This window comes from Schistocerca cancellata, chromosome 9 (assembly GCF_023864275.1).
Source record: "Schistocerca cancellata isolate TAMUIC-IGC-003103 chromosome 9, iqSchCanc2.1, whole genome shotgun sequence".
Lineage (NCBI taxonomy): Eukaryota > Metazoa > Arthropoda > Insecta > Orthoptera > Acrididae > Schistocerca > Schistocerca cancellata.
Genome location: NC_064634.1, coordinates 95,456,236 through 95,528,324, shown reverse-complemented (window position 1 = coordinate 95,528,324; position 72,089 = coordinate 95,456,236).

Below are 72,089 nucleotides of genomic sequence, written 5' to 3'. Positions count from 1 at the left end.
CGACGAGATGCGGGCCATATCGTAATTCGTACATATAAAAATACAGATGGACTGACTGACTTTTCTATGTGATGGACACACGCGTCCGATTTCATAACAAGTGTAAAGTTGTTCTGAATTAGGTGTCGTGGTAAGCGTCTAGCCTCTACTATTTTAAAAGCTGATTTGATATCTGTAGCTATTTCATATTAATATTCATCGAATTATACATCGACTCCCCTAATTAAACCATGTTTTCGTATCATAGGTTTCTAAAAATGGTTCATATGGCTCTGAGCACTACGGGACTTAACTTCTGAGGTCATCAGTCCCCCAGAACTTAGACCTACTTAAACCTAACTAACCTAAGGAAATCACACACATCCATGCCCGAGGCAGGATTCGAACCTGCGACTGTAGCGATCGCGCGGTTCCAGACTGAAGTGCCTAGAATCGCTCGGCCACAACGGCCGGCATAGGTTTCTAACTTAAGCTCTGCAGGCACAGAAAGTGAGACAAGTTTGTCGGCTGTGGCAGGTCTATCAGTTTCAGATTTTATTCTAGTGATACCTACTGGTAAAACTTTTGCTACACGGCCTCTCAGTTCCGGAATGTATGTGAACTATTTTCGCAAGAGTCATGGGGTCCTTACTTTCAACGTACATATAGTAAGAACCTCAATCAACTAGATTATACGTATTGGTGGAATTTGCTGTTGAAGACGTCTTACTCCGCAGTAATGTTACTGAAGGCCCTCTAAGATTATTCTCTGAGAGCTGGGGAGACACTGCTACACTCGACTGGCGCTCCCCCGTACGTACGTCTATGCAATTAGACGGAGGTGCGGCAATGGCGATGCGATTCTACGTTTGAGCAACAGAACTACGCGAAGTAGTAGGGACAGGAAACAACTGTCTTATTTTTTGTGGAAATCGGTGTCACTCAATGTCGATTTCGGTGTTATTTTCTGACGGCTTATATTTCAGATATTTCCTATCTTTCATTGGTATCCAGCGCTATGTTGAAAATGAGAATATACCTATGAATCACATTATTATTATGATTATTATTAACATCATACATCTCACACATTTTGACTATTGTCATAATTTCAAAAATACTTGCTGAGAAACTAAGCCACCATAAAGTGAAAAGTGTCGGTCGGACTCAGTGCTTGAACATGTCTTCAAGCTCAAACCCTCAATTAAACTCCGTATTTTCGTAGTACGTAAGGATATAAACGTGAAACACCCAGACCAGCCCGTTACCTTACAAGGAAAAGAACTGGTGCCAGGTTGGTTTGTTTCTATTAGCCGATCACAAAAATGGGTAAAATGGCTCTGAGCACTATGGGACTTAACTGATGAGGTCATCTGTTCCCTAGAACTACTTAAACATAACTAACCTAGGGATATCATACACATCCATGCCCGTAGCTGTCGCGCGGTTCCAGACTGTAGCGCCTAGGCGATCACAGCACAGTGTATGTAACGTCAGGCAAACGTCTTTCTGACGGTGCAACAGAACAGTTACAATGTTTATCTAAGTATTGTTTGTACTATTTTGTAAAATGGAGTCTGCGTGTCAGTCTGACCTGCAGCGCAGTTCAATACCTGATTGTCTGATATTAGCAAACCGAGCAGGCACCATGCTGCCATATGTAGTTGTAAAGCTAAAGTGCAATACGTTGGTTTGCGTACTACGCAACTGTGTAGTTCAATAGGTACACCACATTAGATGTCTCCCCGGAACGTGTCGTTTTTGCTATGATTTGTTGCACAAAAGGGTCGAGAAATTTGACGCGGGAAATAAACGATCATTTTAGGGTTGTATTCGTACCTCACCCCTAAGAGAAGAGTTAATATCCAATTTCAAAATTAAATACCAATCAGTTGCCAATATTGGTATCCTGTAGCCTTCACGTTTAGAGTGTTCGTAGACAGGAACGGCGAAAACAGCAAATTTCTCTACATTTTTTAAACAGTCAAATTCTTGCTGTTTCTGTAAAATCCTCTGATTTCGTGTTATTTATCGTGTTATCGTTTACGCGAAATTTTCTTGTCCCTACAGTAAGGTTTCCATTTACATGGCCTGCCGGAGTGGCCGAGTGGTTCTAGGTGCTACAGTATGGAACCGCGCGACCGCTACGGTCGCAGGTTCGAATCCTGCCTCGGGCATGGATGTGTGTGGTGTCCATTGGTTCGTTAGGTTTAAGTAGTTCTAAGTTCTAGGGAACTGATGACCTCAGCAGTTAAGTCCCATAGTGCTCAGAGCCATTTGAACCATTTACATGGTTACAGTGACATTTTTTTCAACGAACAGTCTTCTAACTTCTATGCTAAGTACTTTTCACTTGTCACTATGATCTTCTTTTCGATACAGAACTGAGATACTTTCTTCTAGGTCCACGTCACTTCCGTTCGGAACATGACCACTTAGAGAAATAATCACAACCTTTACTGCTGAGCCTAGATCCTGAGTGTGTGAATCACCTTTATTTTACTCAGACACAACGTATTCCATTCCTCACCCTATGCTCCACCAAACACGGTGGAAAACAGTCGAGATGTGGACTGAAAAAATGGAAATATATACTTCATTGTCTTCTTTCAGTAGTGTATCCCACAGAAGGACACAGTGCAGCCTGACTGCCTACATGGGATGTCCTCCTTCCTCGAAACATGCTCACAAACCACTTCCTCGAATTCGCTGCAGTCATTCCGCTCTCCCTTTAGTTCAACAGGTCGCGTCTGCGCTACTCCAGGTGGAAAATTATGTTACCCTGAAGCTCGGTGCAGCTAACGCCCTGGTCTGATCAGCTTAGCAGTACAGTCCTTGACACGATCCAAACAACGGTTTGCTTAGTGGCGTTCATAGCATCGTGGCATCGCCCTCTGGCAGGCCATCACAATCGCAAGCTATGTAACTCTGCAGCTGGGCACTAAAATAATGCCAGTACAGCATTCTGCAAGACAGCAGTCCGCCATAGCGGTGGGCTGGATTGCCACATTCTGTATGACAACGCTGGCTACGTGTCGGGAAACACGCTCCTGTCACATCACACACGGCCGGTGCAATTGCAGCTGCTCCCCGTTCAGAAGCCAGCAGCCCTTCCAACTTCTCTGACGCCATGGAGGCCTCCGTGCTTGTCAACTGCGGCCTCATCGAGCACCATCATCAACTAGGGTAGGCGAAGCCGCTAGTCTGTGAGATGTCAGACAGCTCCGATGGTTCCCGGCTTCGAAATAGTACTTCCGAGACTACACTTTGGGTGCTGTGTAATTACCAGTTAGCAAACTTGAGTTTCGGCCATGCTTAGAAGTTGCGCCAGTGCTGCTCATGCTTTAGGGGCGTGTGAAAGGGCCAAGTATTTGCCAGTCGCCTGACGCAGCACCACGGCAAGGCGAGAAGCGGCGTGCTGTCACAGCGAATTGTCTGCAGACGTGCAGGGGCGTTTTGTTGGCCATTCCCGAGAATAGTCATGCCTTGCAAGCGATTTACTGACTTCTTTCTAGCGCCATACTTTACTGGTCAGAAGAGTATTCACACCTTATGACTAATGTAAGGATTCAGATGCGTATCTTTCACTAGCGGAAAGATAGATACTGCCTACAGGAAAATTTAAGAGGCCCTTCGAGAAAACAGAAGCAGTTGTTTGAATATCAGGAGCTGAGATAAAACCGGTCCTAAGCAAAGAAGGGAAAGCTGAAAGGTGAAAGGAGAACCTAGAGAGTCCATGCAAGGGATGCATTTCAAGGCAGTGTTATGGAAATCGAAGAGGACAAGAAATGGAAGACATGATACTGCGAGAAGAATTTGAAAGAGCACTGAAAGACCTACGTCGAAACAAGCACCCAGGAGATAACGGCATTCCGTCAAAATTACCGATAGCCTTAGGAGAGCTAGCCATGACAAAACCCTTCCATCTGCAGTGCAAGATACGTGAGACAGGCGAAATACCCTCAGACTTCAAGAGAATATAATAATTCCAATTCCAAAGAAAACAGGTGCTGGCAGTTGAGAACTTTGCCGAACTATCAATTTAATAAGCCATGGTTGCAAAATACTAACACAAATTCTGTGAAAAGAATGGAAAATCTTCTAGAAGCCGACCTCGCAGAAGATTAGATTGGATTCCGCATACATGTAGGAATACGCAGGCAATATTAACCCTGCGACTTCCCCTAGAAGATAGGTTACGGAAAGGCAAACATACAGTTATAGCATTTGCAGACTCAGAGAAAGCTTTTGACTGTGTTTCCTGGAATACTCTCTTTGAAATTTTAAAGGTAGTGGAGTAAAACACAAGGTCCGTGATGCTATTCACAACTTATGCAGAGAGCAGCTGGCACTTATAAGAGTAGACGAGTATGAAAGTTGAGTAGTGGTTGAGAAGGGACTGAGACAATGTTGTAGCTGATCCCCGACGTTACTCGATCTGTACACTGAGCAATCAGTAAAGGAAATCTAAGAAAAATCGGGAGTAGCAATTATAGTTCAGGAGAAAAATAAAAATTTGGAGTTTTGCCAGTGGCATTGCAATTTCGTCAGAGACAGCAAATCACTTGAAAGAGCCGGCGAATGGAATGGACAGTGTGTGTGTGTGTGTGTGTGTGTGTGTGTGTGTGTGTGTGTGAAATCTTATGGGATTTATCCTAAGGACAAACACACACACACACACACACACCCATGCCCGAGGGAGGACTCGAACCTCCGCCGGGACCAGCCGCACAGTCCATGACTACAGCGACTACAGCGCCTTAGACCGCTCAGCTAATCCCGCGCGCGCCCGCATCTCGTGGTCGTGCGGTAGCGTTCTCGCTTCCCACGCCCGGGTTCCCGGGTTCGATTCCCGGCGGGGTCAGGGATTTTCTCTGCCTCGTGATGGCTGGGTGTTGTGTGCTGTCCTTAGGTTAGTTAGGTTTAAGTAGTTCTAAGTTCTAGGGGACTGATGACCATAGATGTTAAGTCCCATAGTGCTCAGAGCCATTTGAACCATTTTTAATCCCGCGCGGCGGAAGGGAGAGTGTATTTAAAGAACGACATACGATCAACATCAGCAAAAGCAAAACAAGGATAATGGAAGGTAGTCGAATTATGTCAAGTTATACTGAGGGAGGTACATTAGAAAACGAAACAATGAAAATACTACATGAGGTTTGCTATTTGGACAGCATAATAAACTGACGGAAGAAGCGGAAGGACCAACAAATAATTAAAGTAGACTACTGTGTAAGGTGGCTATAATTTCGCACCTTACAAGCTCTCATCCACATACTTTGCCATGATCTACAACCACATTATGTATTATTTGATAGGTCGTACATCGTATATATGAATATTTAAAGGAGACTGACATTGTCACGTACGCCTTGTAAATAATTGTTAACGCTTATTGCATGAAAGGTGATGGAGTGTCTTTATTACCATACTAGTAGAGGTTGGAATGACAGTGGAAATGAAACGGCAGACGGAACTCAAGCCGTGGGTGGAAGGCCCACAAAGGTGTGTTGGTCCTGCTTAAACACAGGAAATAGCAAGACGGACGTCGTAGCACCTAAGTGCTGGAGCACAATAGAGTTGCGACCGGCCAGTTTGGTAGCCGAACTGGAAGGATTATACTTCGGAAACTACGAAAATCTTGGACATAAGTGAGAGGAACGAAGAAGCGGCATCTCAGAAACCACACAGGTTGAGTTATATCCAAGGATTTTTACTCAGAAGCGTACCACTATATGAGTATAGGTTATTCCTCGCAAACTTTCCGCGCCCTACGACAAAAGACTAAAATATGGTTGGTCAGGGTTCGGAAGAATCTGTAGAGAGGGAGAATATTTCGTGGTTTTGGGAATATGATTCCCTTTCAGAATTACGATGGTGGGGAGCCGAGCCTTGCTGGGAGGCCAGCGGTGGAGGGAAGAGGTCTTCCGTTGTGAGCGCCCGTGTGTGACAGTCTCTCGACATCAGCTGTTGTTGGTACAGACGGACTTGCTGTCTTTGCTCTCAGTAGAGTTTATAGTTAGAACAGTTAGGAACTGTACTGTTGCGAACCTATACGGTTCTGGACTTCACCTCCGGGTTGGAAGTCGTCGTTGAGTACGCAGCGTTCAGTACTTGAGAGCACTTCCTCTGCCTATACTTACGCTGAGACGTTATCTGAACTCCATCCTTGTGGTTGGGAGTTCGCGTTTCTGTTCCGTAGAAAACAGAGAGGAGAAGACAGTATTAGAGTATATTAGTTAGAGGACCTCCTTCTGCCGTCCTAGTGTTTGAAAGAGTTTAATTGTGGCTGGAGTTCTTCCATCGTCACAGACGAGTACGAGAACCAACACTTCGACGCACCGGACGCAGTGCACACGGTGATATCGCAAATTGCTTCGCCTTATTAGGGCTATGAAAGCTAAATAACTGTGATCACGTTACTTTATTTCCGCCGGCCGCGGTGGTCTAGCGGTTCTAGGCGCTCAGTCCGGAACCGCGCGACTGCTACGGTCGCAGGTTCGAATCCTGCCTCGGGCATGGATGTGTGTGATGTCCTTAGGTTAGTTAGGTTTAAGTAGTTCTAAGTTCTAGGGGACTGATGACCACAGATGTTAAGTCCCATAGTGCTCAGAGCCATTTGAACCATTTTTTTTTTACTTTATTTCCATTGAGGTTCCACACCACCGTAGATCATCTCTGAAAGTAGTGTCTTCTAGTGTTTGGTATGTAGATGATGTCAGTCATTTCGCGTTACTTACATTAGACCACGCAGTCATAATAAGGGGAGGAGATGGGCAACTGATTAGTAATTTTACTTAGGAAATGTGAACTTTGTAATCTAAAGGTTTTTTTTAAATCTACAATAAATATATAAGCAGGAACAATGTTTCTCATTTAGTAGGATTAGTTGCCTTCATTATTCATTTATGTTTAGATTGTAATTTATAGAATTAAGAGATCCTAAGATCTGTTTAAGGGGGTAATCAGACATGGTCAAATCTTCATTTTAGCGTTTATTATTTTCCGTTGCGCACATTCATTTTACACCAGCCTGGAGTGGCATCTTGGAACTGAAGTTTTGGGTTCAAAAATGGTTCAAATGGCTCTGAGCACTGTGGGACTTAACATCTGAGGTCATTAGTCCCCTACAACTTAGAACTAATTAAACCTAACTAATTTAAGGACATCACACACATCCACGCCCGAGGCAGGATTCGAACCTGCGACCGTAGAGGGAAATTTTGGGAATGTATTTGTCTAGGTAACATATTTAACTGATTAGCATTGCACGGTCATAGGTTTATGTAAGCTCGAGGTAGGCCATTGCAAATGTGAAATGCAGTTACATTAATAAGCGACATACCCACCAGCATCTTGAATGCAAGCATGCAGACGTGCATGCCTTGAGTTATACAGGTGCCGAAAGTCAGATTAAGAGAAAGCGTTCCATGCCTTTGCACTTGGCCGGTCAGTATAGATAGGGACAGTTAATACTGGTTGTGGATGACGCTGGAGTTGTTTACCTATAATGCCCCATATGTGCTATATGGAAGACGGATATGGTGATCGAGCAGACTAAGTCAACATGTCGACACTCTGTACAGCATGCTGGGTTACAACGGCGCTACATGGGCGAGCGTTAGCATGTTGGAAAATACCCAATGGAATGCAGTTCACGATTGGCAGCCCAAGTCGAATCACCAGACTGACGTACAAATTTGCATTCAGGTTAGGTGGGATAGCCACGAGAGAGAGCTCCCGCTGTCTTACCAAATCGCTCCTCAGACCATAATTCCAGGTGTGGGTCCAGTGTGTCTAGCACACAATCAGGTCGGTTGCGGGCCCTTAACTGACCCCTTCCAACCAATACACGACCACCACTGGCACCGAGGCAGAACCAGCTTTCATCAGAAAACACAACAAACCTCTTCCAATGAGCTTTCGCTTGAGAAGACCGACGTCGCAAATGGCGGTGGTTTGTGATCAGTGGAACCCACGCTACACGGCGTCTTGCTCGGAGTTTTCCTTGAAGCAACCGATTTTTAACGCTTTATTGTGTCACTGTGGTGCCAACTGGTGCTCAGATTGCTGCAACAGATGCAGTACGATGCGCCAGAGCCATACGCTAAACATGATGGTCTTCCCTCTCGGTGGTGTCACGTGGCCGTTCGGCGCCCGATCTTCAAGCACCACACATTCTCCTGACCACCGCTGCTAGCAGTCATGCACAGTAGTTACGTTCCTGCCAAGTCTTTCTGCAATATTGCAGAAAGAACGTCCTGCTTCTCGTAGCCCTATTACATGACCTCGTACCGAGCGAGGTGGCGCAGTGGTTAGCACACTGGACTCGCTTTCGGAAGGACGACGGTTCAAACAAGCGTCCGGCCATCCTGATTTAGGTTTTCCATGATTTCCCTAAATCGCTTCATGCAAATTCCTGGATAGTTCCTTTGACAGGGCAAAAAAAAAAAAAAAAAAAAAAAAACGGTTCAAATGGCTCTGAGCACTATGGGACTCAACTGCTGTGGTCATAAGTCCCCTAGAACTTAGAACTACTTAAACCTAACTAACCTAAGGACAGCACACAACACCCAGCCATCACGAGGCAGAGAAAATCCCTGACCCCGCCGGGAATCGAACCCGGGAACCCGGGCGTGGGAAGCGAGAACGCTACCGCACGACCACGAGATGCGGGCTTTGACAGGGCAGTGCCGACTTTCTACCCTACCCATTCCTAATCCGATGAGACAGATGACCTCGCAGTTTGGTCCCTTCCCCAAATCAACCAACCATCCAACCAAAATGACCTCGTTCAAACCCAGTGAGTTGTTGGCAATGGAGTCTTTCTCGCCAAGAGACATTCTTGAGTAACATCAACACACCACGTCCTATCTAAAAGAAAACTACCACTCACGACCGTTACAGCGTGTTTTTAAAGCAAACCTGATTTGCATCCTAATAGTGACACTACTAGTGCCACTCTTGTGCAACTGGCGCGAAATCTGAATAGACATGATCTTTCAGATGTAGAAATATGCGCAGGCCGCTGTGACCGAGCGGTTTCGGGAGCTTCAGTCCAGAACCGCGCTGCTGCTACGGCCGCAGGTTCGAATCCTGCCTCGGACGTGGATGTGTGTGATGTCCTTAGGTTAGTTAGGTTTAAGTAGTTCTAAGTCTAGGGGACTGATGACCCCAGAGTTAAGTCCCATAGTTCTCAGAGCCATTTGAACCATTTAGAAATATTCCTAGCAATTTTCGTTTTCGTCGCCCAACTCATTCTCACAGTTACGATTTTTTCCTGTCAGTGCAACTGGTGATGATCTAAGTAGAGAGGATATGAAATGTAGAGCGTTAACAGCAAGAAGGGGGATTTATTAACACTAAATATACAATTAGGTGTTAGAAAGTCTTTTTCGGAAGTATTTGTATGTAGCTTAGCCACGTATGGAAGTGAAACATAGACGGTATGTAACTTAGACAAGAAGAGAATAGAAGCTTTTGAAATGTGTTTCTACAGATGAATGCTAAGATATGATGAGTAGATCATGCATCTAATGAGAAGGTGCTTAATAGAACTGGGGATAAAAGAAATTTATGGCACAACCTGAATGAAGAAGGGATCATTTTGATTAAAATTATGCCGCGTCATTGCTAAAAGCTAACAACAATAATAAACTAAAACCGACGTTTCGGCCGAATTGCAACGGCCTTCCTCAGGGTACGACTGGTTTTGCATGAGGATAGGTGCTTCTATTTATTACAGACTATCGATATCTGACGTCACTGTTGTAAAACTGTCAATTGGCCCCCTAACATGATTGGCTAGTCATGACGTAAGGGAAGATGGAAGGAAAGGGGCTATTCGAGGATGTCCATGGCGTCAACGATTAGTAGCTGTCCGCCAATCAGCGTTCGGCTTCTAGTCGGCAAGTTTTCCTCCTGATGAGCCCGGAAGTGAACTGACAGTTGCTCTACAGCTGCTTGTGCAGATACGTCCATGTCCCGTGTATCTCCTGCCCCACGACCACTCGCGGTCCGTTGGACTGGGATGGTCGGCAGCCAGGACGCCGGGAGTTTGTAGCCATCTTCTCTGTAGATGTTGTCAGGCTGCTTAATAATTTCGATCGCCTCCCGTATTTTGCGTTCTCGCATCCACGATTCTTTCGCCAGTCTCGGGCTTCCTGGAACCTGATACGTTGTCCACAGTCACGGTGGTGTTCCGCTATCGCCGATTTATTATGTTGTAATCGTGCATAGCGTTCGTGTTCTGCTACTCGTAAGCTGACAGGTCTCCCTGTTTCTCCTATGTAGGCAGCTCCGCAATCACACCGTAGTTCGTAAACACCCTCAGTGTTAAGATTGTTGACTACATCCTTGGTGGAACCTATCATTTCGTGGATCCTGTGACTGCTTCGAAAAATCCATGCTGTACAGTTGCCTGTTGTTGTAGTCTATGAAGCACATAGGTGTTGTACCCTCTCCCTTAACAATGTATGACTGGCCCGATAGTAAATGGTCCTTGCTCTTCTCGTATCGATTTGAGGCCGTACCCTGATGAATTTCGGGATGACATGATTAGCTCGGCACCTTTTAAGGAACGCCAAACCATTCACCAGATTCACCTTCCTCTTACTCAGCAGCTACAGTTTCCTTAACGGTTGGTAGATTTCCTGTCCATACAGGTCACTGATATAAGAACGTAGGGGTCATTTGTTAGGACACATTGTGAGACATCAAGGGATCACCAATTTAGCACTGGAGGGAAGCGTGGAGGGTAAAAATTGTAGAGCGAAACCAAGAGATGAACATAATAAGCAGATTCAGAAGGATGTAGGTTGCATTAGTTATTCGGAGATGGAGAGGCTTGCACCGGACAGGGCAGCATGGAGTCTTCGGATTGAAGATTACAATAACGAGGCAGTTGTTAAACTTATTTGTAAAATTATCATTCGTCGGATTTCGCAAGGACTGCTGGAATTGGCTAACGACATACCTATGCTGATAGAATCATTTATTTTTTGCAGAGTAAATTGAGAATAGACTCCGTCTACGGACACCGTCAAAAACAAGCTTCTCTTAGGGACACTGTCGAGAGCACAGTTGCTCCAGGTCGTTGTAGAGCGCTGCTGAGAGATACATCTGCGATTTAGAGCAGAGTACTGAGGGAAACGCGAAGTTAGTTAATTTGCATCAGAGTTTTATCTTACCTGCATCTGCAATCCCTTGTCGACTTATTAACCGTTTATTTACTTGACTCATCTTGTTTGGTGTCTTATGGCAAGAAACCAAATTTTTATAGTGATCACTAGTTTCCTTCCGTATGTTAATGACTGCCTTCATAAATATGTTTGTATGAGGTGTGATGTCCATACTTTCAAGCTTAATTCGGCCACCCCTAGTAAGTTCCACTTAATAAGACGTTATCCGTTGTACAACCTCGTTTGTTTTAATTTTTATGATCTTATGGGGAGTTTTCCTTTCTTGTAGGCCGTGGGGATGATTCAGACCTACAGCATCTTACGGGTACGCTAAACTGCCATTTTACAGCGGAATTTGTCGACACTTAGCCAGGAATTTTTCGAAATCTGAAACTCTATGATTTACATAGTCAATTTTTAGACCAGAAAATAATAATTTTTCAACAACTGGCCAGGATTAACCCGATCACTCGCAGTCCTCTGATGTACACAGTCGTTTTGGAAGTCAAATTAGAAATTTGATGACTCCTGGCCTGGATTTATTATCGGATTCTGCAATTCTTTGATTTTCATAGTCATTTCTATAGGTCAGTGCATATTAATTTGTCATATACTATTTGAATCGTCTGCTATTTAACCATATTTTAACTGCAATAGTACGTATGAACACCACGGTAATACAGAACTTTAAGAATTTGAATTCGATATTAGTTGCTTGCGTTATGCTAATTTGAGCTTCTCTTACAGCACGAAAAATATAGGTGAGTGGAGTCAGTTGTTCACCTGAGTTTTGACACTGCGCTTTTGGCGGGTGTATTTTGCGTTTTTGTGTTTTCGGTAAGATTTCATTGTGTTTCATATGCGTGTAAATCAGTAATTTGGTAATTACTGGGAAGTGTTTTATTTGTGTCGTTGTTTGAATATGCTAGGTTTAACTCGTGCACGTGCACATAGTTTAGAAAGAGTGAGTGAAACTGATGGGGAAAAAGCTAGCCCATCTGTAACTGAAAACCGCGAATTTAATATGGAAGCCGAGCAAGACAGCTCACTTAGTACTGGAGCTATAGGAAGTCATGGTAGTGCAGGGGACGGCAGTGACAGCTAATGAGTCAAGTAACATGTATATTGATAGGGAACACACGGAAGCTGGGTCGGTGGGTGAAGAGAATGTGACGATCGCACAGACGATGGGAAACTGCGCAGTCACTGGAAACGAGGGCGTGACACAGAGCGTTACCCATAGTGGATCAACTCCTCCTTCACCGCCACTTTTTGATTTCCAGCTCTTTTTAATGGAGATGGCACGGCCGGCCGGTGTGGCCGTGCAGTTCTAGCAGCTTCAGTCTGGAACCGCGTGACCGCTACGATCGCAGGTTCGAATCCTGCCTCGAGCGTGGATGTGTGTGATGTCCTTAGGTTAGTTAGGTTTAAGTAGTTCTAAGATCTAGGGGACTGATGACCACAGAGCCATTTGAACCATTTTTAAGATGGCACTGTGAAACGTCCCCTTTGAACAAATTATACACGACTGTGCTTAAACTGACACACAATGTTTTTAGCGCAACGCAATCTGACTATCAAAGATCCCTGCAAAAGAATGGCCCTGAGTAACTTTAACCTATACCTTTCACAAATCACTTACCTCACAAAAATCTTCGTTACTCGAACTACTGCAATACAGCGAGCGCCACTATTGCCAGCTAAATAAAAGATTCAAACTACAGAAGGCTCTAACTACTGATAGGGATAGTTAGCAAATGAAAGATATTAATAGAGAACAAACAATGTATTTACCTTAATAGTCATAATATATATAGTAGTTCATGACAAATTACAAAACTCCGCCATCTCTCTCCCCACGTCCACCACTGCTGGCGGCTCACCTCCAACTGCGCAACGCTGCGCGCTGTTCACATCCAGCTGCCACTGCCCAACACTACAATGGCAGACAACAATGCAAACTAGCACACAGAGCGCTACGTAACTTTGCCAATAAGAAAACATAAACAGCCTACTTACAACTGGAAAACAAGCGTCAATATGAATAGGCCGACCAGCAGCAGAAAACTACAGAAGAATTCCACAGAATATCAGAGGAGTGTTACAAAGAGTCCTTGCAGCAACAGAAAAGGGGGGGTAGAGTTTTTCAAAAGGACAGACGACCAACACAAAAAGGTGAATGAACACTATAAAAAGATGGAGGAGATTTTCAAAGCGACAGAAGAAAATTTTGCGCCACTGGCGTTAGTCAGTAAACAGCAAGCCGAAAAGAACAATGCGCACTTCAAAAGGACGGAAGAACAATGCAAGGAAAGTAAGGGAAATTTCGAGAAATTAGAGCAGCCATTAACGGATCAGGTGAAAGAGTGTGACGCCAAGGTTGTGCAAACGGACGATTGTGGGAGGGTTTAAGATATTCAAAGACAAGATAAAACAAATAACTGAGGAATTAATGAGAACGTGTAGCAGTAGGTTAGGCGCGTCATCTCAAGAACTGAAGGGCACGACAGGTGAGTTGCTTGTAAGCAAATGGATCACTCTCATACTGCACACATTGTCACTGTCAAGAAGTTCAGAAGTACCTGCTGTAATGTCTGATCTGTGTTTTTATAGCTTCAATGAACAATAGCAAAAGTTTGTGTACTTGACTCACAAAGCCGGCCGGGGTGGCCGAGAGGTTCTAGGCGCTACAGTCTGGAACCGCACGACCGCTACGGTCGCAGGTTCGAATCCTGCCTCGGGCATGGATGTATGTGATGTCCTTAGGTTAGTTAGGTTTAAGTAGATCTAAGTTCTACGGGACTGATGACCTTTAGAAGTTAAGTCCCATAGTGCTCAGCCATTTTTTTTTTTTTACTCACAAATAAATCGATACTGAAGTAGGTGCATTAATAACTTTCATTCTCATACACCACTAGAGAAGAAATATGACGTCTTTCGCAAATTCATTCGGAATACATGTGCGTCACTTGTCTCACACCTCAAGTTTGTAATTGGATAAGTGCATAAAACACGTGTCAGATAATTGTTGTTTATTTGTGTAGGAGAACCTTCAAGGACCATATAATCATGAAATAACAAGCAGTTCCTTGTGCATTCTCACACACACTCAGATACTGTGGCCCCTTGGGTTGACCTGCAGCCTCCCAGGTAACGTTGCGGGTGCAGGGTTGATCACTTCCGCAGTGTCGCTTCCTGATCAGAACACCTGCTGTTAGCTGTCACTGCAAGTCGCCTGGCGATGGGGACCGGTCCCCTTGTGGTGCAGGTAGGACCGCCTGGGTTGGTGATGGGTGGCGTGCGCCACGTATTGAACATTTTAGTGTTTGCCCATCCGGTGTAAGGGTGTGGCTCCCCCTCAGTAGGAACCGCTTAGAGGGACAGGCGTCCTCGCCAACACCAGTGTCTCAGGTCGCGTCGCTCTCTCTGGACAGCTGCCTCCACGGTCAGGGTCTCCTTCTCATCTTCTCGTGCGTGCAGCGTCAGCCGTGTCGGAAACACTGCCCTCAAACAGTGTTACTTGGATGAATTGCAAATACAAAAATTAAATTTACAGGGTTACCATGACATTTGGTACCCTTCCCTAACAAAGATGGCTCCTTCGCCTATCAAAAATGAATAAATGAATATCGTGAACTCTTTGCCTTTAAAGACAACTAATTGTTATTAATGACATCAAATCAACATATTGTAATCATATCAACATATTGTAATCATCTTAAAAGTGATCAGCTGAACTAAAGCTCCTTGGCCTTTCAAAATGATTGATTAAATATACACTACTGACCATTGAAACTGCTACACCAAGAAGAAATGCAGATGATAAACGGGTATTCATTGGACACATATATAATACTAGAACTGACATGTGATTAAATTTTCACGCAATTTGGGTGCATAGATCCTGAGAATTCAGTACCCAGAACAACCACCTCTGGACATTATAACGGCCTTCATACGCCTGGGCATTGAGTCAAACAGAGCTTGGATGGCGTGTACAGCTACCGCTGCCCATGCAGCTTCAACACGATACCACAGTTCATCAAGCGTAGGGACTGGCGTATTGTGACGAGCCAGTTGCCCGGCCAGCATTGACCAGATGATTTCAATTGGTGAGAGATCTGGAGAATGTGCTGGCCAGTGCAGAAGTCGAACATTTTCTGTATCCAGAAAGGCCCGTACAGGACCTGCAACATGCGGTCGTGCATTACCTTGCTGAAATGTAGGGTTTTCGCAGGGATCGAATGAAGGATAGAGCCACGGCTCATAACACATCTGAAATCTAACGTGCACTGTACAAAGTACCGTCAATGCGAACAAGAGGTGACCGAGACGTGTAACCAATGGCACCCCATACCATCACGTGGGGTGATACGCCAGTATGGCGATACCGTATACACGCTTCCAATGTGCGTTCACCGCGATGTCGTCAAACACGGATCCGACCGTCATGATGCTGTAAATACAACCTAGATTCATCCGAAAAAATGACGTTTTGCCATTCGTGCACCCAGGGTCGTTGTTGAGTACACCATCGAAGGCGCTCCTGTCCGTGATGCATCGTCAAGGGTAACCGCAGCCATGGTCTCCAAGCTCAAAGCCCATGCTGCTGCAAACGTCGTCGAACTGTTCGTGCAGATGGTTTTGTCTTGCAAACGTCTCCATCTGTTGACTCAGGGATCGAGACGTGGCTGCACGATCCGTTACAGCCATGCGGATAAGACGCCTGTCATCTCGACTGATAGTGATACGAGGCCGTTGGGATCCAGCACGGCGTTGCGTATTACCCTCCTGAACCCACCGATTCCATATTCTGCTAACAGTCACTGGATCTCGACCAACGCGAGCAGGAATGTCGCGATACGATAAACAGTGAAACGTCCCCTTAGAAAAATTTATACATGACTGTCCTTAAACTGACACACAATATTTTTTAACGCAACGCAATCTGACATTCAGAAATCCCTACAAAGGAATGGCCCTGACTAACATTAACCTATACCTTTCACAAATCACTTACCTCACAAAAATCTTCGTTACTCGAACTACTGCAATACAGCGAGCGCCACTACTGCCAGCTAAATAAAATGGCTCTGAGCACTATGGGACTCAACTGCTGAGGTCATTAGTCCCCTAGAACTTAGAACTAGTTAAACCTAACTAACCTAAGGACATCACAAACATCCATGCCCGAGGCAGGATTCGAACCTGCGACCGTAGCGGTCTCGCGGTTCCAGACTGCAGCGCCAGAACCGCGCGGCCACTTCGGCCGGCGCTAAATAAAAGATTCAAACTACGGAAGGCACTAATTACTGGTAGGCATAGTTAGCAAATGAAAGATTTTAATAGAGAACAAACAATGTATTTACCTTAATAGTCATAATATGCACTCCTGGAAATGGAAAAAAGAACACCCACCATATTTGCTCCGGACACTGCGAGAGGGCTGTACAAGCAATGATCACACGCACGGCACAGCGGACACACCAGGAACCGCGGTGTTGGCCGTCGAATGGCGCTAGCTGCGCAGCATTTGTGCACCGCCGCCGTCAGTGTCAGCCAGTTTGCCGTGGCATACGGAGCTCCATCGCAGTCTTTAACACTGGTAGCATGCCGCGACAGCGTGGACGTGAACCGTATGTGCAGTTGACGGACTTTGAGCGAGGGCGTATAGTGGGCATGCGGGAGGCCGGGTGGACGTACCGCCGAATTGCTCAACACGTGGGGCGTGAGGTCTCCACAGTACATCGATGTTGTCGCCAGTGGTCGGCGGAAGGTGCACGTGCCCGTCGACCTGAGACCGGACCGCAGCGACGCACGGATGCACGCCAAGACCGTAGGATCCTACGCAGTGCCGTAGGGGACCGCACCGCCACTTCCCAGCAAATTAGGGACACTGTTTCTCCTGGGGTATCGGCGAGGACCATTCGCAACCGTCTCCATGAAGCTGGGCTACGGTCCCGCACACCGTTAGGCCGTCTTCCGCTTACGCCCCAACATCGTGCAGCCCGCCTCCAGTTGTGTCGCGACAGGCGTGAATGAAGGGACGAATGGAGACGTGTCGTCTTCAGCGATGAGAGTCGCTTCTGCCTTGGTGCCAATGATGGTCGTATGCGTGTTTGGCGCCGTGCAGGTGAGCGCCACAATCAGGACTGCATACGACCGAGGCACACAGGGCCAACACCCGGCATCATGGTGTGGGGAGCGATCTCCTACACTGGCCGTACACCACTGGTGATCGTCGAGGGGACACTGAATAGTACACGGTACATCCAAACCGTCATCGAACCCATCGTTCTACCATTCCTAGACCGGCAAGGGAACTTGCTGTTCCAACAGGACAATGCACGTCCGCATGTATCCCGTGCCACCCAACGTGCTCTAGAAGGTGTAAGTCAACTACCCTGGCCAGCAAGATCTCCGGATCTGTCCCCCATTGAGCATGTTTGGGACTGGATGAAGCGTCGTCTCACGCGGTCTGCACGTCCAGCACGAACGCTGGTCCAACTGAGGCGCCAGGTGGAAATGGCATGGCAAGCCGTTCCACAGGACTACATCCAGCATCTCTACGATCGTCTCCATGGGAGAATAGCAGCCTGCATTGCTGCGAAAGGTGGATATACACTGTAATAGTGCCGACATTGTGCATGCTCTGTTGCCTGTGTCTATGTGCCTGTGGTTCTGTCAGTGTGATCATGTGATGTATCTGACCCCAGGAATGTGTCAATAAAGTTTCCCCTTCCTGGGACAATGAATTCACGGTGTTCTTATTTCAATTTCCAGGAGTGTATGTAATTCTTGTATTACCTGCGTCAACTGATCTTGTACTTCCCGGATTTCTCTTTTGTACTGTGTATTGATTTGATTTTGATTTTGTTTGAATTTTCTAATTTGTTCATACCCTTCTGTGTCAGTGAAGGCTACGGTCTTGTGCCATTCAGATCCTCATCTACCTTTGTAGATAAGTTAGTGACCTGATCCGAAAGTTCGGCTACTTTCTCCGATAGTGAACACATTTCCTCAGTGTGTTTTTCTGAACCAAGCTTCAGAGTGTCCATTTGTGTTGAAATCGAATCTACTGTGTCCTTTAAATTTTCCTGAGTTTTTGCAAGTTGCGTAACCGAATCGGTAGATGCAACTGAGTCAATTTTAGCCCACAAGGTCTCATGATTTTCATGAACAATGGTTTGCAGTTGTTTTATGGCTGCTTCGTGATTCTGTAATGCATTTTCATGCCGCGAAAAAATAGGTTGAAAATGCTCACAAATTTGTGTTTTTACGTCATTACAGACTTTTTGACATTTTAGTTCAATGTTATGAAACTCAGTAGTTAAATCTTCACGTGTTTGTTCAAGTGTGGTGTCTAACTTTTGAAGCTTTTGCTGTGTTTGTCTCTGATTTTGTTCCATTGTGTCTAGCTTTTTGAAGATTTTGTTCCATTGCGTCTAACTTTTGAAGATTCTGTTCCATTGTGTCTAACATTTGAAGATTTTGTCCCATTTGTTGCATTAATTGTAATAACAATGCATTAGTGTCTGGAATCTGTTCCTCTACGCTTTTCGGCAGTGCATTTTCACCGGCAACATTCACATTTTGACAAGCAGAAAATGCGTCTTGACTTATTTGAAAAAAACGGTGCGGACGCAAAACCTGAATCTACAGTATTTGCAAGATTGTGTCTTGTCATTTCGGATTTCTGAGGCAAGCTGTTGCCGACCGATCGATCGATAATGCTTCCCTGTTCACTAATTGTTTCACTGCCTACGCCATTGTTTGCCGCCCGCTCCATTTCCTTATGCACAATTACCAAATTACTACTTCGAATGTCTGTTAATTCACTACACAGTGGTGCTGATAAGCTACGCTCGTCGTCACTATTATTTCTCAGTTTACTTTGAAGCCTAGTGTTACGTTTTTCACACGCCATTATTGTCACAATATTTCACACGACAACACGGAAAACACAATTTGAAGAGGAAAAATAGGGGAACACGTTAACATAGCACTGAAAATAATATTTAGTTAATTGCAAGCGCAGCTGCGAAATACTTAGTGCAACTCTACATGCATGCCACAACTGTTTTACTGTACAAGAATGAAAAACTACAACTACAAAGGAAATTCTCTCTACAATTACGCGCTAACAATAAACAAAGGTTGCACTAATTGCACAAACTACAAGAAGAAATCAGAAGATTCCAGTGAGGTATCCTCGGCTAAGGGTCGACATATGAAACGTCCCCTTAGTAAAATTTATACATGACTGTGCTTAAACTGACACACAATATTTTTTAGCGCAACGCAATCTGACTTTCAGAAATCCCTACAAAGGAATGGCCCTGACTAACATTAACCTATACCTTTCACAAATCACTTACCTCACAAAAATCTTCGTTATTCGAACTACTGCAATACAGCGAGCGCCACTACTGCCAGCTAAATAAAAGATTCAAACTACAGAAGGCACTAATTACTCTTAGGCATAGTTAGCAAATGAAAGATTTTAATAGAGAACAAACAATGTATTTACCTTAATAGTCATAATATATATAGCAGTTCATGACATCCATTCTGTACTCAAAAATCCGCCATCTCATTCCCACATCCACCACTGCTGGCGGCTCACCTCCAACTGCGCAACGCTACGCGCTGTTAACACCCAGCTGCACAACGCTACAATGGCGAGTATTACAACAATGCCAATCAGCCACAGACTGCACACAGCACAGCCAGTGATTTTCATACAGAGCGCTACGTAACGTTGCCAATAAGAAAACATAAACAGCCTACTTACAACCGCAATCGCGATAGGCTACAACCCGATCTTTATCAAAGTCGGAAACGTGATGGTACGCATTTCTCCTCCTTACACGAGGCATCACAACGACGTTTCACCAGGCGCCGCCGGTCAACTGCTGTTTGCGTATGAGAAATGTCAGCACGTTGTAGGTGTCGCCACCGGTGCCAACCTTGTGTGAATGCTCTGAAAAGCTAATCATTTGCATATCACAGCATCTTCTTCCTGTGGGTTAAATTTCGCGTCTGTAGCACGTCATCTTCGTGGCGCAGCAATTTTAATGGCCAGTAGTGTATATTTAATACTCAGATCTGACTTTCATAAATGAACACATTTTAAACTTCTTTCTATCATCTGACACTGGAAGATAAAAACAAATTTCATTTGGTTCTTGTTTTTAATTAGCGGACTTGAGGTTAACACGAAGCGCACGAAAATGCCATTAGCTACTGAGGTATCCACAGATGTTTATCGGAGTCCTCTCCACGTGGTTCAGCATGCGTATTATAGTAATTATTATCGCGCTATACAAGTAACTTCTGCACTGGCAGCATGCACAAATATACTCCCTTATTTGAGGCAGATTTTCCAAACTTTTACAAATAAAATTACATCTCTTCGTTTCGTAACATTCTAAGAAGCTGGTCATTCTACTTCCCAGGTGACTAGTCTGAAACACACGAAGACGCACAAGCATTGCGTATGGGTGACAATAAACGAAAACACAAGACGCTCTATTACGATAATTTGAAACGTCCCCTTAGAAAAATTAATGAATTACTGTGCTGATAAACCTCTTACATTATTTAATTTTCAGACAGCTGAGCAGAAGTGAACGCACTCAGACATTTCGCTCTTTACCTATTCTGATCAACACTAAACTGACACACAATTTTTTTAGCGCAACGCCAACTTTCTTTCAATAATCCCTACAAAAGAATGGTCCTGACTAACATTAACCTATACCTTTCACAAATCACTTACCTCACAAAAATCTTCGTTACTCGAACTACTGCAATACAGCGAGCGACACTACTGCCAGCTAAATAAAAGATTCTAACTGCTGAAGGCACTAACTACTGATAGGCATGTTAGCAAATGAAAGATCTTGATAAAGAACAAACAATGTATTTACCTCAATAGTGTTCAAAAGTCATTATATATCAGTTCATGACATCCAGTCTTACAAATTTACACTTTCTGGCGGACACACGTCCAGATCGTCCACTCTTAAAATTCTGCCCTCTCTCTCCCCACATCCACCACTGCTGGCGGCTCACCTCCAACTGCGCAACGCTACGTGCTGTTAACAGCCAACTGCCCAACACTACAAAAGCGACTATTGCAACAATGCCGACCAGCCTCAGACTGCACACAGCACAGTCAGTGATTTTCATACAGAGCGCTACGTGGCGTTACCAACATAAAAACCTAAACAGCCTACTTACAAATTCAAGGCTCAGTTACATATTTATGTTGATTATTTCCGTACCTGAGTTAGTGATTTCACTTTCCCTCTATTTTCAAGTTAAATTGCTCTTTACTAAATCATTACGAGCGTGGGCTATACTTCTGTTCCTCTAAGATATTCAATATTACCACTAAGTACTTCTTTCAGTTGACAGTCGCAACCCCTGCGAACAGTACAAACAAAATACAAATCATGCACCTTCGGTTGATCAGACTCGCGTACCTTTACGTGACATGTCATGTGTCAGTACCCTATCTATACTTTCCTACATCACCACTCAGTGCCTCACGGTACTGGCTTTCTCAAACAGAATGAAAATCCTCACAGGCTCAGCGCTCCAAGGCGCCCTGCAAAACGTGAAAGTCCCAAAGTTACAATGCTACCACAAATTATCAGTCAGACTTTTCCTCTACTGGCTTCTAATAACAAACCTAAAACACGCAAATAGTCCTTATAGGATGCACTTATCCAGTGCCTCGTCTAATACCGTTATCATTGCGATCATCCACACTGTCTCAAAGGTTTTAACCTTACGAGGAAGTCGCCAGAATCCGAACTACAACAAAAATTCCTCCATACCATTCTCCCTCATTTTTCTTCGTACATTCGCCTACAGTACTGAGACTAGTAGTTTTCTCTCTAATATTGGTTATTCGATAAACATTTCCAGGTGCGAAAAATATTACCGTCCCATTAATTTGCTGTTGCTGAGGGTCTTGATCAGGACTACGTTGCCACGTGTTATCTTCCTAACTCGGCACGGTCCACTACAGATGTCAAAGTGTTTGTTGTTGTTGTTGTTATTGTTGTTGTGGTCTTCAGTCCTGAGACTGGTTTGATGCAGCTCTCCATGCTACTCTATCCTGTGCAAGCTTCTTCATCTCCCAGTACCTACTGCAGCCTACATCCTTCTAAATCTGCTTAGTGTATTCATCTCTTGGTCTCCCTCTACGATTTTTACCCTCCACGCTGCCCTCCAATACTAAATTGGTGATCCCTCGATGTCTCAGAACATGTCCTACCAACCGATTCCTTCTTCTAGTCAAGTTGTGCCACAAACTCCTCTTCTCCCTAATTCTATTCAATATCTCCTCATTAGTTATGTGATCTATCCATCTAATCTTCAGCATTCTTCTGTAGCACCACGATTAGAATGCTTCTATTCTCTCCTTGTCTGAGCTATTTATCGTCCCCGTTTCACTTCCATACATGGCTACACTCCGTACAAATACTTTAAGAAACGACTTCTTGACACTTAAATCTATACTCGATGTTAACAAATTTCTCTTATTCAGAAACGCTTTCCTTACCATTGCCAGTCTACATTTTATATCCTCTCTACCTCGACCATCATCAGTTATTTTGCTCCCCAAATAGCAAAACTCTTTTACTACTTTAAATGCCTCATTTCATAATCTAATTCCGTCAGCATCACCCGACTTAATTCGACTACACTTCATTATCCTCGTTTTGCTTTTGTTGATGTTCATCTTATACCCTCCTTTCAAGACACTGTCCATTCCGTTCAACTGCTCTTCCAAATCCTTTGCTGTCTCTGACAGAATCACAATGTCATCGGCGAACCTCAAAGTTTTTATTTCTTCTCCATGGATTTTAATACCTACTCCGAACTTTTCTTTTGTTTCCATTATTGCTTGCTCAATGTACAGATAGAATAGCATCGGGGATAGGCTACAACCCTGTCTCATTCCCTTGCCAACCACTGCTTCCCTTTCATACCCCTCGACTCTTATAACTGCCATCTGCTTTCTGAACAAATTGTAAATAGCCTTTCGCTCCCTGTATTTTACCCCTGCCATCTTTAGAATATGAGAGTATTCCAGTCAACATTGTCAAAAGCTTTCTCTAAGTCTACAAATGCTAGAAACGTAGGTTTGCCTTTCCTTAACTTTCTTCAAAGATAAGTCGTAGGGTCAGTATTGCCTCCCCGAGGTCGGCTTCTATCAGTTTTTCCATTCGTCTGTAAAGAATTCGCGTTAGTATTTTGCAGCTGTGACTTATTAGACAGATGGTTCGGTTGTTTTCACATCTGTCAACACCTGCTTTCCTTGGGATTGGGATTATTATATTGAAGTCTGAGGGTATATCGCCTGTCTCATACATCTTACTCACCAGATGGTAGAGTTTTGTCAGGACTGGCTCTCCCAAGGCCGTCAGTAGTTCCAGTGGAATGTTGTCTACTCCGGGGGTCTTGTTTCGACTCAGGTCTTTCAGTGCTCTGTCAAACTCTTCACGCAATATCATATCTCCCATTTCATGTTCATCTACATCCTCTTCCATTTCCATAATATTGTCCTCAAGTACATTACCCTTGTATAGACCCTCTATATACTCCTTCCACCTTTCTGCTTTCCCTTCTTTGCTTAGAACTGGGTTTCCATCAAAGCTCTTGATATTCATGCAAGTGATTCTCCTTTCTCCAAATGTCTCTTTAATTTTCCTGTAGGCAGGATCTATCTTAACCCTCAGGAGATAAGCCTCTACATCCTTACATTCGTCCTCTAGCCATCCCTGCTTAGCCATTTAGCACTTCCTGTCGATTTTATTTTTGAGACGTTTATATTCCTTTTTGCCTGCTTCATTTTTACTGCATTTTTATATCTTCTCCTTTCATCAATTAAATTCAATATTTATTCTGTTATCCAAGGGTTTTGTATTAGCCCTCGTCTTTTTACCTATTTGATCCTCTGCTGCCTTCACTATTTCATCCTTCAAAGCGACCCATTCTTCTTCTACTGTATTTCTTTCCCCCATTCCTGTCAATTGTTCCCTTATGCTCTCCTGAAACTCTGTACAGCCACTGGTTCTTTCAGTTTATCCAGGTCCCATCTCCTTAAATTCCCACCTTTTTGCAGTTTCTTCAGTTCTAATCTACAGTTCATAACCAATAGATTGTTGTCAGTGTCCACATCTGCCCCTGGAAATGTCTTACAATTTAAAACCTGGTTCCTAAATATCTGTCTTACCATTATATAATTTATCTGAAACCTTCTAGTATCTCCAGAGTTCTTCCATGTATACAACCTGCTTTCATGATTCTTGAACCAAGTGTTAGCTATGATTAAGTTATGCTCTGTGCAAAATTCTACTAGGCGGCTTCCTCTTTCATTTCTTAGCCCCAATCCATATTCACCTACTACGTTTCCTTCTCTTCCTTTTCCTACTGTCGAATTCCAGTCACCCATGACTATTAAATTTTCGTCTCCCTTCACTACCTGAATAATTTCTTTTATCTCATCATACATTTCATCAATTTCTTCATCATCTGCAGAGCTAGTTGGCATATAAACTTGTACTACCGTAGTAGCCGTGTGCTTCGTGTCTATTTTGGCCACAATAATGCGTTCACTATGTTGTTTGTAGTAACCTACCCGCACTCCTATTATTTTATTCATTATTAAACCTACTCCTGCATTACCACTATTTTATTTTGTATTTATAACCCTGTATTCACCTGACCAAAAGTCTTGTTCCACCTGCCACCGAACGTCCTTAATTCCCACTATATCTAACTTTAACCTATCCATTTCCCTTTTTAAATTTTCTAACCTACCTGCCCGATTAAGGGATCTGACATTCCACGCTCCGACCCGTAGAACGCCAGTTTTCTTTCTCCTGATAACAACGTCCCCTTGAGTAGTCCCCGCCCAGAGATCCGAATGGGGGACTATTTTACCTCCGGAATATTTTAACCAAGAGGACGCCATCATTTAATCATACAGTAAAGCTGCATGCCCTCGTGAAATATTACGGCTGTAGTTTCCCCTTGCTTTCAGCCGTTTGCAGTACCAGAACAGGAAGGCCAATTTGGTTAGTGTTACAGGGCCAGATCAGTCAATCATCAAGGCTGTTGCCCCTGCAACTACTGAAAAGGCTGCTGCACCTCTTCAGGAACCACACGTTTGTCTGGCCTCTCAACAGATACCCCTCCATTGTGATTGCACCTACGGTACGGCTATTTGTATCGTTGAGATACGCAAGCCTCCCCACCAACGGCAAGGTCCATGGTTCTTGGGGATGTTTATGACATACATATCTGCTATTGCGCAATGTCTTCTCACCGTAGAGAAGGCTAACGACACTAGCCACGTGTCATCAGTGGCTAGCAGGCGGCAAGTGCGTTCGTTGCAGGAACAGCACTCTGTTACACCATGACAGTCGCTAAGACGTTCGGCCGTGCTGACGAAAGACGGGAGTCGGCCCTGCAGCAAGCGATGTTGCGGCTGGACTCACGTGTACTGCATACAGCCCAACTCAGTTGGGAGGGGCGCACAAAAGCCCGGCATGGAACTCGGGACCTTCAGGGACTGGGTGGTGCCTCCAGCGAATGTACTGTGGCGCAGAAAACGGTGCGGCTGGTTGCGGCTTGTGTAGGTAAAAAATCTTAACCAAGTGTAAACCAGTTTTATTAAACAACTTAAAACAATATAATAACTCAGAGCACATACACGAGAAGGAATAAGCAGGAAATAGCGCTCAGTTAATCAAACAACACTTGATACCTAACACAATAAAATAATAGTCTATAAAACTCTCCTCCCCCCCCCCCCTCCGACCCCCGCAACTGGAATAATCAACTTTACAAACGGGGCATGGATAAATATAGAAAAAAATTATTCATCAGTATACTCTGCACTGACTGGTTTGATGGGGCGCGCCACGAATTCCTCTCCTGTGCCAACGTCTTCGTTTGCAACCTACGCCCTCAATTATTTGCTGGATGTACGAGGGGCGTTTGAAAAGTCCGTGCAAAGTCCGAGAGATGGCACGACCGGCTCGTACCGAGGTCATCTTTAGTTAGTAGCATCTTTGGAAAGAACGCACACCAAGTTTCAGCCATATTGGTTTATTTTTTTGTGTTTGGCATTCGTGTGAATCAAAGAAGTCGAGTGATTGTCAAAAAATGGACGAAAAAGAATTTCGTGTGGTGATTAAACATTACTTTATGAAAGGCAAAACGCCTCAGGGGACTAAAGAGAAGCTTGATAAACATTACGGTGACTCTGCACCTTCGATTAGAACAGTTTATAAGTGGTTTCAAAATTTTCGGAGTGGCCATATGGGCGATGCTGAACGTTCTGGACGCCCTGTGGAGGTTACGACTCCAGAAATCACTGATAAAATCGATGATATGGTGATGGATGACAGAAAAGTTAAGGTGCATGAGATTGCTAATGCTGTGGGCATATCGAATGAACGGGTACCTAATATTTTGCATAAACATTTGGACATGAAAGAGCTATCCGCAAGATGGGTTCCGCGATTGCTCACGCTTGACCAAAAACGGAATCGTGTGAAGTGGTTTGCAGCAGTTCAGGAAGAATCCGCAGGACTTTAAGCGTCGTTTCGTCACTGTGGATGAAACATGGATCCATTACTATACTCCTCAGACCAAACAACAATCTAAACAAAGGGTTACCAAGGGTGAATGTGCATAAAAAAGGCGAAGACCAGTCCTTCGGCCGCAAAGTTTATGACGACTGTCTTTTGGGATTCGCAATGGATAATCCTCATAGACTATCTGGAAAAGGGTAAAACTATTACAGGTGCATATTATTCATTATTCGTTATTGGACCGTTTGAAAACCGAGCTGCAAGAAAAACGCCGGCGACTGGACAGCACACACCTCAGCAGTTGTAGTCGCAAAATGAATGGAAATAGCATTCCAACTTGTTTCACATCCCCCCCCCCCCCATATTCTCCATAAATGGCTCCCTCGGGCTACTATTTGTTCCACAATTTGAAGAAATGGCTCGCGGGATAAATATTTTATTCAACTGAGGAGGTGATTGCAGCAACTAATAGCTATTTTGCAGACTTGGACAATTCCTGTTATTCGGAAGGGATCAACAAATTAGAACAGAGTTGGAGGAAGTGTATAAATCTAAAAGGATACTATGTCGAAAAATAAAAAAAATGTTTACCCCAAACACGTAAGTAGTTTATATTTTTGCACGGACTTTTCAAACGATCCTTGTATCTCAATCTTTGTCTCCCTCGACTGTTTTTACCCTCTACAGTTCCCTCTGGGACCATCTGAGTTATTCCGTATTGCCTTAACAGATGTCCTATCATCCTGTCCCTTCTTCTTATCAGTGTTTTCAATGTATTACTTTTCTAGCCGGTTCTCTGGGATACCTACTCAGTCCTTACCTTACGAGTCCACTTAATTTTCAACATTATTCTATACCACCACATTTCAAATGCTTCCATTCTCATCAGTTCCGATTTTCCCACAGTCCATGTTACACTACAAACGCACACTCTCAGAAGTTTTTTTTCCTCAAATTAAGGCCTACGTTTGGCACTAGTAGACTTCTCTTGGCCTGAAAAGAGCTTTTGGCCAGAGCCAGTCTGCTTCCTATGTCCTCCTTGCTCCGTCCGTTACAAGTTATTTGCTGCCTAGATAACAGAATTCCTTAACTTCACCTACTTCGTGACTATCAGTTCTGACGTTAAGTTTCTCCCTGTCCTCATTTCTGCTGCTTCGCATTACTTTCGTCTTTCTTCGATTTTCTCTCAATCCATACTCTTTATTCATTACACTGTTCATTCCAGTCAGCAGATTATGTAATCCTCCTCCACTTTCACTGAGCATGAGAAAGTCATCAGTGAACTATAAATTTTATACCCTATCTCCTTAAGTGTTAATCCCAATCGTGAACCTTTTTAATCCGTGCACTTGGTTCTTGGTCTTTCACTTTTAGTGCTCCCTCTTGGTTCTTGTACATATTGTATATTGCCCTTCTTTCCCTACAGCTTCCCCTATGTTTCTCAGAATTTCTAACATTTCACACCTAACCATTTCAGAAATTCAGATGGAATATTATCTATCCTTTGTGCCTTTCTCGATTTTAAGCCTTCCAAAGCTCTTTTACATTCTGATTTTAATCCTGGATCTCCTATCTCTTCTATATCGACTCATGTTTTACTTTTTCCTATCACGTCGTCAGACAAGTCTTCCCATTCATAGAGGCCTTCAGTGTACTCTTTCCACCTATCTGCTCTGTCCTCTGCAACAGTTGAATTCCCGTCGTACTCTTAATGTTCTCATCCTTGCTTTTAATTTCATCGAAAGTTTTTTTCTTACTTTTCTTTATGCTTAGCCAATCCTTCCAACAATCATTTCTCTTTCGATTTCTTCACATTTTTCATGTAGCCATTTCGCTTTAGCTTCCCTGCACTTCGTATTTATTTCATTCCTAAGTGACTTGTATTTCTGTATTCCTGAATTTCCCTGAACAATTTTGTGTTTCCTTCTTCTATCCGTCAGCTGAAGCATTTCTTCTGTTATCCATGGATTTCTCTCAGTTACCTTCTTTGTACCTATGTTTTTCATCCCAATTTCTGTGACTGCGCTTTTCAGAGACGTCCATTTCTTTTCAATTGAACTATTTACTGAGCTACTCGTTATCGTCGTACCTATAGCTTCAGAGAACTTGAAGCGTATCTTTTCATTTCTTAGTACTGCCGTATCCCACTTCTTTGCGCTTTGATTCTTTCTGATTTATCTCTTAAACGTCAACCTACTCTTCACCATTACTAAATTTTGACCTGAGTCTATATACGATGCTGGGTACACCAGTCAATATCTGATTTCTGGATCTCGGACTAACCAATACTACTGTATCTCCCCTTCTTTTCCAGGTATACTTCCTCCTCTTATGACTCTGAGTATTCGCCGTTATTAGCTGACATTTACTGCTGAACTCGTCTTCCTCCTGTCTCATTCCTAGTGCCAAGCTGGTATTCTCCCAGAACCCTATCTTCTACTCCTTCTCCTACAACCCCATTCCAATTTTCCATGACTGCTCGATTTTCATCTCCATTTACGTACTGAATTACCCGTTCAGTATCCTCATACAATTTCTCTATCTTTTCATCTTCGTCTTGCGATGTCGGCATGCATACCTGAACAATCGTTGAAAGCACTGATAACATACACAGTACCAAACACCGATATTTGGCCCCTCTCAGATAAAGTAATTGCAGTAAACAGTACTTTTCTTTTACCTGAGTTTTATGTGTATAGAAGTAAATGAAATATTAACTTCACCTTATATCAATCCTGCACCTAGATTCCAAAGCATGTTTTAAAGGCTGATAATAGACTAAGTGAAATTCGTAAAAATATATGACTGGTTAACAAAAAATTTTGTAGATAAAATGAAGTGGACAGAAAATCTGTAAAGATGAAAGCCCACAGCAAATAAGAAGCCTCCTATGGAAGTATCTCAACTTTTGTTCTAGTGAAACCAAACTAGTGGTGTATACGTGATCAACAGTGACCAGTTGAGTGTTGGAGTAGAGAAGTAGGGCATTGTAGAGAGCCTGTATAGGGAGAGAGTGGCCAACCGGACGATACGGCGGCCATTTTTCTGCCAAACTGCGGGCGGGACTTTTGAATGGCCAGTAGTGGAGTAGTGGAGTACACAGTCACCGAATCTAAAGCACAAAACAATATGGTGAAATCATTCGTTAAATGCCTTTGTTTATAAGAATAATGTGCTATAATAATTTTCACACAGCCAATTTACAGGTCTGTTTTCAAATTTAACTATGTATATTGCAAGTTGTTTTATATATAGTAAAAAGCAAAAACGACTTACTTCGCATAGATAAGAGTACTTGGTTGGTTTTCACAACGCTCCTGTTTGATTTATGTCAGCCCTGTTGACTGCGACTGCCCACTGCTTTCGTCTTTCTCCATTGCGTGGAAATGCTAACATGCGAAATCCACCTTCGCCTCTATTGGAACAACCAAATGCAGCACAACCTGGCATCGTTTACGAACGTCTGCAGAACGAATTACAGATGTCGAAAACAATACTGTATAATTACTATCGTGTTTACTTCAAACGTGTAGGCCTACCGACTTCATCACATCATTATTTCAACTCGTATTTAAGATCGCAAACGCTAATTACGTACTAAAAACGATATACAACTGAATCGAACATGCATGCACAACGCATAACAAGTCTCTCAATAATTCAAATACCTTTTAATCGTCTCCAAAAGTCCTCTGATCTTCAATTCAACTCAAAAGCACGGCGAACATAGGAAGCGCGAGACGTTTGGCGCCATTTTTATGCCAAAGCTAATCAACCAATCACGGGCAACTTCACCTATGGCCACTCTCTCTGTATACAGGCTCTCTAGGGCACCGTGCATAATCCTGTACCCTGGCGGCGTGCTAAAGGAACACCGGGACAAGTAAGCAACGTTTCTGCCGAATATAAAGCTGTGCGAAACCTAAAGCTGCTTCCGGTGTATTCCAGTGCACAGTAACTCTAAACACAACTCCAGCACCGACCCTTGCTGAGAACACTTTATGTCACATATGAAAGCCGTGCCGCGTCCATCAGTCATGTCTGAACCAAGCAGCGGGCGCGCCCACAGTAAAACGTGCTATGAACATTAGTGAACATTCAAATATACACTCTAAACCTCGTATATGGAAACGAACACGACACGATAATATCCATGCGAACTTATCAACTTTCGACTTTTATAGAGAAGCAGTGTACTACAACGATAATAAGAAAGGGAAGTGAATTTTAGCTTCTCGTGAATTAGGCAGTGTCTAATTGCCTCCAATTGAGTAAAATCAAATGAGAAGGAGTAATCTGTATCGTATATAGCATGAACCTTCTGCAGTCATGTTATTTGTCAGTACCAAAGTAATTCAAGCTTTGTCTATTGTATATGTATTTATCTATGTATTTCAGCTCTCCAAGCACCGTAGTAGTACATCTTTTTCAGGGGACTCGTAGCATGGTACAATTGTTTCATGAATTTCGCAGTTTCGGCACTGCTGCACATATTCGAGTCAACACTGGGGTAACAAGCCATAAAAAAGCGCTGTGTACGTGGAATGCGTTGTGTACTTTGGAAGATAGTGCTGGCTGGCCTGTTGCTGCCCGATGACGTCACGCACATGGATGTGACGTCACTCCTCCACTGGGCCTGCGACCTACATTGAGTCTCGTACACAAAGCAACAGTCGTCTGAACTCTGTTCTCGTCCACAGAACACAACAGTGTTGCCCACATGTCAAGCTGAATTACACATATGGACAAGCCAGTGCCATAGACTTGGTAACTAACAAATGAATCGTTTATTGGGTTGTTCTCGTCGAACGTGTATAAAACGTATACATACTTTTTTCTTTTCTATGGGTTGCCTAATAACAATAAAGCAACAAATTGTTTCGTAGTAATTCAGGGAGCATTGTGATACCCCTTTCCAAAAATTATCTTTTGTGTGTAAAATTTTGTGCAGCGATACTGGAGTCCAGATATTAACGTTTACATTATCTGTTCAAACAAACGAGGGCGGTGCCTTCAGTTTTTCCAAGGAAAGCTAGGAGATACTTAACTGTTCGCTTTTGTCTTTTCCAATCCGACTCTTATTATGTAAGAATCATTCTCTGTATCTCCGAGTAATTTATAACACATTAAGCTAATTGTCAATAAGAGTGTTCGAATACTTTCTTGCCATACCCGTCCACATATCTACGCTAACGACCAATGCATTAACAGATTCATTTTCCAATCTTCTGTGGGGCTGGCGTAAAATTTCGATATGTCCCCGTTCTTCCACTGGCGTAACTTTGATACAAATTGTCAATATTTATTTTTCGCTTATTGTACAACCTGAACCTGCACTCAAGAGAAAACCCAAGAATTTTAACAAGTCACACAGCATAGAGCGATTACCAGATCGTGGTATGCAATTTCGCAGCTCATGACGCATGGGAAGAGTTGTCACAGATTAACAGATTCTCTCAGAAACTTGTTGCCTCTATTCCCCATTGGCTAAGTGTAATTGTCGAGGAGAGCAGAAACTGGACACGTTACTGAATTATTGTGTTTCTAGGAAGAAAATTTTATGTATGACAAATGAACTTTTTGTTTTCCTTCAAACAAGAGGAAATTTGTCTGTCTTATCTCTTTAGAAAGAAAGGGACAGAGGCGACTAAGACATACAAGAGAAAGTGTTTATTTTGTTTTTACATCGGGAAAAAGCATCATATTAATTTGTGTTCGTTTTACTTACATGAAGGCAGGACGCAAATACAGACGAAAGCACAAAGGAGATATCATTTTCTTTCAGTGCCGAGAGGGAATCAGAATACAATAAGAGAAAAGGTGGTGCAAGATAGGCGGTGTGGACGTAGTCGAGCATTTAAGTCCACTAAATCTTCAGCTATATGCTTATGAATTCTTTAAAATTATGAATATTTAATAAGTCTCATTGCTCTCACAAACTAATAATTCTTACCACGAATTAGAATTCATTAAAGTGACACGACTACTTTGAATTCCATGAACGGATGTAGGAAGAACGTAAGCTAACTGAAAGTGATACAGTAGGTATTCTGCCAGTTTTATCATATCTGCTTGTTTTCGAGATTCCGAGTGTGGGAGAGAGTGAGAATTTAATAGCTGCTGAATTAATGTCATAAAATTTCGACACAGTGATGACGAAGTTACTCTTGTGGCAGCTGCTTGTGAAGAAAGTGGCTTGATAATCTTTGTAGCGTATATTCTATCACCATGATTGTAATGCATCAGAAAATGTAGTTGAATTATATGCTTATCATATCTATCTTACGACTAAGGTTTGACATAGTGGAAGAAAACTTTGTTTCAGTTACTGTCATGAAATGATTTCGGTGTATCACACACAGTAATCAAAATGTATACTTAGAAGGAAAATGTATCTCTTCTGATGCATACACGAAAAGAGATATGAAAAAGAATGTGAGACACCCTGATTAACCCGCAGGACAGGACAGGTAGTTTAAATTGTGGAAAGGAACCAAAATAACATAAAACTTTATTATTTGATCAAATATTACATGAGCAAAAAAATTTTTTTTCTAAACACACAGCTTTCATCTTTGGGACTTAATTACCAGCTGAAAGCCACTTTAATTTAAAAACCGCTGAAGGCCAATAACTTAAAACGGGAGCATACTCAGAAATATAAAAGGCAAGCTTTATCTTAAAAGAGTTCTTAATTTAGGCGGAAGGCCCAAAGAATGTGAGATTTTCAGAGCAAACAATTTGAATTCAAAATCGGCTGAAAGCCCAACAATTAAGGCAAAAAAACATTAACTTTTTTAAAAAAAACAACAAAGCACTTACGTAAAACAGTTCTTAATTAGGCAAAACTCAACCAAAACAGAAATTTAAAAGGCAAAGCCTTACCTTAAAACAGTTCTTTAGTTAGGCTGAAGGCCCAAAGAATCAGACACTTCAAGAGCAAACAACTCAAACTCAGAATCGGCTGAAGGCCCAACACTTAGGATTCAACAACAATAAAACCTTTAAAATGCCAAAGGTCTTACATGAAACAGTTCTTTAAATTAGGCTGAAGGCCTAAAGAATCTTACACCTTAAGGGCAAGACAAACTTAATTTTTTTTTAAATAGGTTAGAAGCCATACAAGTACTAACAACAAGAACAAAAGAAAAATAAAATAAAAAAGGCTGTACACCCAAGGGCGGTGAGATGTTCGAGGGTCGGCCTGGAATTCAAACACTAACGCCCGCTTAGGTGAGACAGGCAGTCAGGCCAACCATTCACGATCCGACGACAACCCAACCGACCGACAGTCAACGGACCCACCGACAAGATAACTTCCACTTCATCGGAGCAGGGCACAACAAGGAGTTCAACGGAACAACGTATAAGATATTGGCGCCCACAACCAATCGTATATGGAACTGTAAAACTACACATCGTGCTGGACAGCAACAACACGATGAGAAAACTACACTGTCTGAAATTTACGTCAACGGCCAGGGCAGGTAACCGGAACGTTAACGGCCACAAGGCAGAAGATTCCGCTGGTGCACTTCAGTTCAAATAACCAAATACAGTGAAACTCTACCGGAGGGTGGCTACAATTTAACCAACTTGAAAAACCACGCTGTGGCTCGCGGGAATATCCCAACAGCCGACAACGAAGTCCAAACGACACAATGCGAACAGTCTTGACTTGCTGGTAGCCGGCCTAAGTGGCCGTGCGGTTCTAGGCGCTGCAGTCTGGAACCGCGAGACCGCTAAGGTCGCAGGTTCGAATCCTGCCTCGGGCATGGATGTGTGTGATGTCCTTAGGTTAGTTCGGTTTAACTAGTTCTAAGTTCTAGGGGACTAATGACCTCAGAAGTTGAGTCCCATAGTGCTCAGAGCCATTTGACTTGCTGGTAGATTAAATCAAAATTCAATTTTCGTGTCCAGGGTTGGTGAGCCACGCATCTCATAGCAGTGGGAACAGCCACACACACTCCAACATCGCGTAGAGATCGCCAGCGGCTCCGGCCAAACTACGTCCCTCAGAGAATTCCTCGCTGCTCCACGCCAATCGATCGACTGCCCAGACCCGGAACCGGTGAAAGGACCAAATATACGTCTGGCCGATGAGACGACCAACCGAACGACCAACCAACGGTCGTTCCGCTCCAATCTCCCTCCGCCGGACAGTTCATGGCTGTCGCCAGCGGTCGGCGAGAACTGGCTGTAGGCGCCTCACCGGCGCTCTGTCCCCATCTCCACTACTGCTTCGTACCGACTGCACATTTGGTCCGGCCCGAGCTGACTGCCAGACACACGACGTCCCGTAAATACTATCGGTCACTCCAGAGAGGGTACGACAGTGCACTTATCGATACGCACTGCTGCTGCCGCTCATGAGCAAGTAGGACAGGAAATTAGTGACGCCAATACATGGAATAAGAAAACGAGGCGGCAGTATCGTAATAGAAGATGACAAACAATAAATGGGATAAACGTGAGCCGTGCAGGGCTCAGAAAGCATTCTGCTATTTAGTACTATTTCAACTCCTGATTCACATAAGTATGTTCATAGCTTCCGTAACGTTTGTCTCGGGTGCTGATTCCCTCACCTCTAAAATGTACTAAATGGAGTCTATGAGATGGGTTATGATATAGAGCTTGTCTTATGATTTAGTCACTGAATTTCCTTCTGGCTGAAACTTCCTGGCAGATTAAAACTGTGTGCCCGACCAAGACTCGAACTCGGGACCTTTGCCTTTCGCGGGCAAGTGCTCTACCATCTGAGCTACCGAAGCACGACTCACGTCCGGTGGCTTGGGTAGCTCAGTTGGTAGAGCACTTGCCCGCGAAAGGCAAAGGTCCCGAGTTCGAGTCTCGGTCCGGCACACAGTTTTAATCTGCCAGGAAGTTTCATATCAGCGCACACTCCGCTGCAGAGTGAAAATCTCATTCTGGAAACATCCCCCAGGCTGTGGCTAAGCCATGTCTCCGCAATATCCTTTCTTTCAGGAGTGCTATTTCTGCAAGGTTCGCAGGAGAGCTTCTGTAAAGTTTGGAAGGTAGGAGACGAGGTACTGGCAGAAGTAAAGCTGTGAGTACCGGACGTGAGTCGTGCTTCGGTAGCTCAGATGGTAGAGCACTTGCCCGCGAAAGGCAAAGGTGCCGAGTTCGAGTCTCGGTCGGGCACACAGTTTTAATCTGCCAGGAAGTTTCATATCAGCGCACACTCCACTGCAGAGTGAAAATCTCTTCCTTCTGGCTGTTTGCAGATCGAGTGAGGAAAACAAGAGAAAGACCCCCAAACTGCAGCATTTCTCCACCGAGATCCGAACCGGGTTGCATCTCAACCAGGGCGTTGGAAATCGAGCGTGTTACCGCTAAGCCAATATGACACTGCTGTGGTGTACCTTTCTTCATTAGGTCCATGTCTCCTAATGTAGATTACTCGGAACGCAATCGCTATAAGGTGCCAAACGTCAAATGTGGGTTAAAACGATGAGTTTTACTTACTCAGTGTCACATCTTACCCGTGAACCATTCAGAATATTTCATCGACAAGATGACAAGAAAGTACACTATTAGACACAAAACCCGGTCACCTGCCCGTCACCGCAGAAACCAAGTCCGAGTCTTTCACATAAGGTGGCCAGTATTCCTGACTACCCATCAGAGTTCTGAATCTGCCCCTGTGCACGGTCTGGGAACACTATAGGATGCAAAAGTGTAAGTAAGAAGGTCTTTCAGTCTTCAGCTGTTACGAAAATGTATCTGCTCGTGATCAAGTGGTAAGCTTCGTGCTCTGTAAAGTCGCATGTTTGAGTCCACTCCATTCCCTGTTTCTTAAATCGCATATCAGATATCTGCTTAAGTTATCAGTCTGATGGAATGTCAAACATAATTCTCTTTACTTTCTAATCCACCTGTAATAGCAAAATGTTCCAGATACATTTCCACCAAACAGCATGTGGGCTGCGTCAAGATCAGAACAGTTTTACGCTCGAGGTTTTCCTCGCCCTGCAGCAGCTACCGGCTACCAGCCATATGCCTCCGACCAGGTGAACGTGGTGTTGCGCCATGAGTGTATTTTTTCAACACCACTTTCTTATTTGATGTTCTCGTATTTATGTGGCAGTTGCGATTTGGATTTCGCATACCTGGAACTTACATTGTTGAAGTGTGATAGGTATAGTAGCAAGAGGAAGAAGGTGTAACATTGGTGACATGTGGTTCACGCTGGGTTTAGTACAGTGGTGAAGGCAGCAGAGCCTTTACATTGTGTGTGGGGAGAGATCTTTTGGGCAAAACACGTCAGAAAAAGGTTTCTGTTTCAAGGAAGGTCGTACTGCCATGAACGATTTTGCCCAGGAACCTCAATAAGAAACACATGTGATCACATGCGACCATTTAAGCGTCGTGCGACATTTATATTCAATAGGCAAGGCTCAAATGTCGGGAGCTGTATTACTGCGTGCTCTAATTGTAACCAACAAAAATGAAAGGGGTGACTATTAATACATTTTTGGTTGATTGTCTTCAGATGGCTCACTGAGAATTCCAGTGCAGTGTTCCTACTGGTGACTAGTTATCATGTCTTTATATTAACCTCTTAAGAAGAATTAATGGCTTAGCACTAACAAAAGACATATACTCGAGCAAAGGGAAACTGAAAAGTCATCCCTCACGCACCTATTCCTCTGATCTTATGCCCTCATAAGTTTACTTTTCAAGCTCCTTATCGAAAAACAGTAAAACAAATTCCTCTGTGGAGGAAAATGTACTTAAAACATGGTTTGATGACATCTTTAACTCAGATCCTGTAGGTTTCTACAGCTGCGGATTCACTAAACTACATGAGCATTGTCAGACTGCTCTAAATAATGCGAGTGAATATACTGTTGGCCCGCATCTCGTGGTCGTGCGGTAGCGTTCTCGCTTCCCACGCCCGGGTTCCCGGGTTCGATTCCCGATGGGGTCAGGGATTTTCTCTGCCTCGTGATGGCTGGGTGTTGTGTGATGTCCTTAGGTTAGTTAGGTTTAAGTAGCTCTAAGTTCTAGGGGACTGATGACCTAAGTTGTTAAGTCCCATAGTGCTCAGAGCCATTTTTTTGAATATACTGTTGATGATTAAATTCTCTATGATGTTTACTGTTGTGTTCAATAAAATAATGGACAGCGTTATTAAAATATTCGCTGTCCTAATGCAAATGAAATTCAAATTATGTGATATCCTTATGCCGAAACCTATTCCCATAAAACATAAAGTACCTCTAACACGAGCTCACCTATATTAGCACGAATTAGTGAGATATTACTCATTCTGGACTTTGAAACCGTCTATGTTTACATGCTGTTCTGTGTCACAGTGAAGTAGTATGAAAATGCGTCATTTCATATATAAAATAATAAAATTTCCTTATTGATTTTCGCTCTGACCGCTTGTAGCGCTATCACGAAACGGCAGAAATGTACCCTTCAGTGAGACTAGAACTGGGACCTAAGCAGCCCCCAGTTCACTAGCGAACACATTGCCTCACAGCTGGCAGAATACTACAGCATTGTACTCTACCTTATTGGTCCAATGCTAGGGCAGATAAATTTGCAACGTAAAAGACGAGATTAAGTGAAGTTTATACGTCGAATGACTTTCTTGGACTCACAACCATAACTTTATTTCACGCTTTATGTGAAAATCACTCAGATCGTTTAATACAAATGATACGAAGATATCAAGTGAATTTTGCAGGTTAATTCCGTGTCATCCGGGCAGCAACCCATCGGTCACAGGGTTGTCAAACACACCCTGCATTGTTGTCAAGCTTCAGTTATACTTCTAGTAGGAAGAACATCAACCTTAAGACATCTAGGAAGCGACTACAGTTTGTGTCTGAAAGACGTTGCGGCTGAGCACCACAATATCCAAAGTATATGTCAATGCGTCTTATACGCGTTTCTGTAACTTGGTTTAGGGACTAGAGCGGCGTCACTAATAATACTGAGATGCGTCGACTGCAAATCAAACAACGCAAATTATTTGTGTTTTTCTGTCTTAAGCAAGTTGAAACTGAAAAGCTCATTGCCAGACATGTTTCACATGTTTAGAACATCTCCAGTAGTTATACTGTAAACGTTATGAGTGGCAACAAATGTTTTTTATAACTATAAACTTGGAAAATACTTTCTTGAGATTGATGTCAATAGCACCCTCTATGAAAGACGGGCGTATAAATGAAGAGGCAACACAGGATCGATAGCGAAACATAACATTCACAGGAAGACTTCGTAAGCTACGAATAACATCAAATTTCAAATCAAGGAAGGCTGCTATGCACGAAATCCCAAGAAATGACAGAAAGTGGAGGTTCATAATTCCGTCGAAAATTAAACTAGCGAAAATATGCAGCGCAACTGCGTTTCCATCTTCTGCTAATGTGAAAGGAGAAGCAATTATTAGCCCAAGGTGGGACAAGGGACACAAAACGATGACAGTATTGGCCCGAATAAGTCATCACTCAGTAAAACTCACATCCAGTCCACAAAAACTAAAAGATGCAGGAGATATTTACAGGGCGGCAATTACTGAACTATACGAAAAAAAAAGTAAACTACTGTGCGCACAAACTTTATTCAACATGTAAACGTCACTACAGATTTAGCTTATGAAATGTTCGGTATGCCTGACGTCGTTGGCGATGATGTGGCGGAGACGAGCAGCGAAATTCTGCATGACCTGCTGAAGTGTCGGAACATCGGTGCTCTCGATGACCTCCTGAATGGCTGTTACCAGCTCAGCAATGGTTTTGGTGTTATTGCTGTACACCTAGCCTCTAATATAGCCCCACAAAATGGATCGCATGTGTTCAGATCCGGAGAATATGGCGGCCAGTCGAGGCCCATGCCAGTTGCTTCTGGGTACCCCAGAGCCAAAATGCGGTCCCCAAGGGTTCCTCCGCGAAATCAAACACTCTCCTATTTCGATGGGGTCGAGCTCCGTCTTGCACGAACCATATCTTGTCGAAATCAGTGCCACTTTGGGTAATGGGGATGAAATCATCTTTCAAAACATTCATGCACCGTTCCGTAGTCACCGTGCCATCAAGGAATATCGCACCGATTATTCCGTGACTGGACACTGCACACCACATAGTCACCTGTTGAGGGTGAAGAGACTTCTCGATCACGAAATGCAGATTCTTAGAACCCCAAATGCGTCAATTTTGCTTATTGGTGAACCCCTTGAAATGAAAGTGGGCTCGTCGCTAAACCAAAAAGAAACAATGCGCATGCTAATTCCAATCATACCCCGCGGCCATCCATGCAGTTTGAACGTTCTAATGCAAACCGGTCAGAACTTATGACGATTTTGTTTCATATACACTCCTGGAAATGGAAAAAAGAACACATTGACACCGGTGTGTCAGACCCACCATACTTGCTCCGGACACTGCGAGAGGGCTGTACAAGCAATGATCACACGCACGGCACAGCGGACACACCAGGAACCGCGGTGTTGGCCGTCGAATGGCGCTAGCTGCGCAGCATTTGTGCACCGCCGCCGTCAGTGTCAGCCAGTTTGCCGTGGCATACGGAGCTCCATCGCAGTCTTTAACACTGGTAGCATGCCGCGACAGCGTGGACGTGAACCGTATGTGCAGTTGACGGACTTTGAGCGAGGGCGTATAGTGGGCATGCGGAAGGCCGGGTGGACGTACCGCCGAATTGCTCAACACGTGGGGCGTGAGGTCTCCACAGTACATCGATGTTGTCGCCAGTGGTCGGCGGAAGGTGCACGTGCCCGTCGACCTGGGACCGGACCGCAGCGACGCACGGATGCACGCCAAGACCGTAGGATCCTACGCAGTGCCGTAGGGGACCGCACCGCCACTTCCCAGCAAATTAGGGACACTGTTGCTCCTGGGGTATCGGCGAGGACCATTCGCAACCGTCTCCATGAAGCTGGGCTACGGTCCCGCACACCGTTAGGCCGTCTTCCGCTTACGCCCCAACATCGTGCAGCCCGCCTCCAGTTGTGTCGCGACAGGCGTGAATGAAGGGACGAATGGAGACGTGTCGTGTTCAGCGATGAGAGTCGCTTCTGCCTTGGTGCCAATGATGGTCGTATGCGTGTTTGGCGCCGTGAAGGTGAGCGCCACAATCAGGACTGCATACGACCGAGGCACACAGGGCCAACACCCGGCATCATGGTGTGGGGAGCGATCTCCTACACTGGCCGTACACCACTGGTGATCGTCGAGGGGACACTGAATAGTGCACGGTACATCCAAACCGTCATCGAACCCATCGTTCTACCATTCCTAGACCGGCAAGGGAACTTGCTGTTCCAACAGGACAATGCACGTCCGCATGTATCCCGTGCCACCCAACGTGCTTTCGAAGGTGTAAGTCAACTACCCTGGCCAGCAAGATCTCCGGATCCGTCCCCCATTGAGCATGTTTGGGACTGGATGAAGCGTCGTCTCACGCGGTCTGCACGTCCAGCACGAACGCTGGTCCAACTGAGGCGCCAGGTGGAAATGGCATGGCAAGCCGTTCCACAGGACTACATCCAGCATCTCTACGATCGTCTCCATGGGAGAATAGCAGCCTGCATTGCTGCGAAAGGTGGATATACACTGTACTAGGTGCATGCTCTGTTGCCTGTGTCTATGTGCCTGTGGTTCTGTCAGTGTGATCATGTGATGTATCTGACCCCAGGAATGTGTCAATAAAGTTTCCCCTTCCTGGGACAATGAATTCACGGTGTTCTTATTTCAATTTCAAGGAGTGTAGTTCAATAATTGTCTCTCCGTGTCATCCATCAGTTATCATTAAAATGTGTGGGCTACTGATGATTTGTTAAAAAAAGCGAAAAGCGACTATGTTGAAGAGCTTATCAACGTACAGTATGCTTAAGACACAGATAACCCAAAATCACAACAGGTTCGTCAAACCGGGTATGGTGCTAAAGTTCTATGTGTTGCTTGTGTGGAGTATTATTACTTTAGCCCCTAACGCTTTAATATTAACGACACATCTAGGCTTCCGCAATGGTCCTATCATCGAGTTCTATTTTGACTGCCCATATCAGCAACGATTCTAAAATTTGCAGAGACTAACCAAATGCTGCTGAATCATAACGTCAAACCACCATTACGTAAGATGATAGACCTTACTTAATTTCTACGTGTGAAAAAACTGCACAACTATGGATGAAGAGCATCAACACCATTAGTCCCTCGCCCTACCCGCAACACAGACCTAGTATAACAGCCAAAGCGAAATACATTCACATATTTGACGGGGCAAATGGGACCTGTATCATGTCATTAGTCATCAGAAGATTAACCAGTGATAGTGAGCACTCTCTTCTGCCCCAAGAAAAAAAGAATCTTCTGACAATGTAAGATGAGGAGACACCAAAATTCACTCAATCCTCAAAGAGAATTAAGGAGCTTTTCTGCACTTGATGGTAGTACACAAGGAAATAGTTTTTCTGAGAAGCATAAATTCATTTCTTCCTCTCATATCATAGCACTTGTTTTAATATGAAGTGATAAAATAAACATTTTAAGATTTTGAAGCGTAATATGACGCCAGATGCTTATCGTAGTCCCCACCGGAAGCGTCACAAAAATCAGCAGTCTCCTTTCTTTCATGCGTTACTGCCGCTCACAGATTGCTATTCACAGACTTTGGGCCACGAAATTTTGCAGCAAGATCTGTCTTGGCTCTGAGCACTATGGGACTTAACATCTATGGTCATCAGTCCCCTAGAACTTAGAACTATTTAAACCTAATTAACCTAAGGACATCACACAACACCCAGTCATCACGAGGCAGAGAAAATCCCTCACCCCGCCGGGAATCGAACCCGGGAACCCGGGCGCGGGAAGCGAGAACGCTACCGCACGACCACGAGCTGCGGACAAGATCTGTCTTACGTTATTTACTAATTACCCTATGGGTAACACGCAGGAATGGAGAGCAGCCCATAAGGGGTGAAGATCTTCGTGTATGTCTGCATTCAGTACTTACTGATAGCTGCCAAAGTCTTTTTCAGAATTGACGCGGCAGGGAACATCATCGGAGTATTCCAGACGCCTTTCAGTAAGTCGTCAGGAGATGGACTGAAAGTCAGACTAACGCCGCTTTCGGAGTCATATTCAACCCATAATGGAGTTTTACTTGAGGTAGTCGCATGTTCCCGCAATTGAACTCTGATAATTTCCATACGAATATTCTGACGGCCGAAAGAATTGAGTATGAAACTATCAGGCATTAATTAAGATCAAACAGCAAGAGCTTGGGGCGTACTGAAAATGGAAAATCTCATTCAAAAGGCGCTTTCCGCTTTTCTTGGCAATGATTCAGCAGCAATTATATCGTAGACGTCACGAGCAGATGATAGTAACAACTATATGATGAGAATGGTATGGGTGCTCAAGACAATGTGATGGTGGCGCGCAGTCCACATCTTCTGAATGACGTTAGTCGTTGTGCACTTAATCTAACACTGCCTGCCTAAGTAAAGATGGCGTGATGGCGTTCTCGCTCCTTATGACCAGCATCACAGATCAAGTTCTACCTATATCATCCTGCTCTGCAGACTAATACACTCCTGGAAATGGAAAAAAGAACACATTGACACCGGTGTGTCAGACCCACCATACTTGCTCCGGACACTGTGAGAGGGCTGTACAAGCAATGATCACACGCACGGCACAGCGGACACACCAGGAACCGCGGTGTTGGCCGTCGAATGGCGCTAGCTGCGCAGCATTTGTGCACCGCCGCCGTCAGTGTCAGCCAGTTTGCCGTGGCATACGGAGCTCCATCGCAGTCTTTAACACTGGTAGCATGCCGCGACAGCGTGGACGTGAACCGTATGTGCAGTTGGCGGACTTTGAGCGAGGGCGTATAGTGGGCATGCGGGAGGCCGGGTGGACGTACCGCCGAATTGCTCAACACGTGGGGCGTGAGGTCTCCACAGTACATCGATGTTGTCGCCAGTGGTCGGCGGAAGGTGCACGTGCCCGTCGACCTGGGACCGGACCGCAGCGACGCACGGATGCACGCCAAGACCGTAGGATCCTACGCAGTGCCGTAGGGGACCGCACCGCCACTTCCCAGCAAATTAGGGACACTGTTGCTCCTGGGGTATCGGCGAGGACCATTCGCAACCGTCTCCATGAAGCTGGGCTACGGTCCCGCACACCGTTAGGCCGTCTTCCGCTCACGCCCCAACATCGTGCAGCCCGCCTCCAGTGGTGTCGCGACAGGCGTGAATGGAGGGACGAAGGGAGACGTGTCGTCTTCAGCGATGAGAGTCGCTTCTGCCTTGGTGCCAATGATGGTCGTATGCGTGTTTGGCGCCGTGCAGGTGAGCGCCACAATCAGGACTGCATACGACCGAGGCACACAGGGCCAACACCCGGCATCATGGTGTGGGGAGCGATCTCCTACACTGGCCGTACACCACTGGTGATCGTCGAGGGGACACTGAATAGTGCACGGTACATCCAAACCGTCATCGAACCCATCGTTCTACCATTCCTAGACCGGCAAGGGAACTTGCTGTTCCAACAGGACAATGCACGTCCGCATGTATCCCGTGCCACCCAACGTGCTCTAGAAGGTGTAAGTCAACTACCCTGGCCAGCAAGATCTCCGGATCTGTCCCCCATTGAGCATGTTTGGGACTGGATGAAGCGTCGTCTCATGCGGTCTGCACGTCCAGCACGAACGCTGGTCCAACTGAGGCGCCAGGTGGAAATGGCATGGCAAGCCGTTCCACAGGACTACATCCAGCATCTCTACGATCGTCTCCATGGGAGAATAGCAGCCTGCATTGCTGCGAAAGGTGGATATACACTGTACTAGTGCCGACATTGTGCATGCTCTGTTGCCTGTGTCTATGTGCCTGTGGTTCTGTCAGTGTGATGATGTGATGTATCTGACCCCAGGAATGTGTCAATAAAGTTTCCCCTTCCTGGGACAATGAATTCACGGTGTTCTTATTTCAATTTCCAGGAGTGTATACACTATGTACTGATGTGTGACTATAAAACGTTAGGGTCTAAATTGATAACTCTGCACAAGCAACGCACAGAATGTTAATACGACTCTGGGTTTGGTGAAACTGTATTTTTGTCGGTTTCTCTCTGTCTCAAGCATTCTGCACGTGCAAAGCTCTTCAACATAGGCGCTTTTCGATTTTATTGACAAAGCATGATACGTATCTGTCTTTTAGTATTTATGGACTGAATGACTGTTTTACACAATTATGATTTATTGTTGACGTTGCTATCAGCGTTTTGTGTTCCATGCTCCACTCTGTGATAACAATTGCTTCTCCTTTCGCATCATTCGCTCAATCACGAGTACAGAGAAATACCCAATGATACCATGTTAATTTTGAGCTTTTCATAGAGTGCTTACCGCTTTCAGTGTGTTGCTTTTAACCGGTTACTTAAACATCCAGTTTATGCCAAACCATTAGTATCAGGAACGACGTTTCACACGTATAGGAAAACCCTTAAAAGAACAAAAATACTTCGAATTGTCAGAGAACTTTAAGAGTGCAGATACCGTCTCAAAATATCTTTGTCATAAAAATATTTAATTTTGCCCAAAGATTGTTGGAATCACTTATATGACAGAGTTGGTTAACTCAAATTCTAATGAGTGTGGTAGTGATTTTGAAATGTCTCTTACTGCAATAAAATTAAGTTCAGAAACGTTACGGACTGTTTCATCTCCAATGACGCATTTCGTAGTATTTGCAACGTCGTGGTGTTGATTTACATCTGGTTTGATTATTTTAAAGAACAGTGTTCTCTAGCGATGTCTTGCGATATGCTTTTTGTATATTCGAACGACTGTAATGCAAAGAGATTAGAAGGCCTGCAAGACAATCACGTCTTGTAAACCAGGCGGAACCAATTCAGGGCTTCCGGATACTTTTGGGTGTGATAGCACATGCTACATACTTTCTACTTTAATGACTTTTTGAAATATCCAATAACGAAAAGAAAATCCATGGCTTCCCAATAATTATATTTCGGTACATCATGTTTATTACTACAGGTATATTTTCCTCTTAGTTGGGATATTGATTTCGATGTTATTACCACACTGTAATCGATGGAATCATAGGAATTCAGCTTCACGCATCTGTAAAGGACGCTGTGAGTAAGCGAGAATTCAGGAATGAAAACGGTTGAATCCTGGCAAGACGTCGAATTTGGAGTGTCTAGGAAACCTGCTTTCTCGGTTCGATAGACAAACAGTTCAAGCAAATCTCATTAATGAGTTTTATTACGAAAAGTAAATGACAGTACTTAACTTTGACAAATACATAGATGTGTCGTAAGAAAACGGCGACAGAAAAAAATAAGCAAGTTTCTTCAGTATAGACAATGCTACACAGCACAAGCGAAATGACTAGACTTAGCTATTGTAGAACTGGGCAGCGGCCTGTCGGGTGCGGCGCTTATGTTCTCTTCGCATAGAGGCCGTTGCTGTCGCGTTGTCGTCCTGGAGAGGGGTCGGTCAGCGTGTGACTGCCTGGCGTCTTCTTCACAGCCCTCTCTAGTCTCTCGTTCCCGACTGGCGTGCCGGTGCTTGACTTTACGCCGTAACAAAAACTCTTTCGAGAAACCAGACAGATGAAAGCATCTAAAAGTAAGACTTGAAAAACGACCGCACTATAGTCTAAATATCAGAATATACAGCGTGAATCACCTAAAATATGCATCGCAAATATTGCAGAAATGCTAAGTGCAACTGATGTGCTGTCTTCACAGATTGGATGGGAGGTCAGGGGCTCGTATGGTTAGCCAATAAACAGATTATAATAATATTCAGAAAGCGTATTTTGTGTGTAATATGAAGTATACAATAATATCAGAAATTGAGTCTGCCTTGATGCAAAACACCTTGTTATTCGTTTATTTCTTTATTATCCCAAACTAGTTTCGGCGACAAATATCACCATCATCAGTGAGGTTTTTTAATCTAAAACATGCAGAAAATGGTATGGTTGTACAAACACATTAATACATTTTTACAAATCGTCATTTGAAATATAATTTTATATTGATACTTTTATTGTATGTTACAGCATGTTTTAAGCAATTACTGGCTCTTTTTGTGACATATTTTCTGTGCTCTATTTTTCCGTTGCGCCGGCCAGGGTGGCCGAGCGGTTCTAGGCGCTACAGTCTGGAGCCGCGCGACCGCTACGGTCGCAGGTTCGAATCCTGCCTCGGGCATGGATGTGTGTGATGTCCTTAGGTTAGTTAGGTTTAAGTAGTTCTAAGTTCTAGGGGACTGATGACCTCAGAAGCTTAGTCCCATTGTGCTCAGAGCCATTTGAACCATTTTCCGTTGCCGTCTTTTTACTTAGCGAACATCATGTCATCTGCAACCATGTGAGCGGATGTTAGTAAACAAATACTAAAAGGTGAACTTCGTATGTCAGCAGTATATACTTGGAGTTGTGGTAGTGTTGTGGAAACCAGTTATTTTCGTGTGTATTGAGCTGTTGCTCTGCTATTCGTATACTCACGTTTGTTGGATGGTATGTGGCTGCTTTTTACACAGAAAAACAACAAAACTTTTGCACTTTGTTTCTGATCCAGAATATTACGCCATCTTGCTGTTCGCATGTGTCGCGAGATGCGTATCGCATGTGGCGAGAAAGGCTATGAAAAACTGTAGCGCGACTTACGACGACTCCTGTTCATTATTTATGTCGCTGTGTGTGATGGGGAAGTGGTTCTTTTGCGGGTATTTGCTTTCTGTTCTGAGTCCTTGTTCAATTCTCCCAGAGCGGTAAAGAGTGTATTGTTGCAGAGTGTTGTGTTTTCATTTATTACGTTTTTCCCTTCGACTATAGCCTTTTAGTATGTGGTAGTTTTCTTCTATTGTTAGTTGTCGGTATGGACTGTTGTTGTTTCTCAGAATGCGTAGATCGTTTTCGATATTAGTGGGGTTATGGGTTTCGTTCATGAGATGTGTGCTGTCACTTCTTAGAGCTCTCATGTGCTCTGTGTACCTCGTTCGGAAATTTCTGCTTGTTTGTCCTGTGTAGTGGGCCTGACAAGAGTTGCAAGTGAGTTGATATATTCCAGCGTTGCTGAATTTGTCCGAGGTTTTTCTGACTGGTCTTAGTCTTTTCTGAACTGTATTGTTTGTTCTGAATGTTATTGGGATCCCTTGCTTTTTTTAAGATGTTTCCTGTTCTATGTGATATTTTGTTATTGTATGTTAGTGTGTACCATCTCTCTCTTTTTTCTGAAGTGGTGTGGTCTGCTGTGTTGTGTGTGTGTGCTGCATGTTTCCGTTTTACCTTGTTGTTGAGTTTGTTTATGATGCACGTTTTGTAGTCGTTTTCAACAGCAATTTTTTTGATTGTGTTTAGTTCCTGTGTGTAGTTTCCTGGTTTAAGAGGTGTTCTGTTTATCCTGTGGAGCACGTGTATGAAACTGGCAAATCTATACACTGTCGGGTGGTTGGATGAGCTGTGGATAACAGGGCTTGTGGATGTGGGTTTTCTGTAGATGGAGAATTCATGTTGGTGGTTGTTTCTTGTGATTGTAAGATCGAAGAAATTTAGTTTCTTGTTGTTTTCCATTTCCATTGTGAAGTGGATTTGTGGGTGTACTGTGTTGATGTTACTGTGGAGCTCTTCTATCCTGCTATGTGTTTCATCTACAAGACAGATTATGTAATCCACATATCGGTACCAGTAGATTATTTTGTACCGTCCTTGTTTCACAATGTTATTGAATATTGTGATCTCTATATGGTCCAAGAAAATGTTGGCTAAGATTCCAGTGATAGGGGACCCCAAGGGAACCCCGCTTGTTGCAAGTAGAAGTTGTTGTTGAAAGTGAAGTAGTTTTGTTCTGTGATTAGCCTAAGGATGGATGAGATTTCATTTATATGTACATCTGGGAATTTCTTGCGTTTTAGCTATTGTTCTATAATGTTTATAGTTTCTTCTGTGGGTATGTTTGTGTACATGGATGTTATGTCAAAAGATACCAGTTTTGGTGTTGAGGGGATTTTGACATTCCTAATTTTCTCTATTGTCTCCTGTGTTTTTGAGGCTTCTGTTGTTTGTGTATATGTATGTCTTCTGTAGGAATGTGTACATGTGTCTCCCTAGTAAGTAAGATGGGGCTTTTCTGAAGTCAACTACTGGCCTGACTGGGATGAGAGGTTTGTGGACCTTTGGCAGGCTTGTTAAGAGTGGAGCCTTGGGGTTCTTTTGTGTCATTCTTTTTGTCTGGTTCTGTGTCAAGATGTGTGTGATGTTTTTTAAGAGAGTCTTTACATTTCTTTGGTATATTTTTGTTGGGTCACTAGTTAGCTTGCTTATTTCATTCTCTGCCAGAAATTTTTCTGTTTTCTTAATGTATTCTGCCTCTGTTATTAAGACTAGAGCATTTCCTTTGTCTGCCTTGGTGATGAGAGCATTGTGTTGTTTTAGTTTTCTGTGTATACTGTTTATGGTTTTCTCATCAGATGTGTTTATGGGTGGTTTCTTCTTTCTGATGATTTGTTTCATTTCCTCTGTCACTAGTTCTCTTGTTAGGCCGGGGTTGAAATCTTGAGTGTTAGTTTTTTCATGTTGTCTATGATGTATTCAGTCTCGGTAATAAGATTTTCTATGGTCTTATGTGTTAGGTGTGTGTTCAAATTGTATTTTGGGCCTTTCTCAAGTAGCTGTTGTTCTTCTTTGGTGAGTGTTATGTCAGTAAAATTAATAAAGCGTTCATAGAATGTGTGTTGTGTGTATGTCTCGGTTTTAGATATTACTGTTTTTCTAAGCAAACACAGACCAAATGGAAGAGTTCCAAGATAATATTATTGTTAATATGAAGTATGTTTATCCTTCATCTTTATGACAGCTTTAACTTGCTGGGAACATTTTCAGTGTTGTGTCCGAATGTCTGGGGAGAAATGGCTGCCGATCCTTCCTCAAGAGCCGAAACAGCAGATAGTGATGTTGGACACTGAGAGCTGGAGCGAAGTCGATGTTTTTATTCAACCCGAGGGTGTTCCATTGGGTCCAGAACAGGACTCTGGGTAGGTCAGTCTATTTCCGGAACGTTACTGACCACAAACCATTGCCTCACAGATGATGCTTTAAGACAGGGTGCATTGTCGTGGTCATACAAGTAATCATCTACTCCCAACTTTTCTTCCACTGCATGCAGTATACAATGGCATGACACGTGTTCGCATCCTACCTCATTTAGCGTTTTCTTAAGCGCAATAAGGGGACCACATTCTAGCCATCAAAAGAACCCCCATGCCACGATACCACCTCTTCACTGTTGGACTACACATAATGGCAGGTAACGTTGTCCAGGAATTCGCCAAATCCAAACCCTTCTATTGTGTAGCCACGGGATACAGCGTGATTCATCGCTCCAGATCACTCATTTCCAGTGATCCACTATCCAGTGGCCTTGCTCTTTACACCGTCTCAAGCATAAATTAGGACTAACTGCTGTAACCTGCTCGACCGTTGTACTCAATTTTTATTAACGCCCTGCTGACAGTCACTGTTCCAGTCAGACTGCTGCTAGCACTTTGGAACGCACAAGCGATCCCTTCCGCTGACTGCACGCCACTTCTTACAACCGCAAAGATCGACGCTCTCTGTACGAACTTACATAAGATCTGCATGGCCCTAGTTTGCCTGTTTCGGGTTTCCACTTCACAGTTACATAGTCAAAAGTCGACTTGGGAAGCTTTAAAATGGTTGAAATGTCTCTGTCACATATTTTACACAGGTAAAATCAGTGCCTAAGCCACGTTCGAAAGCACTGAGCTCTCCTGAATGATCCAATCTACTGCTACTGCTTTAGCGGTCAATACAGCATTAGATGAGGATATCCGGATACCTCTGTTCAGATAGTATACAGCAGAAAAGTCACGCGAAAAATGCTTCATCATCTTCATTGTCAAACATTCGCTTTTGTGGCAGCTCTCTATCTGGATGTATTACAAGATAACCTCTTCAAAACTGCGTAATTTTAGGCGTCTGGCAGCCTGTCTGCAGAAAACCAGTCTCGGTCTTCGACAGTCTACCTTGTTGTGTCGCTCTGTATGACCAGCCCATTCCAGTCTTCTTCACCCTGTTGGTCTCCTAGCTCACCTTTCTTCGCCAGTTCTTTGCAGGATGTCATCCTTGGCGGTTTTATCTGTCCACATTATCAGATGTCTCCAGAACAATAGCTCAAATGCTTCTAGCGATTTCTTTTCATTTTTGCCTCTAAACCATATTTTACAGACAAAAAGTGTTGCGCCCTAAATGCAACTCTTAAATAACATTTTCCTCTCTTCAGTATTCATGTTATCTGGACAAAACATTTCTCATTTATTTATGGATATTCCTTTTACTTCTCAAATTCTTTGTTGACGATTTTCTTTTCTTCATCCGTCTTCAGTTATCTTACTTCCTAAAGCTTTGGTTGATCTTTTTTGTTTTATTTTATTTCCTGTAATTTTAATGATTATTCGTTCTACGTTGGAGCACACTAGTATTTGTGTCCTTTTTTTAGTTAATTTCCCTTGATACCCAGCTGTTTGTACTGTACTCATAATTTCTAGCGCTCTTTCGAGATTTATTTTTCTGGAGCTATCACAGCTGTGCAATTCCTAAACCCAAGCAGCGATATTCATTCGCCATGTATTTTGATACCTATACAGTCTTGTCTGCACTCGTTTCTTGCAAGTGCTGTGTAGACGCTGAATGGGGATGGGAATAGATCGCATCGTTGTCTAACGCCTTACGAATTCTAGCTTCTTTTAGTGTATTTCTTAGCTTTACTATCGCTGTTTATCTTTGTATGTTTCTTTAATTATTCTTCTGTCTCCATCGTCTAGTTTAATCACTCTTAGAATTTCCATTAGTTTCTTCCAGTTAAAAGTGTCGACTGCTTTCGTGAAGTTTACAAAAGTTATGTAAATTTTCCTGTGTAGCATAAAGCTTTCTTGAATTATACTTTAAAGGCACAGTTTAGCTTCCTTTGTTGTGCCTTTTCTTGGAAGATAAATTTGTCTTCAGGTAAATTGGCTTCAGTTTCTTCTTAATGCATCTGTATATTTCTTCTTGTTAATATATTCTAAGTATGAGTTAAATTTTCCCACAGTCTTGGTATCTCATCATGTAGTTGTTCCCTCCTCTTTTGCAATCATTATGACTTGCCTTTCTTAAATTCTTCTAAGAAAATACCAGTTTTACATAAATGTGTCTAATGCATGAAGTATTTTGCTGGTATGTTGTCATTACCAATAGACTCGTGTTCTTTTAGGTAATTTAATGCTTTTTAGAATTCTTCTTTCGTAGTGTCATATCCAATTTCCATTTCTTCTATTTTCCTTCGTCTTCTATTTTACAGAATTGTTGTGAGTCGCAATAATAAAATCCTCCACAACTGTAAAACTCGTTTGTTTGTAAAGAGAAAAGCACCACCCGGTTTCAGGTCATGCGTCCCATCCTCAGATGCGTCTGCAACATTTTAAACGAATAATAACACCTATCTACGCTGTTAATATAATAAAAGCTAAATAGAGCCAACCGAAATTCTTAAACAACAAAGGAGAAAAAAAAACAGAAACCTATATGTACGTTCAAATTTGAGCCCACAAAGGATGCATAACTTAGGTTAAAATATGTTCAAATAGTACATCCCTGGTACATGGCATGCCATGCCACAGAATATCTTCTTCAACCCTAGGCCTGCCAGAAAGCCTCTCGCGGTTGTGAATGTCCAGTCAAGAGAAATGTGGCTCAATGTCTTGTTTCCATCTGTCAGCTACATCCTCATTTTACATAAGAACCTTCCCTCCTTGGAAGAGATTGAATTGCTGCATTATTTTCGTTTTCCAAAATACTTTATTATTCGTCTGTGTGTCTTTTCTATGTTTCCTTTCCTGTACATTCTTGTTTAGCTTTTTTGTTCTTTGTTGACTAAGTTTCTTAGTCTGTTTTATTCTTGTTCTGCTAATATTGTTACGTGACTTCTTACCTCCGGTTTCGTGGACTCGATTTGCGAGAGACAAATCTAGTTCTTTGCTGCAGTTAGTGAGTTTTTCAGAATTTACCAACAGTAGTCTGTTGTTTGGCCAACACTGTCTTTCAGATGTAACTTTCTTGGATTTATATAGTTTTCTTCGCTACTCAATGGTTTTAAATTATCTGCTGCCCACCTCACAGGTTTTACTTTGTGTTTGTTATTTATTTTCAGTTGTAGGTTGAGCTGCATACATCAGGTCCAGGATAAGATTTACTTTGATTCATTTTCTTTGTTTCTTTCGGGCCATAATGCAGTCAGTCTGATAACGCCATGTATCCTCTGGCTTTTTTTTTCATGTGTAACACCGTTTTAGAAGGTTGTGAAATAATATATTTTTCATTGCATGTCTTTTTCCGTGCAAAAGTCAGAAAACCATGTTGTGTTTGGTTTCTGGTTCCTACGGAATGGACCGTGTCTTGAAAAGGAGGATATAAGATGAACATCAACGAAAGCAAAAAGCGGATAATGGAATGTAGTTGAATTAAATCAGCTGATGCTGAAGGAATTAGATTATGAAACGAGACACTTAAAGTAGTAAATGAGTTTTGCTATTTGGGATGAAAAATAACTGATGACTGTCCAAATAGAGAGGATATAAAATGTAGACTGGCTATGGCAAGGAAAGCATTTCTGAAGAAGAGAAATTTGTTAACATCGTGTATAGATTTAAGTGTCAGGCAGTTTTTTCTGAAAGTACGGGTAATTTTATGGAGTTTAGACATGTTTGGAAGTGAAACATGGACGATAAATAGTTTAGACTAGAAGAGAATAGGAGCTTTCGAAATGTGATGCTACAGAAGAATGCTGAAGATTAGATGGATAGATCACGTAACTAATGAGGAGGTAGTGAACAGTATTGGGGAGAAGAGGAATTTGTGGGACAACTTGACTAGAAGAAGCTATCGTTTGGTAGGACATGTTCAGAGACATCAAGAGGTCACTAATTTAGTATTGGAGGGTAGCGTGGAGGGTAAAAATCGTAGGGGGAGACCAAGCATTGAACACACTAAGCAGATTCAGAAGGATGTAGGTTGTAGTAGGTAGAATGAAGAAGCTTGCGCATAATGGAGTAGCATGGAGAGCTGCATCAAACCAGTCTGTGGACTGAAGACCACAATAACAACAACAATAACAACAATCCATTCCTCCTTGTCAACTCAATTTCTTGTACGTCTCCTCCTACAGCTTTCTAGTCTCCCACAATAATAAGATTCTGTCTGTGTTCTGCAGACTCCAGAACTTCCTTGACCTGTTGGTACACTACTTCCCCCACTGTGTCCAGATGTTGGCATTCTATGGTTGGATGGCAGCTACCTCTACTTCCGCTTCTCAAGTTTATCACAAACTCCCGATGATCCAAAATTCAACGTTGCCGCTTCTTATATATAGTTTCTTTGCTTTATTTTTATTTTTGTCTTAGTTACTGCTGTGAACCCCCTGTGGGACTGTTCCCGTCCGGAGATCAGAATGGGGAACTACTTTACCTGCATAAAATTTAGTCCCAGAAGGTTAGTTCGTTGACAGAAATGGCTTGCTGTAGTGACTTGATCTATGTGGTAACTTCTCCTTCCTTTTGAAATCGCAGACAGACAGCCGGATTGGTGTTTACCATTTGGCCTGTCTGAGTTTGTTCTGTAGATGTATCGACTTTGACTTTCCGCCTATAGCGAGCGCTAAAAGCGTTGCTGCCGCTTGCACTCTGGTCTCATGGTCCTTGGTGAGCAATGCATTTCCTAGGAGAAAGAAAACTGGCGTTCTACGGATCGGAGCTTGGAATGTCAGATTCGAGAGTAGGAAAAGGGAGAGAAGGAAGCATAGTAGGTGAATATGGATTGGGGCTAAGAAGTGAAAGAGGAAGCCGCCTGGTAGAATTCCGTGCAGAGCATAACTTAATCATAGATAACACTTGGTTCAAGAATCATGAAAGAAGGTTGTATACATGGAAGAACCCTGGAGATACTAAAAGGTATCAGATAGATTATATAATGGTAAGACAGAGATTTAGGAACCAGGTTTTAAATTGTAAGACATTTCCAGGTGCAGATGTGGACTCTGACCACAATCCATTGGTTATGAACTGCAGATTAAAACTGAAGAAACTGCAAAAAGGTGGGAATTTAAGGAGATGGGACCTGGACAAACTGACTAAACCAGAGGTTGTACAGAATTTCAGGGACACCATAACGGAACAATTCACAGGAATGGGGGAAAGAAATACAGTAGAAGAAGAATGGGTAGCTTCGAGGGATGAAATAGTGAAGGCAGCAGACGATCAAATAGGTAAAAAGTGAATATCAAGGGCTCAGATGGAAACCTAGTTCTAAGCAAAGAAGGGAAAGCAGAAAGGTGGAAGGAGTATATAGAGGGTCTATACAAGGGCTATGTACTTGAGGACAATATTATGGAAATGGAAGAGGATGTAGATGAACATGGAATGGGAGATATGATACTGCGTCAAGAGTTCGACAGAGCACTGAAAGACCTGAGTCGAAACAAGGCCCCCGGAGTAGACAAAATTCCATTAGAACTACTGACAGCCTTGGGAGAGCCAGTCCAGACAAAACTCTACCGTCTGGTGAGCAAGTTGTATGAGATAGGTGAAATACCCTCAGACTTCAAGAAGAATATAATAATTCCAATCCGAAAGAATGTAGGTGTTGCCAGATGTGAAAATTACTGAACTATCAGTTTAATAAGTCACAGGTGCAAAATACAAACGCGAATTCTTTACAGACGAATGGAAAAATTGGTAGAAGCCGATCCCGGGGAAGATAAGTCTGGATTCCGTAGAAATGTTGGAACACGTGAGGCAATACTGACCCAACGACTTATCCTAGTAGAAAGATTAAGGAAAGGAAAGCCACGTTTCTAGCATTTGTAGACTTAGAGAAAGCTTTTGACAATGTTGATTGGAATACTCTCTTTCAAATTCTGAAGGTGGCAGGGGTAAAATACAGGGAGCGAAAGGCTATTTACAATTCGTACAGAAAGCAGATGGCAGTTATAAGAGTCGTGGGGTATGAAAGGGAAGCAGTGGTTGGAAAGGGAGTGAGACAGGGTTGTAGCTTATCCCCGATGTTATTCAATCTGTATATTGAGCAAGCAATAAAGGAATCAAAAGAAAAGTTCGGAGTAGGTATTAAAATCCATGGAGATGAAATAAAAACTTTGAGGTTCACTGATGACATTGTAATGTCAGAGACAGCAAGGGACTTGGAAGAGCAGTTGAACGGAATGGACAGTGTCTTGAAAGGAGGGTATAATATGAACATCAACAAAAGCAAAACGAGGATAATGGAATGTAGTCGAATTAAGTCGGGTGATGCTGAGGGAATTAGATTAGGAAATGAGACACTTAAAGTAGTAACGGAGTTTTGCTATTTGGGGAGCAAAATAACTGATGATAGTCGAAGTAGAGAGGATATAAAATGTAGACTGGCAACGGCAAGGAAAGCGTTTCTGAAGAAGAAAAATTTGTTAACATCGAGTATAGATTTAAATGTCAGGAAGTTGTTTCTTAAAGTATTTGTATGGCGTGTAGCTATGTATGGAAGTGAAACGTGGACGATAAATAGTTTAGACAAGAAGACAATAGAAGCTTTCGTAATGTGGTGCTACAGAAGAATGCTGAAGATTAGATGGGTAGATCACATAACTAATGAGGAGATATTGAATAGAATTTGGGGAGAATAGGAGCTTGTGGCACAACTTGACTAGAAGAAGGGATCGGTAGGTAGGACATATTCTGAGACATCGAGGGATCACCAATTTAGTACTGGAGGGCAGCGTGGAGGGTAAAAATCGTAGAGGGAGACCAAGAGATGAATACACTAAGCAGGTTCAGAAGGATGTAGGCTGCAGTAGGTACTGGGAGATGAAGAAGCTTGCACAGGATAGAGTAGCATGGAGAGCTGCATCAAACCAGTGTCAGGACTGAAGACTACAACAGCGTAGGAGGCATTCCCCTATACGCCACCTGGGGAGGCGCCCGATGGAAGAGAAAACTGGCAAAAACCCATACGGAAAGAAAAAAGCGCGGCATTTAAAACTAACTTTTTAAAAAATTTATCTACTCTAACTTGGTATTTTTAATTCTTCATATGAAGGTAGCCGGTTATCGAGTTTGCACTAATTTATATTTGTTTTGAAACTTTCTGTCAGATTAAAACTGTGTGCCAGACCGAGACTCGAACTCGGAACCTTTTCCACGCGTGGGTAGCTCAGGTGGTAGAGCACTTGCCGGTGGAAGGCAAGGGTCCCGAGTTCGAGTCTCGGTCTGGCACACAATTTTAATCTGCCAGAAAGTTCATATCAGTGCACACTCCGCTGCAGAGTGAACATCTCGTTCTATATTTGCTTTAATATTTTACCAGTAAACCCCCGATTCTTTCAAGTATACAACTACCGTGCAGAAAACAGCTCTGCAAGGTCTGAATACTTTACGAGATAGTTACCGTATTAAATAATTGACGTTATGCATATAATAGAGAAAATGTTTAGAGAAGGTTTGAAAATCTGTTTTAATTTTGTTGGAAGTAGCTAAGTGCTCTCTTTATCAAACTCTGGATAAGTATAGCCTTGGTAATTTATGCTCAGTTTCCAACATATAGCTTTTTCACGCTTCTCTATGTTAATGATGTCATATCTCCTGAGCTGTGTTCTACGACGATATAATTTTACAGGTTCATTCATTGGTGTATCTGGATACTGTTTGCAAAATCTGTTTGAAACAGAGTTAGTAGTACAGAATTAACAAATTAAAACTCACGCCTAATGCTGAAGATTTACTGCATGATACGCGATGAGTTTGTAAGAGACAAATTTTTCTCCTTTCATTATTTTGTGGACGGTGTCGCCGAGAAACATTTTCGAAAAGATTTGGGAATGTGTGTAAAGTTTGTTGGAATTCACCGAGTGCCCTCATTCTTGAGTACTGGGCGATTAAAATGTAGATATTATGCCCACCCTGAGTTACGCTTCCTCAAATCGTAGGCATAGTTTGCCACTGTAATACTTATCCTACTGTGTTAAACCTTCAGCGCTATACCACTTAATGAGAATATTACGATAGCTTTTTAAATTTTTAAATTCGGTCATTGGTTATTGAAAGGTGGCTACACTGAGCCACAGCGCCAGAAATCGCGCCAGAGAGTATTGTTCCGCCGCCTCCACTGGCAGTGCTTATTGAGACGTAGCGGCAGGCAGTGCTGGCCGAGAAGTTGTGGTGGACACTGCATGTCGTGAAGTCAGAGTGAGATGTGGTAGTGGAGAGTGTGGTTCCATGTTTATGCAGTTATTTGATGGGAGAGATAGCAGATGTTGTTCCAATGGAGATATTGTAATGATCTGAGTGCTTTTCGTCAATATAAATTAAGGTAACTAACTACTGTTCTTTATTTTCTTATTATTTGTGTGTCCTGAATAATACTTCATTACAGGTACAGTCAACAAAGCATCTGGCGTGTGTTCTTGTATTAGAGTGTAATTCTGGTTTTCTTGCGCAATTATAGTATTTCTAATTTCTTTTATCACGTCAGTATAATTGGTATTTAAAAATTTTTGTCTTGTTAAGAAGAACCGTGCCAGATGTGCGTTGAGTCACACTACCACACACAGAACAGCTACACTTGTGCTTTGTTGGCTTCGTAGATTTTATAGTTGCTGGGGACTTAATTAATTAATTGTATTAACTGAAATTTTCATTTCATTCTTTGTTGTTGTTCTATGCAGTCAGATAGCGTAATAATACTACTCAGGGCCATCCGTTTACGAGACTTGCGTAATCGGACATACAGCTACTAAAAATATTTGCATTCATATTTAATTTTAATTTAGCCCCCATGCACGTGGCGACCGCTGCTTCGGATCGTCCCTTGGAATTCTTCTGATTGTAAAAATAGTAGACAGTAGTATTGTTGTAGTAATTTGTAGTTTAGTAATTGTAGTCTATTTTGCATGTGTAGATTTGGTAATTGGCATTCTTCTAATGGTATTTTTCAAAATTTAATTTTTATTGCCTTGTATACGCGTTTGACGATTTGGTGCAATTATTTCAATTGTTCGATTAATCGTGTTTGAGGGAAATATTTCGTGTGAATGGTATTGTTGAAGATAAAGTGTCATTGTGTGTAATTTTCATATAGTGACGAGTTTTGTATATTTTGTAAATGATTACGCGATCAATGAAAAAGGCAAAAATGATAAATAGTGAGAATAACGAAATTGTTGACATGGCGAACTCGCCAACACAGGACAACAGTATGATGGATAATGAAGTGGAAAACAATGTAATAATTCGGGAAAATAGTCCGGAACCATTTCAAAATTTTTCTCAATCAGAAAATTCACAGAATACGAGATTAACGATAGAGGATTCTGAAATAGTATCGAACAGAGATAGCCTTACAGCTATGCAGAAGGAAGTTAGTTTTGTGGGAAATGTTAGGGGCGAAAAGAATTTCGAACAACTTAACACGGAGCAGTTGATGAGTGCAATACTAAATTTGGGATCTCGGTTAGAATCACAAATGGGAACAATGGGATCACAGATACGATCTGAATTTAAAACAGAGATAGGTACAATTAAAACAGAGATGGGAACACAAATAGGAACAATTAAAACAGAGATGGAAACAATGGAAACACGGTTAGACTCACGAATAGGGACATGTTTCAAAAATATGAAAGATGAATTAAAGAAAGAAATTAGAGAAGAAGTACAACCGATTTTGAATGCTCACAATAATAGACTAATTGCAGTAGAGATTAGACAAAAGGAACAGGATAGAGAACAGGAAGAAAGAGATCGCGCGATAGTACAAAAATTTTCAGAATTAAATTTACAACGTGCACAAGATAAGGAAGAAATATTTGAGAGAATCGAGGTATCCGTACCGAATGACAGATTAAATAACCTAACACAACAGTATGAACAATTAGCTACTAAATGTGTTAATACTGAAACGCGAGTCGCGACACTTACAGAAGACGTAAATAAAGAGAACGAAAAAATAGGTGACTTAGCGGAAGAGTTGAGGAGATTGCAGATAAATTGACAAGTCTTAGTTTAAATGGGGACAGAGATTCAGATGACACAGCTCCATTGCCATTTTCAGAAACCGAAGAGTACCAGAGCATAAATAAACATGTTGAAAATCAGGGAAAATTTAATGAACGCGTGAAAAGGGAATTTGAGGCATTAAAAAAGCAAGTCAAACAAATTGAAGGCGAAATCGTAGGAAAAGACGGCAAAAGAAATTTAGAATCACAGATACCAGAGGGATTTGAAGAAAATAATTTGTTTCATTTACGGGATGCAACAAGAGAGCGCCAGGCGCGCGAACTTGACAATAATCGACATTGGGACTGGGACAGACGCGGTAGGTCTTTGTCGCCACGAGGCGAAAACTTTGACTATAAACAGTTTTTGACTGTTCGGAAATTTAAGATCTTCCGCAATTCTAAGAATGACATACATCCATGTGCATGGTTAGATCAATTTATGTACGCACTCCCACCAAATTGGCCATTAAGTCACAAACTGGAATTTATGTGTGGATATTTAGAAAACGAACCGGCGACGCGGATGCGCGCACTCATTAGAGATTGTAATAATCTGAATGATTTTTATCATGCACTTCTATCGGCATATTGGTCCGAAAACACGCAAGACAGAGTCAAACACAGTCTTATCATGCAGCGTAATTTCAAACAGTCTGAATTCCGCACGCCAGCGGAATATTTTGAAGACATGATTCGAAAGAATCAGTTCCTTTCCAACCCTTATAGCCCGACTGAATTAATTCGCATTTGTTTAACTAAGCTGCCACAATCCATAAGACAAATTGCTTTAGCCGGAAGATGTAAAGACGACATTGAGACCTTTAAGACTTTGTTGCAAGAACTTGAGTATGACAACGATGACGGCACTTCTTGTAACTTTTTCAGTAACAGTAATTACAATAGATTTTCAGAGAAAAGGGATAGTGATCGGAACGGGCGTTATATGGGGAACTTTGAGAATGACAGACGTAACAGACAGGACAATAGATACCAGCCTTATGACAATAACAGACGTTCTAACAGAAATTACACAGACAATTATAATAACGGTAATTCCTACCGGAATGATCAATCATACGGAAACAGTAATCGGTATCATCAAAACAGAAATTATTCATACAGTAATAGAAATTCTTACTACAGAAATAACCAGGGTAGTAGATACAACAATAATTTCAGAAGTGACAGTCGAAATTACACAAGAAGTAGTTATGCAGACAGACAGGAAAACAGAAATTTTAATAACAGACACAACCAAGAATTTGTATCTAACAGACAGGAGGGACCTAACTGGCATCCTCCACGTGACAGAACTTCAGAGAGACAAGTGCAAATCGTAGAAATGGATCCGCGGAATGACGCGAATACTCAAAGACGTGACGCAAACAATCGACAATGACTTGCAGCTTCGGCTTCTGGCAGCAATATAGACGGTTCAGAAAGTAATGACACTACGACTTTACACTACGTACGCCTGGAAGACATGAGAGAGATTTTGTTAGACGAAAAGGAAAATAATGTAGACGCATTTTTACATCCTGTTATTGAAGTATGTGTGGGTAAGAATAAGTTCACTGCAGTTTTAGATTCTGGGAGCCCATTGAATGTCATTAGTGAATCAGTTTTTCGTATATGTGAAAGAACTATTGCCTGTCCTGTGTTACATATTTCTAAAACTACAATTCGAGGAGCGATTTCTGGAAAGGGTGTAGAAGTTAAACAACAGACCAACCTAAATTTCAATTGTCAAGGATACGAATTTTCTGCTAATTTTATTATTGTTCCATTACTCAGTACACAAATTATATTAGGTATGGAGTTTCTTAACGCACATAAGGCAATTTTGAACTTTAAAGAAGGAAGTGTGAACTTGACTGTTGCCGGAATGCCGAAATGTTTGAAATTTTTCGAGTGTTTAACAAGATCTGAGTCAGATACAAAATGTTTAAGGTTTCTTACTTCTGATGTTTTCGTTGAGCATTATGACGACAATGTGTTTATTCATGACAATGACAATAGATGCAGCGACGCGATGGATGATATAATTAATAGCGAAGAATTAATTAATGAAAAGGTTAAGAAAGCTGAAGTGCCAGATGACGTTGCAAGAGAAGAGCTGCACCACATTTTGACTTCACATGCTACAGTATTTAGTCATCACACAGGAACTATACAAGGCTTACAATATTTATTTAAAGTAAAAGAACACACACCATTTCGCGGGAAAACGTACGCTATTCCTTTGGCTTACAGAGACAAGGTTAAGAATGAACTTCAGTACATGTTAGATCAGGGCATTATTGAGCCTGCAGTCAGTCCTTATACTAGCCCATTACACGTTGTTCTTAAAAAGGATGGGTCAATTCGTTTGGTTCTGGATTCCAGACAGATAAATAGTATCATCATTCCTGAAACTGACCGTCCACAAAATTTAGATGAACTTCTTCAACATTTTCATGGAATTAAAGTTTTATCCACGATTGATATGCGCGCAAGTTTTTGGCAAATAGAACTCCACCCTGATTGTAGAAAATATACTGCCTTTTTAGCCTTTGGTAACTGTTACCAGTTTCGGAAATTACTGTTTGGACTTACTGTATCTTCAGCAGCATTCATTCGCAGCTTAAATGAAATTTTACCTGTTTATCTTCGTGACAATATTACTTCATATGTTGACGACATTCTTATTGCTAAACATTCTTGGAGTGAGCACAACAAAATTTTGGATTCATTATTACGTATTTTTGCAAGAGTTGGCATTACAGTGAACTTAGAAAAATCTGAATTTGGTCGTTCTCAGGTGAAATTTCTCGGTCACATTATTTCTACAGAAGGTATTCTTCCTGATCCAGAAAAATTAGACGCTATTCGTAATTATGCTGTTCCTACCACAAAACGTGATGTTCGTAGTTTCCTTGGTGTCTGTAATTTTCTTAGACGCTTTGTTAGATTGGACAATTTGGCCACACCTCGTTTATGTGAACTATCCGGAAAGAAATCTAATTGGTGTTGGGATGAGGAAGCTCAGTCAGAATTTGAACAACTTCGTGATGCCTTAGTTGCTGCCCCACTTCTTTCACACCCGGATTTATCTAAAGATTTTTGTTTGGCGACGGACTCATCATACAAAGGCCTAGGTGCACATTTATTTCAAGAGATAGAAGAAAACGGCGTTGTAGTACAAAGGACTATTGCATTTGGAAGTCGTGTTCTTTCTAAATCAGAAAAGAATTATTCGATTACGGAACTTGAAGCTTTGGCTGTTGTTTGGGCTTTTACAAAATTTCGGACATTCTTGTTTGGCAGACATACTAAGGTTTACACCGATCATCGAGCTCTGGAATTTCTTATGTCAACAAAATTAACTCACGGCAGATTGTCACGATGGGCGTTGTACCTACAGGAATTTGATTTTAGTATTGTTTACATACAGGGTTCTTCAAATATTGTTGCTGATGCTTTATCACGTGCACCTATGGGCTTGAAACAAAGTGCTGAAGAGGACTGCAAGGAAAACAATTATTGTTTGATGTATATTCAAGGTGTTGCGTTTGAGAACTTTATTTCGTCTTCGCTCCAGGACATTGCTAAGGAGCAAAATAAGGATCCAATCTGGAAGGACATTAAGGAGAAGTGGAGGAGAAAGGAAAGCGTAGCGATTAGACAGCATTATTTAGTTCGCAATGACATTCTTTTTAAACGAAAATCGGTCGACAACTCTGTTTGGTTAGTTTGTATTCCTGATGAGTGGGTTAATAAGCTGATTTGGTATACGCATTTCAGTTATGCACACTTTGGTCCCAGAAAATGCTTTCATAAATTACGAGAAAATTGCTACTTCAATAATATGGAAAAACGTATTCGATTTGTTCTTGCCAAATGCAAATTATGTCAAAGGGCTAAGCCGCCGACAGTTTCTCACAGAGCACCGTTATTTCCTATCATTCCAGCGAAATTAAAGGACATGGCTGCAGTTGATTTGTTCGGTCCAGTGGTTCGATCTACTAATGGTTTTGCGTACATTTTCGTAGCAGTGGAGTTGACATCAAAATATGTGTGTTTTACACCGTTACGCAAAGCAACAGCTCGTTCAGTATCTAATGCTTTCATTAACCATTTTCTTAAAGAAGTGGGTCATGTTGATAATGTTATATCAGATAATGGATCACAGTTTCGTTCTAAAATTTGGCTTCGTACTCTACGGCGTCGTAAAATTAAACCAATTTTCATTTCACTTTTTCACCCTCAATCTAACGCTTCAGAGAGATGGATGAAGGAAATCAATAAATTGTGTCGTCTTTATTGTCATCAGAATCACAGAACTTGGGATCAGTATCTTTATATTTTTCAAAACATTCTGAATGAACTTCCTAACGACTCAACTTCTTTACCACCTATACTGATATTAAAAAACAAAGCACCGACAAATCGCATTTCTGAAATCGTTCCTTTTCCGCCTACACGGAAACTGCGGCATTCTGAAGTTGTCAACCTGGCTCTACAAAATATTGCATCTGCGGCTGCTAGAAGAGAGAAATCAGCTAAGCGTCCTGGTCGTTTAAAAATCTTGTCAGTTGGTCAGAAGGTGTTAATTAAGGCTCATCGTTTGTCTCACAAAGGAAAAGGCTTGTGTCGGAAATTTTTTCTGCTTTATAACGGCCCATATAGAATTCGCAAAATTATTCATGATAACACTGTCGAAGTAGAAACTCTTAAATCACGACGCTCTAAGGGAATACATCATATATCTAACGTTAAAATTTTTGTGGAATGATATACTTTTGAAAAATTTTTGTAGAATGACATACTTTTGAGAAACTAACAGTTGTATGTAAACACACAGAGAGTACAAGGATACCGCGCTGTGTTTTGGCGGCGGCATATACTCAAAGCAACAGTCAAGTCTGCGCGCCGCACAAGGCAGTCGTTGACCGCAAACAATCACTTCCTACGTCACGCGCCTACAGCTGATTGAGTGCTCAGTGCGAATGCACTGACAGCCGTAAATAAATACACAGTCTAATTTCTCCGACTAAATTCAGTATAAAGCTATAATGACTTGATGAATTATGTTATTAACATTCAGTATTTTTCAGGATACGGTTCTATAAAATATTTAAGAACTTCAGGTAAATTCTGTGCGTGTCCGACGTTAAGACGACTTGCTATCGAGAAAATTTCAGGAAAAATGTCATTTCGAAGAAGAAAGTAATAAACTAAAAAGGTAATTATTAATTGAGTTTATTTTTCAGGTAACATATTTCCACTTAGGTACGTACTTTAGACGTAATTTGCTGCTCGCGATTACGTGATTCATACTTTGTGCTAAATTTCATGTTCTATGAAATTACTTGTGAAGCGACGTGCTTGCGTACGTTAACTGATTTTGACAATAATTATTAATGAACTGGATTGTTACTTGTGTATATTATGCATCGCTTGGCTGCACTGCTTTTTCACTGATGTCATATTTTTAATTATGTGCCTGCTGTGCCTATTTATTTAAATTATAATTGTCACCTGATTAATTGTGCTGATGTGGTTAGGTATGTAAGTTATACTTTGTGATTTATCTGCTTGCGCCTTCATGTTTACTTATTAAGATACGATGCTAATGACCTGTTTAATACGTAAGATATATGTTTACTGCTATGCGTATGGATTGCACATTTACACATTTCTGCTTGTTGTCATAACTATACTTTAATTTGGTATATAGCAATGCTGATGTACAGTGTACGAACATAGAGTTTAGGTTACACTATGGTACTAGTTACTGATTGTTCGCTTGGCAGAGCCTCGTTGTAAGAATTGTGCTGCATCCACTTGTTGACATTCTGTTCACTACTGGTATATTTACTCGCTATTGCTTGCCTTGCTTACGCTCAGTGCCTTATATTTTTAAGATAAGAAAATGAACTGCTATAATTCGACGAACGACATTAGTACAAGAAACATCATAGAAGTCACATGAGCTGGAGGTTTTATGAAAGCTGTATAAATGTATGCCAATAGGAAGGAATCTAACGACATGACATACCAACACAGTTATTACACTGCATTTTTCGTGAGCAACTGAAATAGGAAGTGACACTTGACACAAGAAATACTCCACATGTTTGCTTCTGTTTGCCATAATTCTTGAAGTGGTGTACACACTGTGAAATATTATGATCATTCACACTCCGTAATCGTACTTAATTACTGAGAGTTATTCGAGCTAAGTCTGTTAGAGGTCATGTATGCATTCTTTGTTTATAATTCATAATGAGTAGAAGATTTTGGTCAGATGGATTACACAGAGGTTGTGTGTTGACAGTGTGTCTTCGGATTGTATGGGATGAGGAGGTTTGCATTAGGACTTTATCTGTACTCGATCGAGGAGACTGACTAGAGGAAAGAGTTGTTATGGAAGTGAAATGATACTGGCAATAAGGTTTATATGTATCGACGTATTGAAGAGGTATTATTGAGGTATTGAGATTATATGAAGTTGATTGGAGTTTTGGTGTATAAGAGGTAAAGTAAGTGGGGTGCATATTTTTTTTGTCTTTTTTTTTTTTTTTGGTCTATATGGTACAAGGAGGATGAAGATAGCAGACTAGAACACTAAAATGGAAGGAAGATTGTCTACACACACTTTGTTAAATCACTAAGCAGTATGTACTTTTTTTTGGAGAGAGGAAGTTGCATATCTTGGCACACTGACAGTTGTTCAGCAACCGTACATTTTTATTTGGCTTGGCAAACATTGGTCTTGACATGATGACTATGACGTTGACTTAACTATTATTGACTGTTATACATTGCTGCCACTATTACTTGATACACATGATGAACATGAAATTTTGACAGAAGTGCATGTACACAGTTAACACTATTCAATTACACAGTAGTACTTAATGTGGATGAAAGATGAGTGAGTGTGTTTTGTGTGTTTTCCTTTCCTAATCCTACCCACCTATCTCCTAAATATTATTTTATTTGTTTGTAGTGGCTTGCACTGACACCCATAAATATTATAGGTTTACTGATGTTTGTGTACTTGCAATAGTTAATATGACAATTATCTGATATCATTTGTGTGTTTGTTATGATTTGTATGTTTAGTGTAAGAGCATTGTAAAAGCATTTGTATGTGCATTCAGACTATTGTTCATGCTTGAACTGTCTGATTAGTGATGGTGAAATTATGGACTGTTACTTGTACTTTTTCTACATGATTGGTGCCACTAGGACATGTTTAATTTCTGCTAATGAACAGTGTGATCAGTGATAGTTGTTTAATTTCTGCTGATGAACTGTCTGATTAGTGATGGTGAAATTATGGACTGTTACTTGTACTTTTTCTACATGATGGGTGTCATTGATGGACTGCTTCTACTAAAATGATGTCACCTGTTGGAGTCTGAACCTACTCCACAATGCTGGGTACCACAGATGGAACTGCTTCTACTGAAATGATGTTACTTCTTGCTGTCTGCACCTACTCAACATTGCTGGGTGCTACTGCTGGAACTGTCAACCACTTGTTGTGTAAACATTTTATGTGAATATTTGTATAAACTGATTTTTTGTGTATTACTGTTTGTGAAAAGTTATGAGACTCTTACCTGTACATATTCGTCATTTCTGACGCTATTGATTGAACTGTTTAACCACATAATACTTGTGTAAACTATTATGTAAAGTCACATGTATGAAAGAATTTGTATTGCTTAGTGTATTTTGTATATTAGGCTATTGAAAGGTCAGTGCAAAGCCAAAATTTTATCTAGTTATATGATATTTACGTATTAATATTATCTTTTATTTTTGTCTGTATTTTTTTTGACGAATTTGGTGGTATTTTCACCACCAATGCTGGCAAAAATACCATCAAATTCTAGCCCGTGGAGGAAGGGCATATGAAAGGTGGCTACACTGAGCCACAGCGCCAGAAATCGCGCCAGAGAGTATTGTTCCGCCGCCTCCACTGGCAGTGCTTATTGAGACGTAGCGGCAGGCAGTGCTGGCCGAGAAGTTGTGGTGGACACTGCATGTCGTGAAGTCAGAGTGAGATGTGGTAGTGGAGAGTGTGGTTCCATGTTTATGCAGTTATTTGATGGGAGAGATAGCAGATGTTGTTCCAATGGAGATATTGTAATGATCTGAGTGCTTTTCGTCAATATAAATTAAGGTAACTAACTACTGTTCTTTATTTTCTTATTATTTGTGTGTCCTGAATAATACTTCATTACAGGTACAGTCAACAAAGCATCTGGCGTGTGTTCTTGTATTAGAGTGTAATTCTGGTTTTCTTGCGCAATTATAGTATTTCTAATTTCTTTTATCACGTCAGTATAATTGGTATTTAAAAATTTTTGTCTTGTTAAGAAGAACCGTGCCAGATGTGCGTTGAGTCACACTACCACACACAGAACAGCTACACTTGTGCTTTGTTGGCTTCGTAGATTTTATAGTTGCTGGGGACTTAATTAATTAATTGTATTAACTGAAATTTTCATTTCATTCTTTGTTGTTGTTCTATGCAGTCAGATAGCGTAATAATACTACTCAGGGCCATCCGTTTACGAGACTTGCGTAATCGGACATACAGCTACTAAAAATATTTGCATTCATATTTAATTTTAATTTAGCCCCCATGCATTATACGAAATACCGAGAATCAAATTTCTGTTGCCCCTGGAAGCCGATGGACGGGCAACCTGTAGCGGCTGTTTGCGCCATGAACCACCAAGCGTTTAGCCGGTCGGTAACACAGATGTCTATAAAATTAAAAGGAAGGTCAGCGTTGGCCGTAATTTTGATGATTAACAGAAAAATCGATTTTCGATCGCATAATGATCATCTTCAGTGCTTTAGCGTACAAATTAAAGTGTGTAGGCACTGGTGTCTAGTTATTAACAGTAACAGAAGCTATGAAACGATCACAATAACTCTGTGATCGTTTCATAGCTTCTGTTACTGCTAATAACTAGACACCAGTGCCTACGAGCTTTAATTTGTGCGCCAAAGCACAGAAGATGATCATTATGTGACAGTAACTCTGTGATCGTTTCATAGCTTCTGTTACTGCTAATAACCAGACACCAGTGCCTACGAGCTTTAATTTGTACGCCAAAGCACTGAAGATGATTATTATGTGATCGAAAATCGATTTTGCTGTTAATAAATCATCAAAATTACTGCCAACGCTGACCTTCCTTCTAATTTTATTAATCCAATGGTCGTTGTGCACACAGCAGTCTCTGGAGTCGCCAATCAACACATGTCTATTGCTCGATGTATTCGTTTACTATTAGTTTGCGATACGTGTAGATGAAACACACAGTTTTGTTACAATCATAGCAGTGATTTTTTTTAAAGCAAGGTCACGGTTTTACAGTGTCAGAGGAGGATAAAAATGGCAGAGGTAGGAGAACAATGGGGGATGTACCAGGTGAGATAAGCACTTGTCCGCCGTTTGTCGCTCGCGTCCGCTCCCTGCCGCTAGACAGGGAACCTCAAGGACGTTTTTAAAAAATTTCCATTTCACTCAAAGCACCGCGACTTCCGCCCGGCCGAAGAAACAGTTAAAAAAGAAAGAAAGAGGGACGAAAGCGTAACATGGGGAAACATCAAAGATAATTGGCCCGTTCCAGTCGAGGTCCGCTTAACTGCCTGGCGCCGGGCGTCCTCATTACTGCGCCGCGCTGTTGTTTGAGTGGGAGTGGGGGTGAGGGGGTGGGGGCGGAGATGTTACGGTAGCAGCAACATCCCTCCCCCCTCGGCCCCTCCCCCCTCCCATCCGCCTTCTCATCACAGTTTGGCACCGGCCCGTTTATTAATAGTGGCCGCCCGGCGGACTTGCTCAAAACCTCGCGTGTTTTGTTTCTGGGAATCGGTTTATTTTCGCCGGCGCGGCTTTTGCTGCTGTGGCGGCGTCGGCGGCGGCGTCGGAGGCGGCAGCGGCGGCCGGAACTGATGCCCACGTGCCGCCGCCGCCGCCGCTGCCGACGCCACACTCGACTTGCAGCATGGGACGGGCAGCTAGTAGGTACGCTGCCGGAAACAAAAATTTGTGCCATTGGGAACATGAGCCGATATTGATCCGATGAAGGCATGTGCCAGCTAGGGGACAGTAGATGTACTGATAATAGTTTCAACGTCGCCCGCCAACAGACGGCGTGGTGGCGTGGCTACCAGAGCGCCATCTGTGTCTACCATTTAACAGTGAACGGTCACAGCCAGGAAGTGTTGTGCAGACGTGTGAAGCAAGCAGGCAACTGTACCACGGAGACACACTCGTGCTTCCTTCGGTCATGTGAGTGTATTTCAAAAGTGAACCGTGAATTTACTTTCAACACCTTTTCTTAAGAGTTTACTTTATTTATTAACGATTAAAGACCTGAGTCGAAACAAGGCCTCCGGATTAGACAACATTCCATTAGAACTACTGACAGCTTTGGGAGAGCCAGTCCTGACAAAACTCTACCAACTGGTGAGCAAGATGTACGAGACAGGCGAAATACCCTCAGAATTAAAGAGGAATATAATAATTCCAATCCCAAAGAAAGCAGGTGTTGACAGATGTGAAAATTACCGAACCATCAGTTTAATAAGTCACAGCTGCAAAATACTAACGCGAATTCTTTACAGACGAATGGGAAAACTGATAGAAGCCGACCTCGGGGAAAATCAGTTTGGATTCCGTAGTAATGTTGGAACACGTGAGGCAATACTGATCCAAAGACTTATCTTAGAAGAAAGATTAAGGAAAGGCAAACCTACGTTTCTACCATTTGTAGACTTAGAGAAAGCTTTTGACAATATTGATTGGAATACTCTCTTTCAAATTCTGAAGGTGGCAGGGGTAAAATACAGGGAGCGAAAGGCTATTTACAATTCGTACAGAAAGCAGATGGCAGTTATAAGAGTCGAGGGGTATGAAAGGGAAGCAGTGGTTGGGAAGGGAGTGAGACAGGGTTGTAGCCTATCCCCGATGTTACTCAATCTGTACATTGAGCAAGCAATAAAGGAAACAAAAGAAAAGTTCGGAGTAGGTACTAAAATCCATGGTGAAGAAATAAAAACTTTGAGGTTCGCCGATGACATTGTGATTGTGTCAGAGAAAGCAAAGGACTTGGAAGAGCAGTTGAACGGAATGGGCAGTGTCTTGAAAGAAGGGTATAAGATGAACATCAACAAAAGCAAAACGAGGATAATGGAATGCAGTCGAATAAAGTCGGGTGATGCTGAGGGAATTAGATTAGGAAATGAAACACTTAAAGTAGTAAAGGAGTTTTGATATTTGGGGAGCAAAAAGTAGACTGGCAACGGCAAGGAAAGCGTTTCTGAAGCAGAAAACTTTGTTAACATCGAGTATAGATATAAATGTCAGGAAGTAGTTTCTGAGAGTATTTGTATGGAGTGTAGCCATGTATGGAAGTGAAATATGGACGATAAATAGTTTGGACATGAAGAGAATAGAAGCTTTCGAAATGTGGTGCGACAGAAGAATGCTGAAGATTAGATGGGAAGATAACATAACTAATGAGGAGGTATTGAATAGAATTGGGGAGAAGAGGAGCTTGTGGCACAACTTGAAGAAAAGATCGGTTGGTAGGACATGTTCTGAGACATCAAGGGATCACCAATTTAGTATTGGAGGGCAGCGTGGAGGGTAAAAATCGTAGAGGGAGACCAAGAGGTGAATACACTAAGCAGATTCAGAAGGATATAGGCTGCAGTAGATACTGGGAGATGAAGATGCTTGCACAGGATAGAGTAGCATGGAGAGCTGCATCAAACCAGTCTCAGGACTGAATACCACAACAACAACAACATTAACGATTCATCAAGAACTTTAACACATTTAATAACACTATGTGAGCGTGGAAGTAGTGTCCAGTGGGTAACTGATGAAAAAAAATTAAAATCTCTTTCACAAGTGGAAATTTTATTCCTAGAAACCCTTTTCTTGAAAACAGATTTAAAATTATAATCAGAAAGCACCCTCAAAATATCACGTTACAATTTTATTCATAGGCAGAAAGAACAAATATTGACAGTATGAGCTTTCGGGCTGAGAACCTTGCCGCTGCCTTTTGACATGGCCGTAGTGACGACCGCTCACAACAACCTCTGAAAGACTACACTGATGCAAATCTGCAACACACGAGATTACTTTA